General features: G+C 38.9%; 1 non-coding gene across 1 annotated transcript; it reads left to right on the forward strand.

Annotated features, from left to right (window-relative positions):
* The first annotated feature begins 48644 nt into the window (after positions 1 to 48644).
* Positions 48645 to 48751, forward strand: LOC142169967 (small nucleolar RNA R71). The gene has a single exon (XR_012699586.1). It is a non-coding gene; the product is annotated as a small nucleolar RNA R71 (small nucleolar RNA).
* Positions 48752 to 72089: the final 23338 nt, after the last annotated feature.

Below are 72089 nucleotides of genomic sequence, written 5' to 3' on the forward strand. Positions count from 1 at the left end.
TCCTCTCTCGATTAAGGTTTAACCTCACAAGATGAACCAATTTAAGTACCTGAATGTTACACCCTATATTTTCGTATGTAAAAATGCATCGTAAGCAAACTAATGTAGGACAAAAAAATGAGATAATATTTAAAAGTATATAAAGTAAGTTAATCATGTTACCTCTGAGGTTACAAATATTGAAGATCATGAACAACAAGTACAAAGAGGGTTGGACAGTTCAGAAGCTAAAGCAATTAAATAAAACAATGTTTCATCGAAAGTCGACAAGTTGGGAATGTTATAACATGTACCTTTGGGGTGAGACTAGGGTGATTAACATGATAAAGAGATTATGTTATGATTTATATTAGTCGTATTACATCCGTGTGTTATGTTTTTAAGTCAAGCGAGTTGTGAAACAAAAGTCGATGAAAGTCATCACAAGTTACATTCATAAGTTTTACTGAAATTTTGGGTCAAATGTAACTGCAATTTTCTCCCAATATACTTAGAGTTATGGTGTGTTCCACACATCAAATTAAAGATCTATGAGTCTATTTTCCAACTCATTAAACCATTTGTCAATACGACATCGCAGTAGAGAGATATGTGCATTTTTGCGATACTGCGCAAGCTGCTAGGTGACAAGTAGGTGTGTCACCTACTTGCTTAAATGAAAGCCCAAAAATGGGCCATTTCGGGTCGTCCAAAGAGGCCTTTTAAGGGCCTATTTTCTTCATATATTAGACTTAAAATAGAGCATAATAACCAGACATCAGCTCTGCAAAGAATCCTCCCAAAAATTTCCCACAAACCCTAATTGATTTTCTCTCCCTTTCAAGTTCCAATTGGAGGTAAAACTTAGAGTTTGAAGAACCAAGATAGGAGCTGAGTTATCCAACAAATAAGGTGAGTTTACTGCTCTCTTTCATCCATTTTTTCTGCTGTAAATTCATGGTAAGTCTTTCTATACTTGTAAGAACTCACGGGACGGTGATCGGAAGCCGTGAGTTCGAGTTATTCACTTGTAGCGGACTGTTTTGTGGACTGTTTTGTGTTGCTGTTGGGCTGCGTGTTTTATTACTATTTTGTGGAGTTTTGGAGGAGGAAGGGGGTTTATAAACACCATATAAATGTAGGGTGGTTGGCTGGTCGTTCGTCATAACATTTTCGGGTCGTTTGACACTACTACGGTGGTCGTTTTGTGTACGAAGAGATTGGGGTGTGTTGGGCTGTTTTTTAGTATTTGATGGTGTATATAGGGCTGGAAAATGATGTATATATGTTGTTATTGTTCTGTCCTTGTATTGTTGGTGTTATCTTGAAGTTGGAGGAAGGGCATATTATAGGGGAGATGCTGCCCGTTTTAATACAAAATAGGTTTGTCGTTCGTTGTGCGATAGTTGTACCTTTCGTAACTTAACGATAGTATTATTATCATTCTTGTAGATTAAGGTGCGAAGAGGTGAGTTCAACTTGGTGATTGAAAAGATTGTGATAAGGTATGTTAAGGCTAAGCCTTCCTTCATTTTGGCATGATCTCGTAGCTACATGTGTTAGTAATGAGACAAAAAGAGAAGTTCATATTCATAAATTTATTCACACTATTCTAGTCTCATAAGTTACAATATTATTCCTTATCGAGACTCTATATTCAGTTTTAGTATTGTCTTCTTTCAGTCAAGAGAGCAGCAAGCCTATATATACAGTATTACAGTATTTTCATTACCATCGAGCTATAATCGATGGGCAGGCCCCTATTGGGCAACCTCTGATCAGATGGAAAGTTATATACCGAGCCTACTGTGGCCGAGCGCCTATGAGCGAGCCCAGCATGGTCGAGATACATAGCCTAGTATGGCCGAGCGCCTAGAAGCGAGCCTACTATGGCAGAGCAGTTATATATACCGAGCCTTATAAGGCCGTACAATTATTTTACTTACTATATTGAAGGAGTTGAGTCAGTATCAGCAGGTAAGTATATCTCCAGATCATCTTTGACTCCCAGTTAATTTCAGTTATCATATTATCAGTTCAGTTTCAGATTTCAGTTATTTTATTGCCTTACATACTCGGTACATTATTTCGTACTGACGTCCCTTTTTGGGGGCGCTGCATTTCATGCGTGCAGGTTCAGACAGACAGACGGGTAGACCTCCTCAGTAGGTGTTTTCCGAGTTCCGCCTGATCGGTAAGCTCCACGTCTTTCGGAGTTGCCAGGACTAGAGTTTTGTGTACATCTTATGTATATCTGTATATATGTTATGGGTAGGTCGGGGCCCTGTTCCGATCACAGTACATCTATCAGTAGAGGCTTGTAGGCATATCCTGTTGGTTAGTGCAGTATGTTGGGTTTGTATAAATTGGTGGTTTGTCAGCTGTAGTAGCTATGACGGCCTTGTCGGCCTAGCTTTATATTGATATTTAGTTAGTGCTAGTTTCCATTCAGTTTTATATTTTGCTTCGCAAATTGTCTTGCAAGGTGGCCCCATGGCCAAAGTATGACATTATGTGTTCAGAGTCCCTTAGTCGCAATTTGGTACGCCAGGTTAGGTGAGGCACGGGGTGCTTGTCTCGCTCCTAGGTTCGGGGCGTGACAAACTTGGTATCAGAGCAGTTCTGTCCTAGGGAGTCTACAAGCCGTGTCTAGTAGGGTCTTGTTTATAGATGTGTTGTGCACCACATTATATAAGCAAGGAACTACAGGGCATTTAGGAGTTGGTTACACTTCTTTGAAATCTAAATCGTGCTATAGAACTGAGTTATAGGAAATTTGAATTAAACTTATGTGTTGGTGTTTGCATGCATAGATGACGGTGACTAGGAAGACTACGGCTAGCCAGAGGAGAGATACAGTAGTAGGTGAGGGGACCAACAGGGTACCCCCAGTAGATGGGGCCCAGTCTGAGGCTCAAGGGGAGACCCCTACTCAGCCATTACCGGCTCCTCCACCAACTACGGAGATTCCTAGGGAAACCGCACATCCAGTTCCCCCTCCACTTCCATCAGATCAGGACTTAAGGAGTGCGGTGCATTTGTTGACACAGTTGGTAGCTACCCAGCAACATGCTAGGGCATCAGCTAGTGCAGGAACTTCTGAGGGGTCTGGGAGTTCAAGGGTCCGAGAGTTTATTGCTTTGAGTCCCCCAGAGTTCACGGGGACAGATCAGAGGGAGGACCCGCAGGATTTCATAGATCAGCTTCACAGGATCTTTCGTGTTATGCATGCCACGGAGAAAGAGGCAGTTGAGCTAGCAGCTTTTCGACTCCGAGATATAGCCATCCTTTGGTATGAGGGATGGGAGAGGTCCAGGGGACGTGATACACCTCCAGCTATTTGGGAGAATTTTTCAGATGCTTTCCTTGACCAGTACTTACCGCGGGAGATCCGACAGGCTCGAGTCGATCAGTTTCTAGCCCTCAAGCAGGGTAATATGAGTGTTCGAGAGTATAGTCTCCGTTTTGACTCATTGGCCAGATATGCACCATCCATAGTTTCTACTATGCGGGACAGGATTCACAGGTTTATAGCAGGGTTAGCCCCAGAGTTAACCGAGGCATGTGCCACCGCTGCATTGCAGGATAGTATGGATATCTCCCGGATTCAGGCATTCGCCCAGAATATAGAAAGGGGTAGGCGTCGGCAGCAGGGTACAAAGAGGGCTGAGCAAGGGCAACGTAAGAGGATGAGATTTCCCAGGTCTCAGGAGCAATCTCAGGGTAGTTATAGGACCCAGTACTTCGGACGGCCACCTAGGCCTCCGCCACCTCAGTTACAGGGTTACGGGTATGACCGCTATACTCAGTCAGGACCAGGTGAGAGCTCACGGGCGTCGGGTTTGCAGCGACAACGAGGTTCTGCGCAGACATGGTCATTTCCTCCGCGGTGTGACATCTGTGGTAGAGGACACTTGGGTCAATGCCGAGCAGGTTCTGATGCTTGTTATACATGTGGGCGTCCGGGGCATATGATGCGAGATTGCCCAAATAGAGATTCTGGGGGAATGGCACAACCAGCGAGTTCAGCAACAGGATCGTCTATGTCCGTGCATCCTTCAAGGCGTGAGTCTCAGTCTTCGGCTGGTAGAGGTCGAGGCAGAGGTAGAGGTTCCAGTTCAAGTGGTAATCAGAACCGTATCTATGCTTTAGCGGGTCGACAGGACCAGGAGTCTTCACCAGACGTTGTGACAGGTATATTAACCATTTTCTCTCACGATGCTTATGCTTTGATAGACCCAGGATCTACTTTATCGTATATTACCCCATTTGTCGCGAGGAAGTTTGGTATAGTGCCTGAAATACTAAGTGATCCTTTTGCGGTATCTACACCGGTCGGAGAATCGATTATTGCTAGACGGGTTTACCGAGGTTGTACGGTGACAATTTGTAGTCGTCAGACCTCAGCTGACCTAGTTGAGCTAGAGATGATGGACTTTGATGCTATCATGGGCATGGACTGGTTGGCAGCTTGCTATGCCACAGTTGATTGCCGAGCAAAGGTAGCCAAATTTCATTTTCCGGGTGAGCCAGTCCTTGAATGGGTAGGTAATACACCAACACCCAGGGGTAGGTTTATTTCCTATCTGAAGGCGAGGAAAATGATCGCAAAAGGGTGCATTTATCATATTGTGCGAGTTAGAGATGCAGATGCTGAGATACCTACACTTCAGTCTATTCCCATAGTCAAAGAGTATGCAGATGTGTTTCCAGATGAGCTTCCAGGTATTCCTCCAGAGCGAGAGATTGATTTTAGCATCGATTTGCTTCCAGGAACTCAACCAATATCCGTCCCTCCGTATAGAATGGCACCTGCCGAATTGAAGGAGTTGAAGGAGCAGTTAAAAGATTTGCTGGAGAAAGGTTACATTAGGCCCAGTACCTCACCTTGGGGTGCACCGGTACTATTTGTGCGGAAGAAAGACGGCTCGCTGAGGATGTGTATCGATTATAGGCAGTTGAATAAGGTAACTATTAAGAATAAGTATCCACTTCCAAGGATCGATGACTTGTTTGATCAGTTGCAGGGAGCTAGATGCTTTTCCAAGATTGATTTGAGGTCGGGGTACCACCAGGTCAGAGTTCGGGAAAAAGATATTCCGAAGACAGCCTTCAGGACCCGATATGGCCACTTCGAGTTCCTTGTCATGTCCTTCGGGTTGACTAATGCACCCGCTGTATTTATGGACTTGATGAATAGCCTATTCCGGCCATTTTTAGATCTGTTCGTGATAGTATTTATTGATGATATTCTGGTTTATTCCCGTTCAGAGGATGAGCATTCGGACCACCTGCGAGCGGTACTCCAAACCCTCCGTGATCGTAAGTTGTATGCTAAGTTTTCTAAATGTGAGTTCTGGTTGAAGTCTGTAGCATTCTTGGGGCATATTGTATCAGATGAAGGGATAAAGGTGGACACTCAGAAGATTGAGGCCGTGAAATCTTGGCCTAGACCTACCACTCCGACAGAGGTTCGTAGCTTTCTAGGCTTAGCAGGATACTATCGGAGGTTCGTAGAGGGTTTTTCTTCCCTTTCGGCACCATTGACGAAGTTGACATAGAAAGAAACTAAGTTTCAATGGACAGAGGCTTGTGAGCGGAGTTTCCAAGAGCTTAAGAACAAGTTGACCTCAGCTCCAGTTCTAACACTTCCAGAGGGTCTAGAGGGTTATGCCGTGTATTGTGATGCATCAGGTGTCGGGTTAGGATGTGTCCTGATGCAACATGGGAAGGTAATTGCATATGCTTCAAGGCAGTTGAGGAAGCACGAGAGGAATTATCCGACCCACGACCTCGAGTTAGCTGCGGTTGTCCATGCACTTAAGATATGGCGGCATTATTTATATGGTGTTCATGTTATTTACTGATCATAAAAGCCTACAATATATTTTCAAGCAGAAAGAGTTGAATTTGCGACAGAGGCGATGGCTTGAGTTATTGAAAGATTACGATGTTAACATTCTCTACCATCCAGGGAAAGCTAATGTTGTAGCAGATGCCTTAAGTCGCCGATCTATGGGTAGCTTAGCACATGTAGAGCCCGAGAAAAGACAATTAGCTAGAGATATTCATCAATTGGCTTCGTTGGGGGTTCGGTTAGTAGATTCTGAGGATGGTGGAGTTGTAATCCAAAACACTGCAAAATCATCCCTCATAGCTGAAGTCAAGGAAAGGCAGTACGAGGACCCAGAGTTGGTCGAGTTGAGAGAGCGAGTTCCGCAGCAGAAGAAGCCATTGTTAGAGCTCAAGGGAGATGGGGTTCTCAGATACAAGGGTCGTTTGTGTGTTCCAGATGTAGCAGGGCTACGAGACAGGATTATGTCAGAGGCAAATTGCTGCTATTTATAAAGATTGGCCATGTGTGGCATGCATAGTATGTTTCTGGCTACGTGCAGGTTGGTTTTAACCTAGTGTACGAAGGATACTCTGGAAAAAGTTTCCAAAGTCTCCAAGAGTAAACATTCGAGGACGAATGTTCCCAAGGGGGGAGTGATGTTACACCCTATATTTTCGTATGTAAAAATGCGTCGTAAGCAAACTAATGTAGGACAAAAAAATGAGATAATATTTAAAAGTATATAAAGTAAGTTAATCATGTTACCTCTGAGGTTACAAATATTGAAGATCATGAACAACAAGTACAAAGAGGGTTGGACAGTTCAGAAGCTAAAGCAATTAAATAAAACAATGTTTCATCGAAAGTCGACAAGTTGGGAATGTTATAACATGTACCTTTGGGGTGAGACTAGGGTGATTAACATGATAAAGAGATTATGTTATGATTTATATTAGTCGTATTACATCCGTGTGTTATGTTTTTAAGTCAAGCGAGTTGTGGAACAAAAGTCGATGAAAGTCATCACAAGTTACATTCATAAGTTTTACTGAAACTTTGGGTCAAATGTAACTGCAATTTTCTCCCAATATACTTAGAGTTATGGTGTGTTCCACACATCAAATTAAAGATCTATGAGTCTATTTTCTAACACATTAAACCATTTGTCAATACGACATCGGAGTAGAGAGATATGTGCATTTTTGCGATACTGCGCAAGCTGCTAGGTGACAAGTAGGTGTGTCACCTACTTGCTTAAATGAAAGCCCAAAAATGGGCCATTTCGGGTCGTCCAAAGAGGCCTTTTAAGGGCCTATTTTCTTCATATATTAGACTTAAAATAGAGCATAATAACCAGACATCAGCTCTGCAAAGAATCCTCCCAAAAATTTCCCACAAACCCTAATTGATTTTCTCTCCCTTTCAAGTTCCAATTGGAGGTAAAACTTAGAGTTTGAAGAACCAAGATAGGAGCTGAGTTATCCAACAAATAAGGTGAGTTTACTGCTCTCTTTCATCCATTTTTTCTGCTGTAAATTCATGGTAAGTCGTTCTATACTTGTAAGAACTCACGGGACGGTGATCGGAAGCCGTGAGTTCGAGTTATTCACTTGTAGCGGACTGTTTTGTGGACTGTTTTGTGTTGCTGTTGGGCTGCGTGTTTTATTACTATTTTGTGGAGTTTTGGAGGAGGAAGGGGGTTTATAAACACCATATAAATGTAGGGTGGTTGGCTGGTCGTTCGTCATAACATTTTCGGGTCGTTTGACACTACTACGGTGGTCATTTTGTGTACGAAGAGATTGGGGTGTGTTGGGCTGTTTTTTAGTATTTGATGGTGTATATAGGGCTGGAAAATGATGTATATATGTTGTTATTGTTCTGTCCTTGTATTGTTGGTGTTATCTTGAAGTTGGAGGAAGGGCATATTATAGGGGAGATGCTGCCCGTTTTAATACAAAATAGGTTTGTCGTTCGTTGTGCGATAGTTGTACCTTTCGTAACTTAACGATAGTATTATTATCATTCTTGTAGATTAAGGTGCGAAGAGGTGAGTTCAACTTGGTGATTGAAAAGATTGTGATAAGGTATGTTAAGGCTAAGCCTTCCTTCATTTTGGCATGATCTCGTAGCTACATGTGTTAGTAATGAGACAAAAAGAGAAGTTCATATTCATGAATTTATTCACACTATTCTAGTCTCATAAGTTACAATATTATTCCTTATCGAGACTCTATATTCAATTTTAGTATTGTCTTCTTTCAGTCAAGAGAGCAGCAAGCCTATATATACAGTATTACAGTATTTTCATTACCATCGAGCTATAATCGATGGGCAGGCCCCTATTGGGCAACCTCTGATCAGATGGAAAGTTATATACCGAGCCTACTGTGGCCGAGCGCCTATGAGCGAGCCCAGCATGGTCGAGATACATAGCCTAGTATGGCCGAGCGCCTAGAAGCGAGCCTACTATGGCAGAGCAGTTATATATACCGAGCCTTATAAGGCCGTACAATTATTTTACTTACTATATTGAAGGAGTTGAGTCAGTATCAGCAGGTAAGTATATCTCCAGATCATCTTTGACTCCCAGTTAATTTCAGTTATCATATTATCAGTTCAGTTTCAGATTTCAGTTATTTTATTGCCTTACATACTCGGTACATTATTTCGTACTGACGTCCCTTTTTGGGGGCGCTGCATTTCATGCGTGCAGGTTCAGACAGACAGACGGGTAGACCTCCTCAGTAGGTGTTTTCCGAGTTCCGCCTGATCGGTAAGCTCCACGTCTTTCGGAGTTGCCAGGACTAGAGTTTTGTGTACATCTTATGTATATCTGTATATATGTTATGGGTAGGTCGGGGCCCTGTTCCGATCACAGTACATCTATCAGTAGAGGCTTGTAGGCATATCCTGTTGGTTAGTGCAGTATGTTGGGTTTGTATAAATTGGTGGTTTGTCAGCTGTAGTAGCTATGACGGCCTTGTCGGCCTAGCTTTATATTGATATTTAGTTAGTGCTAGTTTCCATTCAGTTTTATATTTTGCTTCGCAAATTGTCTTGCAAGGTGGCCCCATGGCCAAAGTATGACATTATGTGTTCAAAGTCCCTTAGTCGCAATTTGGTACGCCAGGTTAGGTGAGGCACGGGGTGCTTGTCTCGCTCCTAGGTTCGGGGCGTGACACTGAAGATATGAAAAATGCATACTAGATTGGTCTTTAGGAGAACTGTCATGCCCCGACCATGGGGAGCATGACCGGCGCTCAACCGAGATACCCCGGCCGAGGAAGCTTGTATAATACCTTCTACCACACTCTCCCATGAATAAAGATAAAATACATTTATATCATTAATTAAACATTAAGAAGTCATCTGAATAACACCAGTTCATTTCCATTAGTTACGCATTAACAAGTCCCCAAAATAGTACACTATACATTCGTAGTTAAAGTGGGACAGATGATACAATTACAACAAGTTTAGTTCAACCTTTCCAAAACAAGATACAACCCACACTAAGTCTACAGAAGCTCTAACAGAAACAAAAGAGTGCTATGATAGTGCCGGCGATAAGGCCCCGGCTATACCTCAAACACTATGTACAAAGGACAAAAGATACAGGACCCTGAAATGAAGTGAGGCCCATTAAAGATGCAGCGCCCTCGGTAAAAGAGACGTTAGTACATATGAAATAGTACAAGTATGTAAAACTAAATACCCTCTCAATAGAATGAGTAACAACAAATGGAGAAGGAAACAGGAAATCAATAAGAGATTCAAATAGTATCAATATGTCAAGTTAGGGAAAGGCAAATTTCAAGTAAGTTCCAATCTTTTTATGTTGGTAAATCTTTAGCACCGATACACCACCGTGTTTTAGCATGGAGTTCGATCTCAACCCGACCGGCTAAGTCGTCTCACCCCGAGACATCCACCCACAATACCACCATGTGCGCGGCATGGCATCCGATCTCAGTCTGATCGGCTAAGTCGTCTCGCCACAATGTCGTGTGGGTCGACAACACATCACATCTCGCTAGCAATAATACCATCCCATATAAAGGGAAACAGCTCAACCCATCAATCTCATCCCATATAAGGTGAAACAATCTCACCACATTAAGACGGGGATTTACCCTCTAATCACTCCTACACCGATACATGTAGTTTCGGGGTTAGGTTATTTTTACCTACCCTTCCTCGATGGCTAATCGATACTCCAAAAGCATTTACTTTTAAAAACATTTACCACTTATTTCGTAATCTTTTGCATTTCATTCATTTCATTGGCACCAATGGCCATGACGTAATATCATCCTTGGCACATTGGCCGCACATCATATTTCATGTTCTCTTCTTTCACTTTCAAATATCATCATGGATAATCAACAACAAGGCCTTTCAAATTAATACTTTAAACACATATTTGAGCAATTTAGGGTCTTAGGCACATGTGATTTCTTACACAATTTGACATGATAACTTTCATTAGAATCACATTTTTGAATCATAACATAATAACACATAGCCCATACTTAAACCACAATCTCAAAGAGTAACTCAACATAACAAGAATCTTTATAATACATATTCAATGCATATTTATTTTGAAACAAAGCTTATTTGGAATAATCAATTTATAATGAGCATCACGGGACTTACAAGGCCATTATGGGGTTCAATTCTAAAAGAGGTATTTAGCCAACATACCTCGCTTTGAGCTTTCTTTAATTCACTACACAGTTCCGGAATCCTAGCAACTTTGATCTATTTAGAGACACAACAACATTGAACACGAATTAGGAAGGATTTCATGACTCTAGCTCATTTGAGCATTTTATCAAACATTAGGTGGCCATTATGATCTCAAGGTCCTCCTATGGTTGATTCCTCTATTTCACTACCCAAAATCTACCCAATTGAGCTCAACAATCTCCCCACAACACTAGATAGTACATGCATGCATAATGAACAACTCCCACACGCAAGAATTGCTTGGCTTATTACCTATTTTCATTCAAATCTCGAAATTGCAGGCTAAGGCTAGAACCTTACCTTTTAGTTGAAGATCTTGTGAGTTACCCCAGAGAATTCTTCAAGGCTTGAGAAAAGATTGATGAACAAGTGACTTAGAAACTATTTTTCTCACTCTAAAGAACCTTCCTCTCTCTAAAATATAAATCCTAAGACTGTTTTATAAGAATGGAGTCGAGCTCAAAAATTAGAAAAATGAAGCCCAGATGCAGATCTGCGGTCGCATATGTGACCGCATAACACTTCTGTGGTCTGCAAAATAGGCCGCATATTGCCCCTCCGGAGCTGGGCACTTCTACCTCACTTTGCGACCGGTCTGCGTTCCGTAGACCTATTCTACGGTCGCATAATGTGCCGCAGAACTTCCCTCAATAAATTTTTGTATTGGGTCTGCGATGTGTTATGCGGTCGCATAATGGACCGCATAATGGTCCAAAAATTTGCCCAAGTTTATGCTTCAATCTGCGGCAGATCTGCGGTCCAAAGATCAGCTCTGCAACCGCAGAATGGACCACAGAAATGCCCTGCACTTCCAAAAGTTTTCTTCAACTCCCCAACGCACTGTTCAACCCAAAAAGTCCGAACTAATCTCTACAATCGTCAACACATAAGTCTATTCGGCACTAATGTTTAGCTATAATTATATATTTTTAGTGTGTTACCTACCTTACATTTTTGTGCTTTAATACTAAATTATATTATATTTGTTCTAATTAAGTTTATTTTATGTGTAGGTATTTTGAGGTGAAAATTATGAACAAAGCAAATATTTTGGAAGTATATTATATGTATTTAAATGATTTCATGCAATTGTAGACACAAGAATTAAAGAATGAAGGTTTGTAGATTAACTGGTAGCACTAAAAAGTAATGAGCTTCGAGAGAAAAAGTTAGGCAACATCAAATTGGATAAGCTGGCGAAGCGAGACTTTCTGCTCGCGTTTGAGCTCGTGAGGAGCGGTTTGACGAGAGGTGCATCGTGCGTTTCGCGTGGCGACGCGTGGTCCGGGTCTCAAGCCTATTTTCTCTCTTTTTTAGTTTTTGATTTGGTTATTTCGTCTAGGCCTTTCCCTACAACTATAAATAGTCTTTAAACATAATTTTTTAGGGAGATTAGAGGAAGGGAGAGCACAGAGCCGCCGTGGAGGCCGGAATTCATCAGATTCCATCTTACTTGCATCAAACTTAGTAATCTTTACGTTTCTGTGGATGAATTGTTGTTTTGATACCATGTCAATGTGGAGCTAAACTTTGCGTTCTAGGGTTGTGGTTGTCATGAATATTAAAGTTTATTGATTATACTACCGTTAATTCGAGTTAACATCTTTAGTTGTTTCTCTAATTCTGTGCATAATTGCTTAATTGTTTGGCCAGCAGTTGAGTTCTATTTACTATATATGCTATGCTTGGGAAATCCATGTTTAGATTAGAGTAGAATTAGAGAGAGCTTGTTTCTGAACCCAGGACACGGGGAAAGATTTTACGATTAGGATAGTAATATACCTAAAAGTCTTGCTTAGTTGAATACTGTATTATATTCGTTCATCTTAGATTCAAGAGCATAGGAATATAGGGTTGATATATTATGGATAAACGAATAGTATTATGGGACCATGCAATTTATATAAATGATCCGGTCAACTAGAAACCATAGATAATGTAGATTAACATGTGTAATTACGAACCCAACAAGATTGACAAACCGAGCACAACCCTGGAATCCTCATATCCTTTAAGTAAAATCCAAAACACACGTTTGCATCCCTAATAAATTAGCTAATTACTTGTTTAATAATTGCAAAAGTCGTATAGTAGATAAACAACATTTTTGATTATCTTGGACAGTTAATTGATTTTAGTTTGCTTAGTTAATGATTAATTTAAGTCTCTGTAGGTTCGACATCTGACTTTCGAGTCACTTTATTATTTGACGGCCACGTATACTTGCGTGTACTTGGGGAACCAACAAGTTTTTGGTGTCGTTGCCAGGGACTTAGTTCTTGATTGTTTCTCTAAGTTAAGCTTTTAATTGATTTCTGTTTAAGTTTTTAATTTTCCTATTTAGTTAATTTTCTAGATTAGACTTTTACTTTTATCTTTACGGGTTTTGCTTATTTTTTCTTTTTGTAAATATTTTTATTTTTATGATAATTTGATTTTTCTCTTTGTGTGTTCATAGTTCTCTCAACATGACATATGGGGATGAAATATCTGGAAGTAAGGTTATTGATGAAGATGCTTGGTTGACGGAAGACTTTTATGGCCCATTTTTTTGGGCTTGTCATGACTTAAACTCCGGGAGGCCTGAATTTGAATATGAGAGTAAGGGTTCGTATTGGGATGGATATTCATGATTAAGAGAATATGCGGAACGACGTTATCTTCTAACAAAGTTGGTGAATGATTGGTTGAAGGAGAGAGCTGATCTTGCACAAGAAATTGACATGTTTGGCTTGGCTTTGCACAACTTGGATGCAGATTTGAGTGCAAAGGTTGATGAGTTCAACGCCCAACAATTTAATGATGAGTTGTGTGAAACTAAAAAAAATCTTCTAGACCAAATTGAGGAGCTAAAACAAGAATACCAAGCATTAGACCATATATTTCTTGAGGATGCCAATGTTGAGAAGAGTGTTCTAGAGTCATGTGAGGAAGTAGATAATGTTAAATTTGAAGACTCTAGTGTGGGTACATATGAGGATGTAAATAGTGATGCAGTTCTAGATTTGGAACGCATTGGTCCTCATTCCATGCATTTTTTGACATTGTGTTTGGATGATGATATGGAAATTGAGTCTTCCAAGCCTTTGGAGGAGCAAACGGACAAGGAACAAGGTGATCACATTCTAGAATTTTTTGTGCCAGAGAGACATAATTACATACCTCATATGAAGGCCAAAAAGTGTAGAATACGAAACTGGTTACTTGGTCCAATTACATTTGTCCCACCACCCCGCGAGCATAGAAAAAAACTTGAAGCCAAATTAGGTGTTCAATTCATAAGTTCGAGGGGGAGGCAAAAAGTGCTTCAATTTGGGCCATGATGTTAAATCAGGCGCTTGTTGGGAGGCAACCCAATTTTATAATTTTCTTTTATTTTTATTTTTATTGTATTATTTTTGTAGTGCCTGTTTTTATTTTGTAGGATTATAAGCACAGGAAGCAAAGCCATTGGAAGAGTGCAAAAATGAGCTAGATGGTGAGAACTAAGTGTGGGGTGCCCACACAAAGGACCATGCCTGGGGAAAGTCTGAGTACCTCGTAAGCCGCTATTGCTTCGGCTTTTGGCCTTTCAGGGAGTTTCTTGTCCACCCTCGTTATTGTTTTGCTTTATTTGTGCATTGGGGATACTGCACTCTTTTAAGTGTGGGGTGGGAGAATTCCTCTAGATAATTAGTAGTTGTATGTTAGAAAAAGGTTAACTTCTTATTTTTATTTTCCTAGTTGTGTAGTATTTTAATAGCTACTAATTATTTTTAAAAATGTGGAAAAAAATGAAAAATCGAAAAAAAAGGTTAGAAAATTGGACTTTTCCCGACGATGGATCTCCTAGACAGTTTTTTTGAGGGATTAAAGTCTAAACAAAAATCCAAAAATATGTCTTTTAGTTTCCTTTAGGTAGTAAAAATCCCCCATGGTTTTTCTTTGTGTCTCGGTTCTTTTTCATGGGATGTAGTTTTAACCGGGTAGTAGTTTTTTCTTTTATTTTATTGTTTTAGAGTAGGACTTAGGAAAAAATAAAGGAAGAAAGATGAGATTCCTAGGCGCCCTTGACTTGTTTAATATTAGCATATTTAGGCCTATCTTCCCTATGTGCTAAAATGGCTTACGATGCCTTGGTTATTTGGATAGCATGTTTTGTGTCGGCATGTTTCATTTTCTTGACTTGTGTTAACTTTGTTCCTTGGTTATTTGGATAGCATGTTTTGTGACGCCTATGTTTCATTTTCTTGACTTGTGTTCACTTTGTGCTTAATGCTTAATATCTTGTGACTCGTTGAATACTTGCATTAGTTTGAGAGTCGGAATGAGACCGTCCTTAGTGAGTCAAGTGCCATGTGTGAAGTGAGATTTTTGTGTAGTCCATGTCATTGTACTTGTGTCTAGAACTTGCTCCGTATGTGAGTCAAAGCGAATGTTTAGGTGAGGCTCGGTTTGAAAAATGATTTAAGGCTTTCTTTGATCTTTTCGAGCGTTATTGCTATCACAAATAAAATCTATCCCTAATTAACCATTTCGAGCCTATAGATTTTTATTTGGTACCCACATTATAAGCCTATACCCTTTTTATTCTTAATTGATATTGTTTTGATCCTTTTACCTCTTAAATCACTTTAATTGTGAGATGAGCGCTAAAAGGAGTAAGAAGGGACTAAGTGTGGGGTGACTTTTGTGTGGAACCAATGAAAGGAAGAAAGGTGCACTTGTTTTTTAAAAGAATACACCACTAGTGGAAATTGCAAAAGAGAAAAAGAAAAACAAATGTAGATGAATAAATATCTTATTTTTGCTAGTAGAGTGTAAATAACGATAGTGCTTAAAAAAAGATGGAGCATTGTTAGGGATGATTTTAGTTATGAAATTAAACTTGGGATTGAAGAATTTGCGCTTACATATGATTATGTGATGTGTTAAAGTGCTTAGGAGGGTTAGCCACTATTCCTAAATATATCCTTCCCGTCCCTTAGCCCACATTACAACCATGAAAAAGTTATAATTGATTTTAGATCGAGTGAGCCTACATTAGTAGAGATTTATATTAAGGACAAGCCTATGGTATCAATTGCATACATGTGACTTATTTTGTGAGAGTGAGTAATTTTCTTTGATATATATGAGTCTTTAAAATATATTTGAGCATTTGATTTAAATGTGTGGATTCAACTTACACTTTTGTTCTTCTTGTGAGGGTACATGATTTCATGAGGGATAGGTAACGTTATTAGACTTCTCTAGGATGTTGGGTGTTCAAGCCATGAGTGCACTGTGACACTGAGTCGGTTTAGAGGCTAGGATTGTTATAAGCATGTCATTTTTGTTGTGAATATTTTTGAAGAATGACATAAGTTAAGGGAAGTGTAAGTGATTGCATATGCTACAGTTTAATTATTGATATCAACCATGGTCATTAGTGTAGTGTGCCTTGATTGTGCAAATATAAAGTGCTCAAGGATAGTGTGAATTGTTGGTTGACTCGAGGACGAGCAATGTTTAAGTGTGGGGTAGTGATGTTTGGCTATAATTATATATTTTTAGTGCATTACCTTCCTTACATTTTGGTGCTTTAATACTAAATTGTACTATATTTGTGCTTAATTGAGTTTATTTTATGTGTAGGTATTTTGGGGTGAAAATTGTGAGCAAAGCAAATATTTTGGAAGTATATTATATGTATTTAAATGATTGCATGCAATTGTAGACACAAGAATTAAAGAATGAAGGTTTGGAGATTTCCTGGCAGCACTCAAAGCAACGTGCTTCGAGAGAAAAAGTTAGGCAACAACAAATTGGATACGCAGGCGAAGCGAGACTTTCTGCTTGCGTTTGAACTCGCTAGGTGCAGTATGATGCGAGGTGCGTCCCACGTTTCGCGTGACGACGAGTGGTCCAGGTCTCAAGCCTATTTTCTCTCCTTTTTTGTTTTTGATTTAGTTATTTCATCTAGGACTTTTCCCTACACCTATAAATAGTCCTAAACACCATTTTTAGGGAGATTGGATGAAGGGAGAGCACAGAGCCACCGCGGAGGCCGGAATTCATCAGATTCCATCTTTCTTCCATCAAACTTAGTAATCTTTACGTTTCTTTGGATGAATTGTTGTTTTGCTACCATGTCAATGTAGAGCTAAACTTCGCGTTCTAGGTCTATGGTTGTCATGAATATTGAAGTTTATTAATTATATTACCATTAATTCGAGTTATCATCTTCGGTTGTTTCTCTAATTCTATGCATAATTGCTTAATTGTTTGGCCAACAGTTGAGTTCTATTTACTATCTATGTTATGCTTGGGAAAGCCATGTTTGGATTAGAGTAGAATTAGAGAGAGCTTCTTTCTGAAACCCGGGGCACGGGGAAAGATTTCGCGGTTAGGATAAGAATATACCTAACAGTCTTGCTTAGTTAAATACCGTATTATATTCATTCATGATCGATTCAAGACCATAGGAATATAGGGTTGATATATTATGGATAGACGAATAGTATTGTGGGAACATGCTATTTATATAAACAATCTGGTCGACTAGCAATCATAGATAATATGGATTAACATGTGTAATTACAAACCCAATTAAGTAAAATCCAAAACACATGTTTGCATCCCTGATAAATTAGCTAATTACGTGTTCAATAATTGCAAAAGTAGTTTAGTAGATAAATAACATTTTTGATTATCTTGGACAGTTAATTGATTTTAGTTTGCTTAGTTAACGATTAATCTAAGTCTCTGTGGGTTCAATATCCGACTTTCGAGTCACTTTATTACTTGACGACCACGTATACTTGCGTGTACTTGGGGAACCAACAGGACACACGTAACCCCGGGTTTTAGATAAAATTTTACGGGGCCTTACAAGAACCTCTCTTGATCATCCTCCTAACGAGGTTTAATCAATGATTCAAATATCCTCTTTCGATTACTAAGAAAAATTAATAAACTCAACCAACAATATAATACAAAGATATCACAAATTATGCCTCTCTCGATTAGATAAACAAGTGAATATAGATGCAACAGTTAAATCATCCAAAATGCTTCAATACATAAAACTAGAGTTATAATCCATAAATAATCATCAATACACAATATCCATCAAACCCTAAAGGGAACTACTCCATAGATATGGAGCAATTCATCACAAATAAAATTAAAGTAGAGAAAAACATAAAGTAAATCCAAACTCGTGTCTTGAGTGAGGAAGGAATGATGAAGTTCTTGTGCACATGTTCTTCCAACTCCTCATTAGCCTCCTTAGGTCGAATATGTGTCAAATGTCCAAAAAATAACGTTTTCCCATGTATTTATACCAAGTAGGGTCGGGCCCAGACAAAATCACCTTCTCCTAGCCGAAATAGGAAAATTACCTTGTAAAAATTGCACAGGCGCGCCGCATGGGGTGACGCTCCATGCGGGGCATTAGTGGAGAAATCCAAAGAGCTGGTTCTGTCAGGCAGCAAGAATTTGGGCAGCCGCGCGCACCACGCGCCGCGGCAGTGGACTTTTCTCAGAGTACGGATGTTTCGTGCGTTTTGATGTCTAGACTTGGTCCTCGACCCCTGAACATAATCCCGGCTTAATTCCTTGGGCTTTTACTCAGACTTCAAAGCTCTAAATCACTCGAATTCATTCCATATCATCTACATAGCTCGGAATCAAACCTATAAGGCATAAAACACACAATAAGTGCAAAACACTATCAATTTAAAGCTCAAACACAATAAAAGTGTAGTAAATTAGAGTGCAATAAGCGACTAAAATACGAGATTATAGCCTACCATTACTTTGACACTGATTGAGCATCATCTGTTGTGTTGCTATGTTGAACTGAACTTCACCATGACTAAGTTATCACCCTTAACCTGTATAATTGAACCATGCCTACTTAATATGAAACTTTCATTGTTTTGGACTTTGTAATGAAATTGTTGGTCTGATCCCATGATATTTGATACTCAACCATGTTTGTAATGTTGTAATCCTGTAAGAATATCTCATGTATGTGTCTAAGTGCCATCTCTTTGGTTTTATGCACTCATTTTGTTCTTAAACAAACTTCATGTTTATCCTTCATACCTATGTCTGTGCTCTCAAACTGCATTATCATATAAAAGTAAACTGAAGCTTGCTACACCTATATAGGTTAATTGTGACACACCTATAGACTTAAGAGGAACTTTCTAATGTCTACTTGCCCTGCTTTGAGTATAATTCCTTAACTCTTAATGATATGATAGGAGGTTATGAACTTTTAAAGGGAAAATGATTATGTCTTTGCTTAGGTTAGGATTAACCTATTAATACTCCTTAGAGTTCCTAAATAAGGTTGTTAATTCAGAAGTTAGGACTTAATCTATGCATGTGAATCTCTTATGAACTCAAACATAGTCTGATAAGTTGTGAAATACTGCAAACTCAATTAACGACTTTGTAAATGTCACGCCCCAAAACCGAGGAGCGCGACCAGCGCTCAACCGAGTGAACCTGACTGAGCAAGCATGTTAGATTTCATTCTACCCAAATTCATCTGTGAATAAAGAGGAGATGTACTCCATTAATCGAGTACTGAAGAGATTTCATTAACCGCTTCCATTTCATTCCCATTAACAGCATCATTCAATATTTCCAAAATAGTACGAGTTTATAGATTTAATGAAAAATATGTTGCCAAATACCAACAGTTCTAATCCAATTCCCAACATCAAATACCACCCACGACCTGTCTATGGAGCATCTAAGTACAACTAAAGAGTAATATGGAAATGCTGTCAACAAGGCCCCGACTATACCTCAACCACAAAGTACATGAGAAACATAATATACATGACCCCGAAATGAAGTGGGGCTCACAAAATCAGCTGAAAAGAGTGTACTGCTATCACTGATCAATGCCACCTGCTATAGAACCACCTGCATCCATTAAAGATACAGCGCCCCCGGCAAAAGGAACGTTAGTACTGTCGAATAGCACTAGTATGTATAGCTAGAAATCCTCTTTCAAAATATAATGCCCATATGATCTATACGTGGAACACATAATATAATGTAATTGAAACAACCTGTACAAACAAGGACAACAAAAGGGGCACCTATTGTCTGCATTAATAATGTGTCTCATTAGACCATCCTTAGTGTTCACATATCATATTATACACTTATGCGTTTCATAGACCGTCCATAGTGTTTATTTATTCTGTACGTCTATACCTCTTATACACAATACACCTATACGTTTCATAGACCATCCACAAGATTTCATATCACAATGGATTTCATAACACAATGCACCTATGCGTTCATAGACCGTCCACAGGATTTCATATCATAATGCACCAATGTATTTCATAGACCGTCGACAGGATTTATATCATAATGGATTTCATAACACAATGTACCTATGCATTTCATAGACCGTCCACAGGATTTCATATCACCATGTACCTATACGTTCATAGACTATCCACAGGATTTCATATCACCATGTACCTATGCGTTCATAGACCATCCACAGGATTTCATATCACAATGCACCTATGCGTTCATAGACCGTCCGCAGGATTTCATATCACCATGTACCTATGTGTTCATAGACCGTCCACAAGATTTCATATCACCATGTACCTATGCGTTCATAGACCGTCCACGGGATTTCATATCACAATGCACCTATGCGTTCATAGACCGTCCACAGGATTTCATATCACAATGCACCTATGCGTTCACACACCGTCCACAGGCTTTCGTATCACAATGTACCTATGCATTCCATAGACCATCCACAAGATTTCATAACACATTGGAAACAAAAGTACAAATACGTACATCTCATAACCTTTCACACCGCATATCACCTAATCCGTACTTTCAATCACTTACAACCTTATTATTCCATTGGCTCTCTTGGCCATATATATGATTCTTTATTCATGGTGCAATGGCCGTATATATCATACACAATTCCACTCACGAATATGTAAGAATAAGACATTCCCAATCAAGACTTTAGGTACACGTATGAGCAATTAAGAGTCTTTAGAATATTGAGATTTCCTCACACAATTTGGCATACTAGCTTTCATTTGAAATACGATTCAAAGCCACAATATTTTAATACGCAACCCATACTTTGAAACTCACGGGAACATTATGAAATTCAATTCCAAGAGAGAAAGTTTAGCCAACATACCTCTATTGATCTTTCCTTAAATTACTACAATATTCCGAAAATTCTAGCAATCCCAATCTATTTTGAGACATAATAAAATTTAACAATAATTAGGAAGATATTCATGGTCTCAGCTCTTTTGAGCATTTTATCAAACACTAGGTATGCAAATTTAACCACAAAGTTCTTCTACAAGATTTCCTTCACTACACAACCCAATCCTTACTTATTTAAGCTCAACAATCTTCCCACAAATCTTTTTGGTACATGCATGTATAGATAATACTCTCATACCCAAGAATCATACTCCTAATCAATCATCTTCTACCCAAATTCGAAATTGAAAACTAGGGTATGGAACCTTACCTCTCATATGAAGAACTTGTGGGTTTTCCTTGTTAATCTTCCAAGATTTGAGCAAGACTTGATGAATAATTAGCCTAGGGTTTTCTCTCTCTCTAAAACACTCTCCCTTCTCTCTAAAATATCAGAATATTTGCTCAAAAATGACCCTTTGCGTGTATTTAACGAAGTAGGGTCGGGTTTTAAAATCCAAAAAATGGAGCTCCGGAACAGGTTTTGCGGTCGCATATGCGACCACATAGCGGTTATACGGACCACATATTGGTCGCATAATTGCTAACAAAATGATCAAAAATTTGTCTGTGTATGCGGTCACTATGCGGTCTGCATAACTGTTATGCGGTCGCATAATGCACCACATAACAGTTATGCGGTCGCATAGTCGACCGCATAGCTGCTTCCAGAATGGCCTTCTCCTGCTCACTTCTGCGGCCATTATGTGGCCCGCAGAGTGATTATCGCATAATGGACCGCATAAACGTACTTTTCCGCCAAACATTTTCCTTTACTTTCCGGTACATTGTTCATCCCAAACACGTAAGCCTAGTCCGGCACCATGAAACATTATTTTCTTTGCAAAATTTACCGGGCTTTACACTTAAGTACTTCGAAATTTTTTCAGGGTGTTACAGTAAACTTGCACTATGTATCTTCTTAACTCCTTAAGTTACATGACTTAGTGTTTGGACTTCTGAAATGGTCTACTACTATTGTTTTCCTTTGTTTGCACCTGTAATTTGTTTCTTTGAGTAAACTTGAGCATGTTGAAAGTGTTGACAAGGTATCACACACTTGTGTTTCGATTGTGGTCTCAATGGTGTAATTTGTTGTCTCACAATAGTATCCTGTATAATTTTTGTAAAAAGTGTAAATGCTTATACCTCTGTGTTATGGTCACCGTTACAGTATATGCCTCATTGACATTTATACCTATGGGGAAGAGTATGTGTGAGTGGTTAAGGGTATTTAGGAGTAAGATTTAATTTGTGGTTGAGATACCCTCCCTGACACAAGCACTGCTCGAGGTCCCTGAGACTCTTGTAAACTCTGAAGTGCCAGGGAGCCAAAGGTTGTCTTGGACTTGAATGGAATTTTACCTTAAGCTCTTAATCATTGACATTTATTAATCTCCTTAGGATTAATGCTAAGTGAAAGAAAGGCTTCACTGTGAATTTTTTTACTCTCTTTGACCTTACATTAATTTTATTTCATTCATAATTACCAGCACTTATTACGGTCTTATTTGGGCTTTACAATGTCTTATTTGAATTTAAGTGTTATATTGGGTCTTATCGCTAATGTCTTCCTTTCCACTTTTTGCACATGTGATCGAACTAGGCCTGCTGAGTTCTCAAGAACTTGGGCACAAGTTCCAGCCCTGAGTGTGAAGTCATTAAAGCTGCTGCTGCTGTTCGTTGTACGTTTGGCCTAATATTCTTCAGCCCCAAATCCAATTCCCTTTCCTTTATCGCTTTATATAAATCTGTTTTTTCTTCTATATGTATATAACACTAACAATATTGAGTGAATTCTTTCTCTTTATATCAATGAATTACTTTAGAAACCTAGGCAAGCTAAAATACTATAGGTAAAATTAAAAGGAATTACTATCTCTTACATTAGTTAAATAACTTCAACTTGTTTAATTACTTATACTACAGAGTTTCGCTTTCACATATACAAACTGTTTTCATGAAGCTCTTTGAAGAATAAGACAGATTTTGAAAAGCAAGCAACCCCCCCCTCCACACCTTTAAAAGCTAGAATCGGGCAAATGATTTCAAAGTCAAGTTTTCTACAAATAAAATTGTCACAAACCCAATTTTTCTCCGTATGATGTCGTGATGGCACCTAGTCTCTAAGAATAGGTAAGCCGATTACTTACAACAATCTAAGGCAATTTAACAATGAAAATTTGAAACATAGTTTAATATAAATATCGAAACAAAAGCGAAATAGGCCTACGCGACAATAATCATAACAACCTCCCAAGATATGGTAATAAGAAGTCACGAACTCTAGCTAAATACATGGGATGACGTCAAAGATCGAAAAACAATATTGTTCAAATGACAAGCTGACAGTACAGTGTAAGGAAAGGACTCCAAGGGACTGTGACGACCAAGCAGCTCTATCTTGAATCCTCGCGATCCACAAGCTAACTCTGCCCGAGTCCGATATCTTCAATACCTGGCTTGGCACAAAAATGTGCAGAAGTGTAGCATGAGTACACCACGGTTAGTACCCAGTAAGTATCAAGACTATCCTCGGTGGAATAGTGACGAGGTACAAGTCAAGACACCCACTAGACAAAATAACATGTGCAGTATAGAAGTATAAAGCTAATAATGGAAAGCAGGAATCAGTAAAAGGCAGCAAGAACCAACATGCGATATAAACAGTAAAGCAATAGGAACACCGTGAAAGTACCGTTGAAACCAAGTAAGGAGCACAAATGACAACCAATTAATCAAGCCGTTCTAACACAAGTTTCACAACGAACTTACCCGAGATACCCCATCTCATAGTCACAAGTCATGGGTCTCAAACCCACCATCATATGCTCATGACACCTTGTGCCCACATTTCAAATCACAACCGCACGGACAACTCATATGCCAATATCCCCATCTGCCCGGCATGATCACATGCTCAGATTCAACATGAAAATAGATAATAGAAGAACACATGGGCATGAATAATAAATGTCGAGTTTCATACTCCTAATCTAGTATAAGTGGCATGCTATGGTGTATGCTTGTGCGAGTGTACTACTACAGCCCAAGTCAACAAGTAATATCAAAGAATTTGAGTAGCTCGTCGAAGCAACACAACAAGTCACGTAAGGTGTATGACATACACAAGGAAAAGAGCACCATCACATGAATATCGCAAAAACAATGTCCCCAAGCCATCACACATCATCCCTGACATTGCCAGCCTTTTCGCCCCGATAGACACCCATATCACTCTGCCCTGACAATAACATTAGCCACTTGTATCACTCTGATAGCCACCAGTATCAATCCACCCTGACAATATCATTAGCCACCCGAATCACTCTGCCCTCACAATATTATTAGCCACGCGTATCACTCCGATAGCCACCCGTATCACTCCATATAATAGCCACCCCTGTCGCTCTGCCCGGACAATAACACAATTGCTGGCCTTATCACTCCGTACATTCAACAACATTGAGATGCCACCTTTATACCTCGAATAACAACAATGATTAAATTCCACAAAACAATTCACACAAGCTAACATCACAACAACACGACATATCAACTTGTACCACAAGTTCCCATATGCCAAAACCTTTCCAAAGATCCAAAAATATCAATATTTCCACAACGAATAGCCCATGGCTCAAACACAATGTGTATAGAATCTCAATAATAACATAATGAACAGGAAAGTTACTCAACAAGGAACAATGTGATACCTTGTATGGTACTAGTCCATAAATACCAGGAATTTTAGCTCGGGTCGTATTTTATCCCAAAATGTCAAACTTCGACGAAATTCATTTTCTTCGATTTGCTTACCCTCTCACCTTCACGAATTTACTCGTCACTTGTTTGAAATAGTATAATGATTATAATCTCAAAATAATTCCATTCCTGAACTTACGTCGATTAACTTACGACGAAACTTGATCGTACGAAAATGCGGGATGTAATATCTCATTTTCGAGCATTCATCAATTTACTTATGGCGTACTTTTAGTGATATACCTCTTGAGAGCTTTCTTCGCCTATGGGTTTCTTACCCATTCCACTTGTTGAGCTCGTTTTGACGAGCCTCAATTGTTTCCTTATTTCTTTATTGATTCTCTTTTCTTTTCTTTTTTTCTTTTTCATTTAACAATTCTATACATACTCTCTCTCTCTCTCTCTCTCTCTCTCTCTCTCTCTCTCTCATATATATATATATATATATATATATATATATATATATATATATATATATATATTTATGTATGTATGTATATGGATCGGGCTGCACGCCGCAGTGGTTATTATATATTTTTAGAGAGAGAGAGAGATTAGTTCTAAGTTTAACGTCTTCAGCTAAACGAATTACCTTGTCACGACCCAAACCGATGGGCCGCAACGGGCACCCGGTACCTTACTCAATCGAGTACCAATATAACGTACCTTTTTGTATCATACTATCATAGATAACTGAGACGGAGAGGCTGTCGTGAGATAAGTAGAATACAACATGAAATACCAACCTGTACTTAAGACATATGGGCCTATAAGGCAAAAATAACCACTCGTACACTGAACATAGGCCGACAAGGCCATACAGTCTTTTACGTACATGACATCTGTCTACAAGCCTCTAAGAATATATAATTGTCATAAAGGTCAGGGACAGTGCCCCGCCATACCAAACAATACACGTCTAAATCATACTGACCAAACAAGCAACTCCGGAGCAAATGGAGCGCACCAACACCTTCCGCTGAGCTGATAGCCTACTTGGAGGACTCTCGACCTGTCTATCGGGACTTGCGGGCATAAAACGCAGTGTCCCCAGATAAAAGGGATGCTAGTACAAATAATGTACCGAGTATATAAAGAATGAACATCAGTAAATAATAGACATGAGAAACCTGAGTAAAAGACTCAACATGTAAGTCTGAATAACTCTGTGAATCAATAATATTTACAATGACATGCATATGCGTACAAATGCCATACCATGCATAGGTATATGCATACATAACATCATCAAGCCTCTGAGGGTATCCCATCATATCATTTCGGCCACTGTGGGCAAATCATCAACGTATACCAGCGCTGATTAGGTGATGGTGCGTATATAACGCCATAACCTTTTCCCATATCCCATATACATATAATATACGCGTCAATGTACATGTATAAATGCATGAAATGCATAAGAATTACGTTAATAAGATTTCTCGAAATGTCATAAAAATCAATATGCCTTTCGGATAAACTTTATCAATTACGTATTTTTCTGAGACCCATGAACAGAAGATATAATAATAATTCACATGGAGAATCAAGAATATAGACACCCCCAGTATTTCTATCATAGAGTCATTTATGAAAGTTGCGTATTTTGCTCGTTTCATTTATATTATTTGGAGCATGCCAAAAAGAAAGAAGGGATAGCCTTAACATACTGGAGCCGATTCTCTTGACACACCCTCTAACATACGTCAATTGCGACAAATCACGTAATGGCGGATCGAAGTAGGAAAAAATTCATATGATATTCTTGAGAAAGATTGCACCGTACTCCCTTAGAATCGCAAAATCTTATTGCTAATATGCTAAGAAGTATCGTATGAATTGAAGTAACTTACGTTACTATCATATATGATCTTGGATGATCTTGGATGAAATTTTTCTTGTTGAAACCTTCTTTGAATTGTAGAGACTCAAAATGAATTAAAGAGATCTCTTTAATCTTTTGGGTGTGGCCCCTACATTTTTGTGATGACTAGGCCACATAAATTCTCCAAATGTGCCACCTATTTTATGCACTTAAGAGTCACATATTAGGCTTTGATCAAGACTATGGGCTGCCACGTTGGGGCCCTTTAGGCTTTATCCAAAATTCCTTAATCACCTTGTTAATCTTCCACCAAAATCCATAATTAACCAAATATCTACATAATTAAGAATCATCTCAAATTACTTAAAATACTACTCACTTTTAACACACTTTGTATACCTTACTATCATGGTCATGTGGTACCTTGTATGGTACTAGTCCATAAATGCGGGGTATTGTAACTTGGACCGTAATTTATTCCATAATGTCAAACTTTGATGAAAACTCATTTTCTTCAATTCGCTTACCCTCTCACCTTCACAAATTTAATTATCACTTGTTTGAAATAGCATAATACATATAATCTCCAAATAATCTTGTCCTTGAACTGAGGTCAACTATCTTATGACAATTTTCAACGTACAATACTACAGGGTGTAACATCGTCGTAATATAATACTGCAGAGCATAATGTAATACTGCGGGGCGTAACATCATTCCCCCCTGGAACATTCGTCCTCAAATGTTGACTGATGCACTTATCATTCTCATAACCCATAGCTCTTGTGAATACTTTAATATTCTCCTTGCCATTTAGACAACTGTTCTTTGAATAAATCCAAAGGCCTGGGCATTCCCCTCTTTAAGCCTCTTTCTCACACCATGACTTGTAGTCGGAATCCTTCTAATCTCGTAATTGTTGCTACCCTCTATCATGCATCCTGTACGACTCTAACTTTGTATGTGCGCCTATGCGACTCTTCTCTCATCTTTCCTCTAGCTTTTAGCCAATCTCTAGGCCTCACTTTGTGAACATATACAAAATTATGTCAAGCTATCCTTCTGGGCGCCATTAGCTTTACTACATCTAAGTAGGCCATACTATACCATAACTCTCACTTCGATTTATCGTTACTGAGGTCTGCCACCAAACTCCAAGTTACTCTCGTTGCTTATCCTATATGCATAAAGCTAAGTCTTTTAACGCTTCTTCATTACTGTTCATCTTAAGACTGATGGCCTAATCTCATCTCATACTTTTTAACTTTTATCCATCCATTGTTGATTCAACTCAATGTTGACCTACAATCTTCCATTGATAACTTGAAACTTCTTACGTAATACATTGCCATTAGGGCTTACGTTGCATCGTGAAACATTTGAAGTGATTTTCCTGATCCACCTGGGGGCGATACTATACTTCCATAACCCTATTTCATATCATAGTCATCTTAATGTGATTCGCCTTACGTGGATATTTTAATCATGTACAATTCATGAAATCATTACTCAATCGAAGGCCCAAACGTCATCCTTTATCTATCACAATTACACCCTTATTCTACTACTAGGGTATCATTCCATCTCTTCTAAATGCTACTAGGCTTAGACTCCTTTGAGTTCATTCAGGCTATACTGAGCTTTCCATAACTTAGAGAAACCATCAGCTCTCTTGTTTTCACGGGCTTAATCCCGAGGAATTTATCCATTTTCTCACCTTCTCACTTGCCATTTCTTATCCTTACTCCTGTCTTTCTAAAACCTTGTCGCTCTATCATACTTCAGCTTGTGACCTGCACATATCAATTTATATTACTCGCAACCTTCCTTCAACTTGCTTGCACCATAGATTTCCTTATGTTATTCTGGATCATCAAGCGAGACATCACATTATCTCTAACTCTTCTTTACTCTCTTGACTAGATATCTCGGTACCTAGAAACTATAGGGTGGAAGATATGCCTCTGATGACGCCACTATCATTCCAGGATACCGAATCCCAGCACTTCTAGCCTTCTATCCGAAGTATGGACTATTCACGATCTTCTGCATTTGAGTACCTCGTACGTTGTTCACCTTTACCTTACCTTAAAATCTCGCATCATATCTTCTATCTCTTTCATGACCTCCTTTCCACATAGGTATAATTCACATCCACAACTTGAAGCTCTATTATAATACTTGCACCTCTGGTGCACACACAATCTGGTAGAAGCTTCATACTGACTTCTTATGAGGATGGTACTCTTCTAACTAGCTTTCTCGTAGAGCCGTTATAGAATATAGTTGTTGTACTATCTCTCTTGTACCTCTAATATTAAGGGTGATTCTGCTATGTTCTCAATCACGATTCCTGAAATTTTTCGGGTCCAATAATCAGACTCCTAATTTACTTAGTTGATTAAACTCTTTAGATTCCTCTTCCTTCTGATCAGCCTTCACATAGGCTTAAGTTATCTTCCGATTTGCCGCTCCTGGTATTAGTTATTACCTTAGCCTTTCATGGACGTTATGGAATATCCATGATACCATCATCTAACAATTCAATCCTTTGTCTATGACCTGGACTCAGATCTTTCTTTTAACTTATACTAGAGTCTTCTACAGCTGTATGATTGTCAACATATATGCTGCGTGGATAATACTCTAAAATCTTAAGTGCATGTATAACGTAACTCACTCTGGATCACTGATCGAATAATTCCTTTTGTTCCTTCTCAACTTTCTTTATATGTAAGCAATTACTTTTCCTGGTCTTTCTGTCCCCTTGTTGCATGCATACTTAGCTTATCTTAGTCCCCATACATATTGGAATTCCATACCACTCATATGATCTTGAATATCACTTCTGATTTTTACTTCCGGTCCGTTAGCCACCGTAGGTGCCACTTTCTTATGGAGTGCATACAACGTTGTTGTGAGACTGTTGCTATAAGATCACTTTCTCTTTAGGTCACTGAGCTTAGGTCGAAGCCTTCTTCCTTACTTCCTCAGCTAGTCTTTCATTGTAATACTTAAGGAGGACCCTCTGATTCTTGCAAAGTTGCGAGCTTATTATATCGTATACTCGACTGAATTTTTGATGTCCTTCCTCGCCTATAATTATCCGTAGTTACTTACCTCTACGCCCTTGTGCTTGTAGGGTTGCTTCTAAACTGATATTTTGACTGTCTTCCCAATGGCACTCTCTTTTATTCCCGTAATACTCATATGGTGCCTTTAACTACCCCAACTCCTATCTGAATATTTCTCAAGGGTCCCGATGTCATATCTGCAAGACTGAATTCTCCATGTTTGGGTTCACTATGTTTATCTTGCATGGTTTGCTGATTTGTCTGTAACATCTTGTCTAGCCATGACTAGGCTCTTCCTGAATCAACTACTAACTACTCGTTGGCCCATTCTCATATCAATATTCCATGTAATCTTTCTTGGGTTATTTCCTTGTCTTAACTTACGTCCCGCACTGGCTCCTTATATACCAATAACATCTCGGGCAGGAACCCTTACTTTCTTTCTTTGACGTTGTGTTTGCATAATGTTCTAGAATCATAGCATATCTGTAGGATTTGAATAAGTGCAATCTCATCCCTTTCTTTTTTTTTATCGCATTCTTCCTTTACCATTTCGTACTGATTTCTATTACTCTGGGGTCTAGCTTTTCCTTCTGTTAATCACGTTAGAGTCACGAACTTATTTCTCAAATGAGGATATGGCTTTATGGCCTATACTCTTTTATTGTCTCAAGGCCTGTCACCTCTCGTCTTTTCCTTCACTTGACTATAGACACTATAATACTATCATCTTTTCGATCTACCATTGCCATCCATGTATCATATCTTACTCATAATGCTTCATTAACTCTCTTCTTATTTTCCGCTAATATTTATGTCTAACGCTTTATTCTGAAAACTTCAACAAGATATTCTCTTGCTTTTAGCTCCCCTTGCTCCATCTATTACTGGCTCTTCGGGTTGCCTAACATTCTTTCTCTACTAGGGACGGGAGCCACACTAAGGTAATATTTATCCCTTCCAGTGCCTATCTTTGTAGTACTCATATCCAGCTGTACTATTTTAGAATGCACCATCTGGGTGTCTCACAAGGAGATCTATTAGCACATTTGCAATATCCTTTGGAAATGTCAGCTAACGCTAACAATCCATCCACCATTTTGGGTTATCCTAACCCCAGCTAGATCCTGATATCCTGTTACGACCCAACTGGAGGGTCATGACTAGCACCCGGGCCATACTTGCCGAGCACCAACGTACATTTTATCTAACCTTCCTTATTATCTTTAAGGGCCGACAAGATCAATATAAATAGTAGACATGGATCATGAACATCCAACAATGAAAGATAATGTCATGAACATACATAACATGGGACGACAAGACTGTCAAGAAACTATATATAAGGTACGAGCTATCATGATGCCATGAAAGACTATACAACAAAAATCAGCCGAAAAGGCATTCTAAACCATACATAAGTCGACACCTGTCTATGAGCCTCTAAAGGAACATAAGTGCTACAACATTGCCGGAACAGGGCCCCGACATACCCATAATGTCTATAACAAAAATGCATACCAAGACCACGGCAAGTCCGGAGAAGGGATCTCGCCAATAACCGCTGAACTGGACAGCCTACTGTGGTGGGGGAGCTACGTCTACCTGTCTATCAGGACCTACAGCATGACATGCAGCGTCCACAAATAAAAAGGACGTCAGTACGAATAAAGTACTGAGTATGTGAGGCAAGAAAGCATAAGTAAGAACAGTAATGTAAACAGGGATAGAGAATATACAACCTGTGACATCTGGGTACCTCTGAGGGCTACTGACATGAAATACATGATACATACATATATATACATAAACTTTTAAAACATACGCCTTTGTGGGCATCACCATCATCATATCGTACCCGGCCATAATAGGCTCGGTAAAACGTACCCGGCCATCATAGGGCTCGGTAGAATCGTACCCGGCCACGTGGAGCTCGGTAAAACCCAACTGATCAGTGGTTGCACAATAGGTGCCGTACCCGGCCGACTATAGCGCGGCTCGGTAGAGTAAAATAGATACATATATATGATGCATGCTGGACTCATTGGAATCACATTTTGAACCTTTCGGAGTGACATAAGGTTGGTATCCTTCGTACACGTTATTAGGATTAACTCTTCATCAAGAATCTTATAAGAATCAGGAACTACCAACAACATTGATAATATAAGAATAAGAGAAGTAACATCAATAACAATCGTTTCATAAGAAGGGCAGCAATGTAAGTACTGCTAGCTTCTAAGAGTAGAGTATCTTTGGGAGCTCGTTCATTACATTATGTACAATCGGAGTCGTGCAAAAGAATGAAGGGGATAGACTCACATACCTTGTATATACTGCCCAACCTCAAGCTATGCAAATGTCACGACTCCTTAGTCTACAATAAGACAAATGACACTATCATTATCGTTTAAGCGTCGTAACTATTATGTATCGACCACAACCTATTTTACGATGAAACAGACAGCACCTCCCCTATTTATATGACTTCCCACAAGTCAATACAATCACCAAACAGCCCAAACAACATCATTAATAATCATATTGAGCCTCCAAAACAGTCCACCAACCAACAACATTACTACCAAGCCTTTCGATATATATTTCACAAGTTCTAGCTTCAACGACTTAGCTGCAACTTGGATAATCTTAATTATATATAGAGTAAGAGGTTCCTTACCTTTAAAAAGAAAGAACAACTCCAATTTGACCTTAATATTCCACGAAATATCCCTTCAATTCTGCCACAAGAACAAGGAAGCGAAACTAGCAATTAATTCGGGTTTTTCGGCACTAGAATTACTTTAGAAGACTTGAAATCACCTAGGGTGGATATTAAAAACTTGAAGGTGTATTTACAGGACATAAAACACTTAAAACAACCTCCCACATGAGCTGGAAAAACACAAAAATCAGCAACAACAAGAAGAACAAGAAACTTACTAGCGCCACGGGATTCCCGACATTTGATTTGTGTTGTTTGCCCTTTGTTTGGGTCTTGGATCATGAGAGAACCTTGAGAGACTGTTTTTAGGGTTATAAGGTCTGAATATACTGAAAAATAATGACTTAAAATGGGGTTGAGGTATCTTATATATGTCCATATGTCTTAAACCGCCTTTGTGGGCCCCATAGAGAGCAGCTTGGTGCACTCTCGCGAAAATGCGAATATCTCTCTATTCCGAGATCGTATCGACGAACGGTTTAATGCGTTGGAAACTAGACTCATAGATCTTCAATTTTATAGGTAGATCACCCCATAATTCCAAGCACATTGGGAGAAAAATTCAGTAACATTCGACCTAAAGTTTAAGTAAAATTATAAACCTAAGTTGCGACAACTTTTATCGACTTTTGTTTCATAACTCGCTTGACTTCAAGACTTATGATGCGGATATTATATGATTCAAATACATTAAAATAAGACCTCTTGGGACAATTAATCACCTCTAGTGTTACCCAAAAATACGGTTTACAACATCCTTGATTCGTTTAACTTCAAATACTTGTTAACCACTCTTATACACCCTTGTATCGTTTAAGACCAATAGGATTAACTTCTTATCATCTCAAAGATAATCTCTTCTTGGATTTACGTCGACTAACTTACGGCGTGATCTATGGTATGCGAATTTGGGTTGTAACATATCCTGCCTTCTCTTATACTACTTTTATTAGCCCCCATAGGGCATAAATGAGATGGGTGTGTCCAATTGTACATACCTCTGTTATTGTTGAAGGTAACTCAAAAGGCTTATATTCCTCTGCGATAATCTTCATTAGCTGGGTAGCTCGTACCCTTTTTCGTCTTGCTTCTTTTACTTGCTGAAACTTGTGTCTACCTTCCGATTCTCTTATTCATTTTTACCGCAAGAGTGGATAGACATTCTTGCCTTAGGGATCCTTATCAAGAAGTTTACACATCTTAGTACACACATGATCTGCTGAATACCTTATATTTATCCATCATAAGCATGATGTAAAAATTGAGTTCCTCTGACTCAACTCTTCCACAGCTATATCTCTTACCCATTGTATTATGACTAAAGTCGAATTTAGGAGTTTGAATTCTTACAACTGAGCTCTACTGCACGATCTACAATAAGAAGAAAGAGTGACAGAACTAAATGCCCTGTAGCCTCCTGCTTATAAGTGTGGTGCACAACACACCTATAAACAAGACTCTACTAGACACGGCTTGTAGACTCCCTAGGACAGAACTGCTCTGATACCACTTTTGTCAACCAAACCGATGGGCCGCGACGGGAACTTGGTACCTTACTCAACCGAGTACCAACATAATGTATCTTTTCGTATCATACTATCATAGATAACTGAGCCGGAGATGCTGCCGTGAGATAAGTAAAATACAACATGAAATACCAGCTTATACTTAAGACATACAGGCCTATAAGGCCAAAATAACCACTCGTACACTGAACATAGGCCGACAAGGCCATATAGTCTTTTATGTACATGAGATCTGTCTACAAGCCTCTAAGAATACATAATTGTCATAAAGGTCGGGACAGAGCCACGCCATACCAAACAATACACGTCTAAATCATACTGACCAAACAAGCAACTCCGGAGCAAATGGAGCGCACCAACACCTTCCGCTGAGCTGATAGCCTACTTGGAGGTCTCTCGACCTATCTATCAGGACCTGCGGACATGAAACGCAGCGTCCCCAGGAAAAAGGGACGTCAATACAAATAATGTACCGAGTATGTAAGGAATGAACATCAGTAAATAATAGACATGAGAAACATGGAGTAAAAGACTCAACATGTAAGTCTGAATAACTCTGTGAATCAATAATATTTACAATGCCATGCATATACGTACAAATGTCATACCATGCATAGGTATATGCGTACATAACATCATCAAAGACTCTGAGGGCATCCCATCATATCATCTCGGCCACTGTGGGCAAATCATCAACGTATACCAGTTGATCAGGTGGTGGTGCGTATATAACGCCATAACATTTTCCCATATCCCATATACATATAATATACGTGTATATAACGCTATCTGGTCATGGGTCAATGTACATGTATAAATGCATAAGAATTACGTTAATAAGATTTCTCGTAATGTCATAAAAATCAATATGCCTTTCGGATAAACTTTATCAATTACGTATTTTTCTGAGACCCATGAATAGAAGATATAATAATAATTCACATGGGGAATCAAGAATATAGACACCCCTAGTATTTCTATGAATAGAGTCATTTATGAAAGTTGCGTATTTTGCTCGTTTCATTTATATTATTTGGAGTATGCCAAAAAGAAAGAAGGGATAGCCTTAACATACCTGAGCCGATTCTCCTGACACACCCTCTAACATACGTCAATTCTGACAAATCACGTAATGGCGGATCGAAGTAGGGAAAACTCCATATGATATTCTTGAGAAAGATTGTACCGTACTCCCTTAGAATCGCAAAATCTTGTTGCTATTATACTAAGAAGTATCGCATGAATTAAAGTAACTTACGTTACTATCATATATGATCTTGGATGATCTTGGATGAAATTTTTCTTGCTAAAACCTTCTTTGAATTGTAGACACTCAAAATGAATTAAAGAGATCTCTTTAATCTTTTGGGAGTGTCCCCCACATTTTTGTGATGACTAGGCCACATAAATTCTCCAAATGTGCCACCTATTTTATGCACTTAAGAGTCACATATTAGGCTTTGGTCAAGACTTTATGGGCTGCCACGTTGGGGCCCTTTAGTCTTTATCCAAAATTCCTTAATCACCTTGTTAATCTTCCACCAAAATCCATAATTAACTAAATATCTACATAATTAAGAATCATCTCAAATTACTTAAAATACTACTCACTTTTAACACACTTTGTATACCTTACTATCATGGTCATGTGGTACCTTGTATGGTACTAGTCCATAAATACGGGGTATTGTAACTTGGACCGTAATTTATTCCATAATGTCAAACTTCGACGAAAACTCATTTTCTTCGATTCGCTTACCTTCTCACCCTCACGAATTTACTTATCGCTTGTTTGAAATAGCATAATACTTATAATCTCCAAATAATCTTATCATTGAACTGAGGTCAATTATCTTACGATAATTTTCAACGTACAATACTACAGGGTGTAACATCATCGTAATATAATACTGCGGAGCGTAACATCAACGTAATACTGTGGGGCATAACATACCTGCTTTTGGATTACTAGATGAAAGTGACAGAGGCTTGCTTTTCATATCCTCCACCTAAGTATATTTTCAATCGGTGACCATTTACTCTGAACTAATCACCACCATTGACATGTTGGATTTCAAATGCCTCATATGGAGTAACTTTAGTGACTATATGTGGACATGTCTATTTGAATTTGAACTTACTTGGAAAAAGCTTCAAGCGACTATTGTACAAAAGAACCTTGTCACCTTCTTTGAAATTCTTGTGCTTGATTGTCTTGTCATACCATCTTTTTACTCTTTCCTTGTATAAAAGAACATTATTGTATGAGCTCAGGCGAAATTCTTCAAGTTCGTTTATGTCACGACCCAAAACCCAACCTGTCGTGATGGCGCCTATCATAGTACTAGGCAAACCGACTACTCAAATATTTCCAACACTGTTAATCTCTAAAATATACTAAAACAGTTTAAGTAAATATAAAGTCTCATAAAACAGGATAGAATATCATAACTCAATACATAAGTTTTTTCCCGAAACCGGGGCGTCACTGAGTACATGAGCATCTACATAATGACATAGTCTGGTACACTGTCTATAAAGTAGAACTGATTGAATAACTGAATGATAAGGGAGGAGAGTCAAGGTCTGCGGATGCCAAGCAGCTACCTCGATGATCTTCGAATGTCTGAACTCTGTGAATCAGCACCCGCCGTGACCGAAACACCTGGATCTGCACACGAGGTGCAGGGTATAGCGTGAGTACAACCAACTCAATAAGTAAATAATCTAACCTTTGGACTAAAAGTAGTGACAAGTTAAAGTATTACAGTCCACATGCAGTATTAACAGTACGAAAATTACGAAAAATATGACTGTGATATCTTAGTAATTCATAATCTACAAGATACAAGAATTTAGACATGCTTTCAGGTTTTTGCAATAAAACTTTACACATAATAGGGAAGATCCAGCCCAAATGCAAATACACCATGGCAGATCCAGCCCAAATGTAAATAACTGCTAGCATTGCACCCATTGTGGATGTGTAGACTCCAGAGGGGCCGATCCAGCCCAAGCGCTATAATAAGTCAAATCCTAGCATGAATCAATAAACTCTGTTGCAGCGTACAGCCCGATCCCAAGAATATCACTCACAATGAACTCTCAGCCTCATTCAGTCATTAATCTCTCCAGTCTCTCGGGCTCACAAGAATCATAATAATCAACCCAAAAAATGATGATATGATATCAATAAAGGACAACAGAGGCTGAGACATATTATGCAAATAATAGCTGTGACTTAGTACAAATGACAAATTAGGAAAATAATTCAACATGTAACACGACCTCTGTGGGTCCCAACAGTACCAACACGGAGCCTATGCAGGATTACTAACATGACTGGTAGTTCAATTGCTCTAACACATGGTGAAAACACGGGTAACAGCAAGATTTTTCAAACTATACAGTTCCATGCAATTGACCAAGTCACAATTATTACGGTGCACGCCTACACGCCCGTCACCTAGCATGTGTGTCACCTCAACACAATCACATAACACGTAATTTGGGGTTTCATGCCCTCATAACCAAGTTTAGAGGTGTTGCTTACCTCAAACTGTGCAAATCCCTACTCCGACAATCCTTTGCCTCGCGAAACGGCCTCTGATTGCCTCGAATCTAGCCACAAACAGTTCGATACAATCAACACTAGCTAAAGGAATTAATTCCATAAGAAAATACTAAATTCTTAATCAAAAGTCAAAAAGTAAACTCAAAATTCAACCCCCAGGCCCACGTCTCGGAATCCAATAAAAGTCACAAAATCCGAACACACATTCAACCACGAGTCCACCCATACCAAAATTACTCAAATACAATACCAAAATCTTGATCAAATCCCCAAAATTCGGCCTAAGAACTTTCCTCCATTTTCCCCCAAATTTCCAACCCAAATCACTAATTAAATGATGAAATCAAAGACATAAATATGGAATTTAACCAAAACTAAGTAAGAATCACTTACCCCAATCACTCCCTTGAAAATCTCTCCAAGAATCGCCTCCAACCAAGCTCCCAAAATCAAATTTATCATATGAACTCAAACCCTCGTTTTGAAATATTTAAGTTCTGCCAAGATGACCCTTCATCGCGATCGCGGAAAATGCTTCGCGATCGCGAAGCACAACTCAGCTGCCCAGAAAATTCACCTTACGCTAACGCGACACTACACCTATGAACACAAACCACTGCCTCCTTAAACCTACGCGATCGTGAAGAACAAGCATGTGACTCAGCTCCTACCTCATTTCCTCTTCGCGAACGCGGCCTAGCCCGCGTGTTCACGATGCACAGCTTTCCTAAGCTACGTGATCCCAGCCCTCTTCACGCGAATGCATAGAGCAAAGTCCTCCGCTACCTAATTAAGCTACACGATCGTGGGTCTATTCACGTGATCGCGTATAAGGAAACCAAATCAGAGACACCAAAAAACTTCAGCTAATCTCCAAGTCCAAAATTGATCCGTTAACCATCCGAAATCCACCCGAGACCCCCGGGACCTAACCCAAACACACCAAAAAGTTCTAAAACATCATACGAACTCGCTCGAAGCGTCAAATCACATCAAACAAGGCTAAAACCATGAATCGTGCATCGATTCAAACCTAACGGACTTCAAACTTCTACATTCGACGTTGGAACCTATCAAATCAAGTCTGATTGACCTCAAATTTTACACACAAGCCACAAATGACACAACGGACCTACTCCAACTCCCAGAATCCCAATTTGAGCCCGGTAACCACAAAGTCAACTCTCAGTCAAACTTCTAAAATTTCTAAAGATTCTAACTTTTCAACTTTCGCCATTTCAAGCCCAATTCAACTACGGACCTCCAAATCACTATCCGGACAAGCTCCTAAGTCCAAAATCACCCAACGGAGCTAACGGAACCATCAAAACTCCATTCCGGAGCCATTTACACATAATTCACATCCGGTCAACCTTTTTAATTTAAGCTTTTAACCCTGAGACTAAGCGTTTTATCACATTCCGAAACATCCCTAGAATCGAACCAACTACCCCGACAAGTCACATAGCAACCATTAAGCATAAAATGAGCAGTAAATGGGGGAACAGGGCCACAACTCTCAAAACGATCGACCGAGTCGTTACATCCTCCCCCTCTTAAACAAACGTTCGTCCTCGAACGGGTCTAGAAACGTACCTGGAGTCTCAAATAGGCATGGATGTCTGCTCCGCATCTCCCGCTCGATCTTCCAAGTCACCTCCTCAACTGGCTGACCTCTCCACTGCACCTTCATCAAAGCTATGTCCTTTGACCTCAACTTTCGAACCTGCCGATCAGAAATGGCCATCGGCTCCACATCATAAGTCAAATCACCATCCAACTGAACCGTGTTGAAATCCAAAACATGGGACGGATCGCCGATATACTTCCGGAGTATAGAAACATGAAATACTGTATGAACACTCGACAAATTAGGCGGCAAGGCAAGCTTGTAAGCCACCTCTCCAATCCTCTAAAGCACCTCAAACGGCCCAATATACCGAGGGCTCAACTTGCCCTTCTTTCCGAATCTTATAACACCATTCATGGGTGAAACCTTGCGTAGTACCTTCTCCCCAACCATGTAAGCAACATCGCGAACCTTCTAATTGGCGTAACTCTTCTGTCTAGACTGCACCGTGCGAAGCCGATCCTAAATCATTTTAACCTTGTCCAAAGCATCCTGAACCAAGTCAGTACCAAATAGCCTAGCCTCACCCGGCTCAAACCATCCCACCGGAGACCGACACTATCTCTCGTACAAGGCCTCATACGGAGCCATCTGAATTCCCGATTGGTAGCTGTTCTTGTAGGCAAACTCTGCGAGCGGTAGAAACTGATCCCAAGAACCCCCGAAATCTATGACACAAGCGCGTGGCATATCCTCCAATACTTAAATAGTGCGCTCGGATTGCCCGTCTGTCTGAGGGTGAAACGTTGTACTCAGCTCAACCTGTGTACCCAATTCCCGCTGCACGGCTCTCCAAAACTGCGATGTAAATTGCGTGCCCCGATCTGAAATGATAGCCAGTGGCACACCGTGAAGGAGAACAAGCTCGCGAATGTAAATCTCAGCCAACCGCTCCGAAGAATAGGTAGTCCCAACTGGAATGAAATACGCGGACTTGGTCAGCCGATCCACAATCACCCAAATAGCATCGAACTTCCTCGAAGTCTGTGGGCGTCCAACTACAAAATCCATGGTGATACGCTACCATTTCCACTCCGAAATCTCAAGCCTGTGAAGCAATCCGCCCGGTCTCTGATACTCATACTTTACCTGCTGACAATTTAGGCACCGAGCTACAAACTCCACTATATACTTCTTCATCCTCGTCCACCAGTAGTGCTGCCTCAAGTCCTGGTACATCTTTGTGGGACCCGGATAAATGGACTGCGAACTCTGGGCCTCCTCAAGAATCAACTCACGTAGCCCATCTACATTAGGCACACAAATCCAACCCTGTATCCTCAACACCCCATCATCCCCAATAGTAATATCCGTGGCATCACCATGCTAAACCGTTTCCTTAAGGAAAAGCAAATGGGGATCATCATACTGGCACTCTCTGATGTGATCATATAAGGAAGACCGAGAAACCACACAAGCTAGAACCCGACTGGGCTCCGAAACATCTAATCTCACGAACTGGTTGGCTAAGGCCTGAACATCAACTGCAAGCGGTCTCTCACCAACAGGAATGAATACAAGGCTACCCATGCTCACCGCCTTTCTACTCAAGACATCGGCCACCACATTGGCCTTCCCGGGATGATACAAAATGGTGATATCATAGTCCTTTAGCAGCTCCAACCATCTCCGCTGCCTCAAATTTAGATCCTTTTGTTTGAACAAGTGATGGAGACTCCGATGATCCGTAAATACCTCACAAGACACACCGTAGAGATAATGCTTCCAAATCTTCAATGCATGAACGATGGCAGCCAACTTAAAATCGTGGACGGGAAAGTTCTTCTCATGAGGTTTCAACTGATGTGAAGCATAAGCAATCCCTCTACCCTCCTGCATCAAGACACACCCAATACCGATCCGAGAAGCATCACAATATACTGTATAAGAGCCAGAAGCTGAAGGCAACACTAGAATTGGAGCTGTGGTCAAGGCAGTCTTGAGCTTCTGAAAGCTCTCCTCACACTCATCCGACCAGCTGAATGGAGCACCCTTCTGGGTCAATTTGGTCAAAAGCGATGCAATAGACGAGAAACCCTCCACGAAGCGGTGATAATAACCGGCCAAGTAGAGAAAGCTCCAAATCTCCGTAGCTGAGGACGATCTGGGCCAACTCTAAACCGCCTTTATCTTCTTTGGATCCACCTTAATCCTTTCACTGGACACCACGTGCCCCAAGAACACCATCGAACTAAGCCAAAACTCACACTTGGAGAACTTGGCATAAAGCTTCTCCTCCCTCGGGCGCTGTAGTACAATCCTCAAATGTTGGGCATGCTCCTCCTGGCTATGTGAGTACACCAGGATATCATCAATGAATACTATGACAAACGAGTTGAGATATGGCTGAAATACACTGTTCATCAAATGCATGAATGTTGATGGGGCGTCGGTCAGCTGAATACTGTCTTTAGAGTATCCGAGTCCCGAATCTTCAACTGGTGATACCGAGACCTCAAATCAATCTTAGAGAACACCCTCGCTCCCTGAAGTTGGTCGAATAGATCATCAATATGCGACAAAGGATATTTGTTCTTGATTGTAACTTTGTTCAACTGCCTATAGTCGATGCACATCCGCATAGTACCATCTTTCTTCTTCACAAACAGCACCGGTGCACCCCAAGGTGACACACTAGGCCTAATAAACCCCTTATCAAGAAGTTCCTGAAGCTGCTCTTTCAATTCCTTCAACTCAGCTGGTGTCATACGATACGGAGGAATAGAAATGGGTTGAGTGCCCGGCACCAAGTCAATACCCAAGTCAATATCCCTGTCGGGCGGCATGCCCGGCAGGTCTGCAGGAAATACATCCGGAAAGTCTCATACCCCTGGAATAGAATCAATAGTAGGGGTATCAGCACCAACATCCCTCACAAGGCCAAATAAGACAGACACCCCTTCCTAACCATCCGTTGGGCCTTCAAATAAGAAATCACCCTGCATGGAACATAATCTAGAGAACCTCTCTACTCGATCCTTGGCAACCCCAGCATCGCCAACGTCACGGTCTTAGCGTGATAATCCAGAATAGCATGACATGGAGACAACAATCCATACCCAAGATCACGTCGAAATCGACCATACTAAGCAATAAGAGATCAACTCTAGTCTCCAATCCCCCAATGGTCACTATACACGATCGATATACACGGTCCACAAAAATAGTGTCGCCCACTGGCGTAGATACATAAATAGATGAAACTAAGGACTCACGGGGCATATCCAGGTAACGAGAAAAATATGATGATACATACGAATAAGTGAAACAAGGGTCAAATAATACATAAGCATCCTTGTGGCATACTGAGACAATACATGTGATCACTGTGTCTGAAACAACGGCATTTGGCCTGGCAGGAATAACATAGAAATCGTCCTGACCACCACCTGATCGGCCTCCCTATCTAGGGCGACCTCTAGCTGCCTAAGCCCCACCCTGAGCTGGTTGGGCGGGTGGTGAAGTAACTGGTGCTGAAGTCGTGACCTGACTCCTCTACTGAGCTGGACCTCCTGTAAGGAAGAGACAAAACTTCTTCACATGACCAAACTCTTATACTCGAAACATCCCCTCTCGAAAAATGGTGGCAAATACTGAGACGGACCCCGAGAACTAGAATAACTACCAGAAGAACCTGGTGCAGATGATCCCTGAACTAAAGGTGCATGGGATGAACTCTAAGCTAGGAGAGCACTGAGAGATGACTGACCCGGTCTAACATTGTATGAACCATGGCTAGATGATGTACCACGATGAACTGGACGAGACATCTGAGTGGGCCTATAAGGACGACCCCTGTTGTGATAGAACTGACCCCCAAAAGGAACACCGTTGAAACCACCTGAACCATGAGGCCTATTGACCTCCCTCTCCTCACACTCCTGACTACGAACCATCTCTTGCCGCTGAGCAATATCAACCACCTCGTCGAACGTAGTACCTGATACACTCTCCCGAGTCATAATAAAACAGTATTGATAGTAGAGGCCATCAATGAACCTCCTAATCATCTCCCTCTCAATAGGAACCAACCAAACTGCATGATGAGCCAACTCTAAAAACCTCATCTCATACTGGGATACAGACATGCCATCCTGACATAGCTGCTCGAACTACCTACGCAGCTCCTCTCTGTGGGTCTGTGGCACAAACTTCTCCAAGAAGAGAACGGAGAACTCATGCCATGTAAGTGGAGCTGCACCGTCTGGCATACGCCTCTCATAGGCCTCCCACCGTCTGAAGGCAACCCCAGTAAACAGAAAAGTAGTGAACAAGACCCCACTGGTCTCCAAAATACCCGCCATGCGAAGAATCTACTGGCACCTATCCAAGAAGTCCTGGGAATCCTCTGACTCCACCCCACTAAATGATGGAGATTGGAGCCTCCCAAATCTCTCTAGTTTCCTCTACTCATCATCAGTCATAACGGGACCCACCTGGGCCTGAGCAACTGCAACCAGCTGGACCGGTAGTACCCCCGGTGTCTGAAGTCCCTGCATCACCTGTTCTGGAGTATGGGCGGCGGGAGTCTGAGTACCTCCCCGGCCTGAGAAGTGACTAGCGCAGTCTGAACAGAAATTGCCTGAGCAAGGCTAGTGCACACCATCAAAATATGAGCCAAAGCCTCCTGAAGGCCTGAAATCACAATGGGCACAGTTGGTGCCTGAGCTTGCCCCACTGGCTCAACCACATCTGGAACCTGCGCCTGAGCTGGAGCAACTGGTGGATCGGCAGGTGCTGCTCTAGCTGTTGTACGAGCTGCACCTTTGCCCCTACCGCGACCCATATCGTGACCTCGGCCTCTCGTGGCCCTGGTCGGTGGTACTGGTGGTTGTCCATCTTGTCCGGTAGCACGTGTCCTCACCATCTGCGAGAGAATAGAATAATAGAAGTTTAGTTCCCGAAATCAACAAATCTGCACGACAAGAATATAAGAATGTGAAGTTTCGTAAGGGTTCAGCAGCCTCTCGAAGATAAGTACAGATGTCTCCGTACCGATCAACAAGACTCTACTAAACCTGCTCATGACTCGTGAGACCTATGTTACCTAGGCTCTGATACCAACTTGTCACAACCCAAAACACAACTTGTCATGATGGCACCTATCATGGTACTCGGCAAGCCAACTACTCAGACATTTCCGACACTGTTAATCTCTGAAATATACTAAAACATTATAAATAAATATAAAAAAATCTAATAAAACAGGATAGAATATCATAACTCAATACATAAGTTTTTCCCAAAACTGGGGTGTCACTGAGTACATGAGCATCTACATAATGACATAGTCTGGTACACTATCTAGAAAGTAGAAATGAATGAATAACTGAAAGATAAGGGAGGAGAGTCAAGGTCTGCGGATGCCAAGCAGCTACCTCGATGATCTCTGAATGTCTGAACTCTACAAATCAGCACCAGTCGTGATCGGAAACACCTGGATTTGCACACGAGATGCAAGGTATAGCGTGAGTACAACCAACTCAATAAGTAACAAATCTAAACTTTGGACTGAAAGTAGTGACGAGTCAAAGTATTACAGTCCACATGCAGTATTAATAGTATGGAAATTAAAGTATGACACTGATATCTCAGTAATTCATAATCTATAAGAAAGGTACAAGAATTTAGACATGCTTTTAGGTTTTTGCAATAAAACTTTACACAGAACAGAGCAGATCCAACCAAAATGCAAATAAACCAGGGCAGATCCAGCCCAAATGTAAATAACTGCTAGCATTGCGCCCACTATGGATATGCAGACTCCGGAGGGGCCAATCCAGTCCAAGCGCTATAATAAGCCAAATCCTGGCATGAATCAATAAACTTTGTTACAGCATGCAACCCGATCCCATGAATATCACTCACAATAGACTCTCAGCCTCACTCAGTCATTAATCGCTCCAGTCTCGGGCTCACAAGAATCATAATAATCCGCCCAAACAATGATGATATGATATCAATAAAAGACAGCAGAGGCTGAGACATGTTATGCAAATAATAGCTGTGACTGAGTACAAATGACAAATTAGGCAAATAATTCAACATGTAACACGACCTCTGTGGGTCCCAATAGTACCAACACGGAGCCTATGCAGGATTTCTAACATGACTGGTAGATCAATTGCTCTAACACATGGTGAAAATACGGGTAACAACAAGATTTTTCAACTATATAGTTCCATGGAATCAACCAAGTCACAATTCTTACGGTGCATGCCTACTCGCCCGTCACCTAACATGTGTGTCACCTCAACAACAATCACATAATACGGAATTCGGGGTTTCATACCCTCAAAACCAAGTTTAAAAGTGTTACTTACCTCAAATTATGCAAATCCCTACTTCGACAAGCCTTTGCCTCGCGAAACGGCTTCTGATTGCCTCGAATCTAGCCACAAATAGTTCGATACAATCAACACGGGCTAAAAGAATCAATTTCATAAGAAAATACTAAATTCTTAATCAAAAGTCAAAAAGTCAACTCAAAAGCCAACCCCCAGGCCCACGTCTCGGAATCCAATAAAAGTCACAAAATTCGAACACACATTCAACCACGAGTCCACCCATACTAAAATTACTCAAATCCGATACCAAAATCTCGATCAAATCTCCAAAATTCGGCCTAAGAACTTTCCTCTATTTTTCCCCAATTTTCCAACCCAAATCACTAATTAAATGATGAAATCAAAGACATAAACACGGAATTTAACCAAAACTAAGTAAGAATCACTTTCCCCAATCACTCACTTAAAAATCTCTCCAAGAATCGCCTCCAACCGAGCTCCCAAAATCAAATTTGTGATATGAACTCAAACCCTCGTTTTGAAATATTTAAGTTCTGCCCAGACGACCCTTCATCACGATCGCAGAAAATGCTTTGCGATCGTGAAGCACAACTCAGCTACCAAGAAATTTCACCTTATGCGAACGCGACACTACACAACTGTGGTTGGAGGCAGTAATTTTGAAATTACCTCAACCTTTGCTTTATCAACTTCAATGCCATCTGATGTAATTTTGTGTCCAAGAACGATACCTTATTTCACCATAAAATGATATTTTTTCCAATTTAAAATCAGATTTGTTTCTTCACATCTTCTCAACACTAATGTTAGATGGTGAAGACATTCTTCAAAGGTTTTTCCAAAGAGTGTGAAATCATCCATAAATATCTCCAAACATTTTTCAGTCATGTCTGAGAAAATAGATGTCATGCATCTTTGAAGTGTGGCAGGGGCATTGCATAGACCAAAAGGTATTCTTCTGTATGCAAATATCCCGCTAGGGCAAGTAAATGTTATTTTCTCCTGGTCTTTTGGTGCAATCGGTATTTGATTGTAGCTAGAGTAACCATTAAGAAAATAATAAAAACTATGCCCTGTCACTTCTTCAAACATCTAGTCAATAAATGGTAAGGGAAAATGATCTTCTCGGGTAGCACAATTGAGTCTACGATAGTCAATGCATACCCTCCATTCTGTGACAGTTCGAGTTGGAATCAACTCATTATTTTCATTTTGCACAACTGTCATTCCACCCTTTTTTGGTACAATTTGTACTGGACTTACCCAACTACTGTCAGAGATTGCGTAGATTATTCTTGCATCCAAAAGTTTAACTACCTCCTGTTGGACCAATTCTTGTAATTTAGGATTCAGACGCCTTTGTGGTTGCACTACTAGTTTTAAATTATCTTCCAACAGTATTTTGTGCATGCGCAAGACTGATTCCTCTTATGTTTTCAATAGTCCATCCTATTGCTTTCTTGTATCTTCGCAATACTTCAATCAGTTGATGTTCTTGTTCGCCTATCAAAGAGGAAGAAATTATGTCTGAAAATGCTTAAGGTTGTAGGAAAACATATTTTAAATGAGAAGGGAGAACTTTTATCTTAAGAGAAGAGTAAGGGTTTCCCTGTTTTATTTCTTCTTCATGGATTTCGAATGAGTCTTCATGTTCGTGCTCTCGCTGGGATTCTTCATCAAATCCTAAATCAATGTCAGTTAGATGATCTTCTGGTGGATCATTGACTAATTGTTGACTTTGATATTCTTCCACAATTTCATTTAATATATTAATGCCGAAATATGATGAAGAAGTTTTCTTATCAGGATATTTCATTAATTTTTGCATATCAAAGATCACCCTTTCTTCACCCACTCTCAAAATTAGTTGTCCTTGTTGGACATCAATCAATGCTCTTCCAGTTGCTAAAAATGGTCTTTCAAGAATTAATGGCACTTGACTGTGTTCTTCCATATCAAGTATTATGAAATCCACTGGAAACACAAATTTGTCCACTTTGACAAGTACATCTTCTATTATACCTCTTGGCTTTTTCAAGGATTGATCTGCCAGTTGTAGTGAAACTGGTGTCGCTTTTATTTGTCCCAAGTTGAGCTTCCTGAAAATTGAAAATGATATTAGATTAATAGAAGCTCGTGAATCACAAAGTAATTTTTCAAAATAAAGTACAAGGAATTGTAAAACTCCCTGGATCTCCGAGTTTCTTCAGAAGCGTATTTTGAATTATAGCACTACAATTTTCTGCCAATTCAATGCAAGATCTTCTAGCTTTCTTGTCTGAAAGAATTTCTTTAAGAAACCTTGCGTATGAGGGCATTTCAGCTAGTGCATCAGTGAAAGGGACATTGATGTGCAATTGCTTGAGGATTTCAAGGAACTTCCCAAATTGTTTATCTAATTTCTCCCTCTTTTGTTTTTGAGGGAAAGGGAATGCGATTTCCTGGGTTCCTTCATTCTTTTGTGAGTGTGATTCTTGCTTCCTCTTTTCCCCCTTTTTTACTGGTTCACTTGTCTCTTGTTCCTTTGATTCCTGATTTTTAGGTTCTTGTTCTTTTTCTTTATCACATTCTTGCTATGGATCAGGTAATTCCTTGCCATTTCTCAAAGATATAGCTTGTGCTTGCTCCTTTGGATTTTTTTTCTGTATTACTTGGGAGACTACCAGGATTTCTCTCTGTTAGCTTGGTTGCTAACTGTCCCATCTGAATTTCAAGGTTCCGAATTGCCAAGCCCTGTGATTCCATTCTATCTTCAACATTTTTATTGAGCTTCTCAGTATTTTTGATGAATTGACAAACCAAATCCTCTAGGTTTGGTTTCTGAGATGGAGTCTGAGTTTGGTATCGTTGAGGATTTCTTATTTGCTTTTGGAAGCCAGGAGGTGCTTGACTTGACTAACCTTGTTGTCCAGGCTGCCATGAGTTGGAATTCCATTGTTGTTGCTCCATGAGAAACCTGGATGTCTTTGCCCCTGGGGGTTAAAACTGTTGTTATTATAATAGTTATTATTTCTATTATAATATCCAACTGCATTAACATATTCTCCCATTTGGCATTCATGATTCTGATGTCCTCCTCCACACAAATCACATAATGAGTGTGATTGTGATTTTGGTGTGGTAGTTTGCATTGCCTCTACCTTCTTTGTCAAGGTTGTTATTTGATGAGCTAATAAAGAGAAATCGTCAACCTGGTGCATTCCAGATGGCTTTCTTGGTTGAGCTCTTTCAGTTGGCCATTGACTTGCGTGTTCAGCAATTTCATCTAAAAGAGCCATGGCATCTTCAGTGGTTCTGCTCATGATTGAGCCACCTACAGTTGTATCTATGATACTTCTTGAAGTAGGTGTTATTCCATTATAAAAATTAATCAGTTGCTACCAATCTGGTACACCGTGGTGTGGACACTTTCTCAAAAGTCCCTTAAATCTTTCCCAAGCTTCGTAAACAGATTCTGCATCGAGCTGAGAAAAAATATTAATTTCTTGTCTCATTCTAGCAGTCTTTGCAGGTGAGAAATATTTATTCAAAAACTTTTGAGTCATGCCTTCCCATGTTTGAATGGAACCTGTTGGTAGATTCCTGAGCCATGTTCTTGCATCTCCCCTTAAAGAAAAGGGAAATACTCTCAATCTAATAGCATCATTCCATTGTTTCCAAAAGTATCTAAGATTTCCATGAAATCGTCCAGATGAGTAGTAGGATCTGGTGAGAGTCTATTGAACTGGCAATTATTTTGAATCATTTGAATCAAGGCTAACTTGATTTCAAAATTACGGGTGGCTACTGGAGGATGTCTTACACTGGATTCTCTTACTGTGTAAGTTGGCCTTGCGTAGTCCCTCAGTAATCTCCTTGGCCTTGGTTCAACTTCATCAAATTGATCCTCCATAATAGGATTCTGATTCTCTTTCCTAGGAGGTATTCCTTGATCATCTTCCATGCTAGTTTGATTAGTGTTGAGACTTTGATCGTATTCTGCTGATAGTTTCTTCAATCTTCTCAAAGTTTTGTTTATTTCAGGATCAAGGTTGATTGTCTTCTTTGATGAAGAAGGGGTCATATGCCTTCTGCACACAAGAGTTAATGAATGAGTAATATAAAAGATAAATTATTCTCAAATAAATAATTTTTTTATTTGAAGTAGATTTCTGCCAATCCCGGCAACGGCGCGAGTGGATAGTGCAAAATATAACTCGTATCTTGTCAAATTTTATAATATAGAAAGATGTCGATCCAGATTGAGTAATCTATTCTTCCAAATAAGTCTTGTTGAATTACTATTTGAGAAAATATGGAGTGGTGAATTGATTAACTAACAATTTATAAATAAAGTAGCAGCGAGAAAAAATAAAAATTATTTTCCTTCACAAATATGATTAAAAGAAAGTGTTGGAATCCTCACTTCACTTGATATTGCAATTATAACGTAGGTCCAATCGTTATTCAACTTCTATTCCCACAAATATATAAATGTCTCTAGTGGTTAACATTCACATACTATTACTTAAATCTATTAGTTAGTCACGCTCTTTCGATAACACAACTTAACTATCAAAATAAGCAATATTAAGAGCAAGGAATATATGCTAAAACTAAAACATGCTCTTTTTTTGAGAGCCTCTTTCGATTAACTCACTTGTTATAACTAAATTATATTAGAATTGCTCTTGCAATTACGATCCTTAATACTATCATAGTTATACATTGCAGCAGGTAATTAACATTTAGGCGATAACTTGTTTATAAAATTAACTGTATTACTTATTTTGCTCTTTCGATTACAAAATTAGTAAAAGTTAATTTATACAAACTTAAAAAGATGCCGTGAAATCTAGTTAATATCTGTTGCTGAAGCAGATGATATATATAAAGTTTCAGGCCAAGCACGTGAAGTTGAAGAATAATTACTACTAAAAATTACTCCATAGTGAAGTAATTATAACCACAAGAATTGTTCTTCTTTATCAAATAAAAAAATAGAAAGAAATATTCAAAGTGAATAATTCTCCCTATTTAATTATTATCAAAAAATAAAATGAGATGCACAGTGGAGTTTTTACTTCAAACTCAAATGAAACTAGCCAATTCAGTGGCTTCACAATAACGTACACACTTAACAAAAGAAACTAAAGAGGAAAAGAACTGGAAAGCAATTAAATTGGCAATTGTTTACACCAAATTTTTCCTTCCGAAAGAAATATCAAGCCAAGGAAATGGTTGCTTTATATAGTTGTGAGAGCTCCTGTTTTGAAGTCTTGTTTTAATATATTTATTCACCATTTGCATATGCCACTTGCATTGTTGTCTCCTAGTTGCTAGACAATGAGTCTAGTTGGAATATTTCTATATCCACTTGCTGCTCCAACATGCAATTTTGTTTATATTTTGTTGTAGTACAAGAATTCTTCTTTTTCTTATATCAGTGCCATCTTTCGTTCATGAAATTTCCTTTGCATTTTGGTTTCCTTCTCTTTTTTTCTCTTTTTTTTTTCTTTTCATCTTTTTCTTATACAAAGATGACATTTGCTGCAAAATAAGAAGGATTATTATAAAGTAAAATACTAAAACTCAAATAAACGTTAGTCCTTTTCACTCTTATTTTGATGTTATCACTTGGGATGTAAAAAGGACTATTGTGTGCTTGATTTCTGTCTTTATGTGTTGTACAGTCTCGAGTTATAAGTATATAGAGGGAACTTTCATGTTGTTCATGTGTGGGATGAAGTAGACTCTTATGTCTTGTTGGCGAGTTTAGACTTAGGAAGATTAAGTGATCGCATAGTGATTGTGACCATGATGGGATCATAGAGGGGTTTCAGTTGAGGCTAAGCGGTGGGTTATCTCCAGCGGAATGTTCTGAGGTTATGTGATCCTTGTGATATTTCTGTGGAGAGTTTTTCTTCTACTAGTGGGTTTTATGTGTCGCAATTGGGTTTGGATCGCTTGAGGAGGTTGGCTCGACTATCACAAGAATGAATGTGCGTTTAGCAGAAGATTTGAGGTATTTTATAATTAGTGCTACATGAGTTCATGAAGGGTTTTGTTGAAATGTAGTGCGGGATTATGGCAGTAATGAAGTAAGGGTATTGTGGGTATCGGATGTTGTGATCTATGGCTTTGAGCCAAGTGGGGGAGGCTACTATCGATGATCAGATTGCATGGTCATGTGTTATGTTAGTTTTGGTCTGAGACATACTCGTAGATCGGTTATGACTTGAAGAGGTTGATTTCGATAATGACTCTAGTAAGGAAGTTTCTGGGTGCATGATGTATTACACTTTATGGATACGGAAATCTTGGAATGATTTGGGTTTGTTATTGGTGATGAATGTAATGTGCTAAGAAAAGGGAATCACTCGGTTGCGTCAAGGTGGGGTTACTTCTTAGGGTGTTTATGTGCTATTGGAGAACTTGTCGTTCGGCATTTTTGGGTGGTGCATTTGAGATTAGAATAGGGTGAATGACTCTCGAGAAGGTTCTACTGAGTTTAAGATTCATATGTGTCATTTGAGGAATTTTCGGATTTGTAAATGGCTAAGATCTAAGATTTACATTGGATGGTGTCGACACTCGCGGTATTTCTGTATCATTATGTATTCTTCATTTTAGTATCAGAGAGGTTAAGGTAATAGCGTCAGATTCACATAAGGTCTCTTCAGAGTGGGTATCTCGGATGCGGTATTTTTGGGTACCTAAGAGGGTATACAATAGCTTATGGGCTTTAGGACGATGAGGTTTCATGCTAGGATCTCCTGTAGCGAGCTTTGGGTTAAGGATCGTAGTGTACTGGCAAGGAGAAGTGTTAACCTGAAGGCAATTCATAAGGAACTCAGAGAAATAGGACAACTTGATGGTAGATTAGATCAGCATGGTAACGGATATGATCGGTTCTTTTGGTTCTTATGATGTGGCGAGACCTTACCAGTATTTTGTGGAAATACTCTTGGGTTTGGCGACCTGCGTGACTTGATTGAGTTATAGGGATTCAGTTCTGATGGCTTGGTGTTGTGCTAATGGTTTTTGAAGAGTTCTCTATGATTTCGATCACGGCTTGAGGCAGATGCTTTCTACAGGCAGGAGGAGTGTGTTGCGCGTTGTGATCTTCTCCTGGATGGGGTCAGGTGGAAGGTTCCTGGCTGATAGAATATGTATTATGTTGGTGATTCAGAGACGATAATGGGATTCTTATATTTTCATATGATGGCATGATAGATGTGATGCGATGTATGGGATTGAGATTTACATGTACAAGGTTGCGATTTAGTTTTGAAGGGAAGGTCATGAGTTTTCCACAACACAGACGGTTTCAGATGTTTAGAAAATGCTGGTACTATTTGGTATCACCTGAGATGAGTGTGCATTTCAGAAAGGCGCATTGTGTTTTTACTTGCATATGCTTGACTGGAATTACGGTATTTGCCTGGTTGATCCACTATTGATGTTTAGATTTTGCTATGCAGCATAGAAGAATTATGGAAGTATTTCTCGTGAGATGACATGAAAGGCATGTCAGTCATTTGAGTGGTCGAGTCAGGATCAGATAGGGAGATTTTTGTATTCTTATGATTTGGAGACTATTCCTTGGTTGTGGACTATGAAGATATGGCCAGAGTTAGACAGATGATGATATGTGCTATGGATGGGTTTCAGTAGATCTTTGGGAAGGTTATTTACTCATTTTGGGAGGATCGGGATCGATTTGGAGGACACTGGCAAGCCTAATGAGAATATGCATTCAACATCGGATCGGATTTGTTTGCTCAGCACAACTACTGTTGAAGGGTGTGTCATCGGTTAGAGTTGATCTCATTCGTGTCTAATTTATTCCATGAGTTACTCTTCTATGCTATGATGAGTTGTGATACTATTGACTATGTACACATGATACGGTTTTGTTTGGGCCTTGTATCGAAATTCGAGGAAGATGGCTTTTGGGTTGTTGAATGGTTGATTGCGCCTTGGTTATGGTTTTCCTATTTGTGGTATATTGTTCTATCAGTTTCTCCTTTGTTATGATCATGCACATCACATATTTGTTGTTGATATGCATATGGTTGTTGATTATAAGCATCATGGTTCGAGGTATTTCATATGGACCGGTGTTTGGATTGGGTCATGCGTCGCTGCGGAGTTATGTTGTGATATGATCCTTTGTGTTTATCTTGTATGGTTTGGTTCTCCTTTGTGTGATGGGTTCATAGCAGTGCACTTGTGGTGGTTTATGTTGAGCTTGTGGAATTGTTCTCTCATTTAATTTTCTTTCCATATTTGGGTATATTTGAGTTGTTGCATGTTTGGTGCATAGATTGCATGGTATGTGGCTATGGATGGTATTGAGTGGCATATCGGTTGAACAACTTGTACTGGATGAAGTGAGGTTATTGGACCTGGAATGAGTGCTATCGGATTTGATTAAGGTATGTTTGGAAGAATAACGTCTCTGGTCAGCTTATAATTTGGAAATGATTCTTATCGGACGAGAAAGCTCCACGACTTGCTGATATGATGAGTGACTATGAGTTTCTGTGTGTTTCTTTCATCATTGGCAGTGTACGAAGGTTTATAACAAGGTTTTGTTTGATATGAGCTTTGATACCGGTACTGGGTTTGTTATTGAGCAGTTATTGTGGTCGAAAGTTATTGCTATGATAATCTGGGTTATGTGGTATATCATGTGATTACATGTTGGGTTATGGTTGTGTCTTAATTCGTCTTGTTCAAACTTATACTGTGTATAGATGCGAGAATCGAGTCTTATAATGAATTTCGGATATTGGGATTAGGGTTCTAAGATTTATGGACTAAGGTTGAAGTAAGGATCTTCAATTAGGTTGTGTTGTCAGGCTTATAAGGATTGGGGTAACGTGGGATCACCCATGGGTATATGTATGGTGAGGTTATACGGTGATTCGATGGCTTTGGAACAGCTCTTGGCACGTTCGAGGACGAATGTATGTTTAAGTGGAGGAGAATGTAACGACCCGCCCGGTCGTTTTGAGAATTTGTACTCAGTTCGGGTTTGAGGTCATGAGTAGCTCCATATGGTCTATTATAACTAGCGTGTATCGTCGGTTTTGGTCTTCAAGTTTTTTGGAATTGATTTGAAAGAATGATTCTTAAATATGAAGCTTTAAGTTGAAAGAGTTGACTAAGTTTGACTTTTATGTATTTGACCCCGAATCAGAGTTTTGATAGTTTCGTTAGGTCCGAAAGGTGATTTTAGACTGAGGCGTATTCCCGAATTTGCATTTGGATGTTTCTAGAAGGTTCCGGCACTATTTGGCGAAAGTTGGCAATCTAAAGGTTTGGAAAGTTCATAACCGGGAGTTGACTTTGATGTTATCGAATTCGGATTATTGTTCCGAGAGTTGGAATAGGCTCGATATGTCATTTGGAACTTGTATGTACAATTTGGGTTCATTCCGGATTGGTTAGGCTTGAATCAGACATTTGGTTCGAAGTTTGAAGTTTATGAACTTAAGAGATTGATCTTAATCGACGATTCATGGTTTTGATGTTGTTATGTGAAATTTAAGGCCTCGATGGGGTCCGTATTATATTTTGGGACTTATTGGTATGTTCGGATGGGGTCCCGAGGGGCTCGGGTGAGTTTCAGATAGGTTTGGGTTGTGTTGCGCTCATTTTTGCTGTTTTGACGTCGTTTCATCAAGAATAAGTGGTACCACATTAAGAAAATGAGCTCCAAATTCTGTGTTGATTGAATCATTAGATCTGTATCGTAATTACGGAGCCATAGCAAAAAGAATCGTCGAATTTGGACATCGTATGAGGGAGTTATGTTTATTTTAGCGTCGGAGAAGAAAACTGGCGCTGGTGCTTCGCAGATGCGAAGTTGGGTCCTCATGTGCGACCTCGCAGGTGCGAAAAATGGTCCACAAAAGCGAAAATGACAGTTGGAAAACCGCAGGTGCGGACTTTTGGGTGCAAAAGCGAAAATCCCTGTGTATAAAAAAATCAAATTGCGTTCTTTTGGTATTTTAAGCATATCTTGAGTTCTAGAGCTCCGATTGAGGTGATTTTCACGGCGTTCTTCTTGTATTTTCACGGGGGTCAGTATCTAACCTCAAATTTTGTATTTCAATAGGATTACAGTAGTTCGTTTGTGAATTAATCTATGTTTTAATTGGAGAATTGTGGGATTTTATCAAAAATATTCTAAAGAGAATAATTGGATTTTGAACATTGATTCAGAGCCGGAATTGGATGAAATTAGTATGGTTGGACTCATATTCGAATGGGTTGTCAAAAATTTTACGTTTAGTCGTGTTCTGAAGTGCGGGCTTGGGTTGACCTTTTGGTTGAATTTGAGTTTTTGATTAAAGATTCGATCTTTATCGCTTGAGTTTGTTTCCTAAGGCATTATTTGATATTTTTGAGTTGCTTTTGGCTAGTTTCGAGCTGTTCGGAGGTTGATTCGCGCGGGATGGCATTTCTAGAGTATTGTCTGGCTTGCTCGATATTTGATTTAGCTTATTCGAGGTAAGTAACATATCTAAACTTGGATTTGAGGGTAAATTATTACAACCCATGTTTTCGTACGTATGAGTACGTCGTAAGTCAATTGATGTAAGCTCAGAAATGAAATCATATTTTAAAAGTACATAAAATAAGATAATCATGTTACCTCTGAGGTTACAAATATTTAAGATCATGAACAACAAGTACAAAGAGGGTTGGACGGTTCAGAAGCTAAAGCAATTGAAGAAAATAATGTTTCGTCGAAAGTCGACAAGTTGGGAATGTTATAACATGTACCTTTGGGGTGAGGCTAGGGTGCTTAACATGATAAGGAGATTATGCTATGATTTATATTAGTCGTATGACATCCGTGTATTATGTTTTGAAGTCAAGCGAGTTGTGGAACAAAAGTCGATGAAAGTCATCACAAGTTACATTCATAAGTTTTATTGAAACTTTGGGTCCAATGTAACTACAATTTTCTCCCAATATACTTAGAGCTATGGGGTGTTCTACCCATCAAATTAAATATCTATGAGTCTATTTTCCAACGCATTAAACCGTTTGTCAATACGACATCGGAGTAGAGAGATATGGTCATTGTTGCGATACTGCGCAAGCTGCTAGGTGACAAGTAGGTGTGTCACCTACTTGCTTAAATGAGAGCCCAAAAATGGGCCATTTCAGGTCGTCCAAAGAGGCCTTTTAAAGGCCTATTTTCTTCATATATTAGACTTAAAATAGAGCATAATAACCAGACATAAGCTCTGCAAAAATTCCTCCCAAAACTTTCCCACAAACCCTAATTGATTTTCTCTCCATTTCAAGTTCTAATTGGAGGTAAAACCTAGAGTTTGAAGAACCAAGATAGGAGCTGAGTTATCCAACAAATAAGGTGAGTTTACTGCTCTCTTTCATCCATTTTTTCTGCTGTAAATTCATGGTAAGTCATTCTATACTTATAAGAACTCATGGGACGGTGATCGGAAGCCGTGAGTTCGAGTTATTCACTTGTAGCGGACTGTTTTGTGAACTGTTTTGTGTTGCTGTTGGGCTGCGTGTTTTACTACTATTTTGTGGAGTTTTGGAGGAGTAAGGGGGTGTAGAAATACCATATAAATGTAGGGTGTTAGGCTGTTCGTTCGTCATAATATTTTTGGGTCATTTGACACTACTACGGTGGTCGTTTTGTGTATGAAGAGATTGGGGTGTGTTGGGCTGTTTTGTAGTATTTGATGGCGTATATAGAGCTGGAAAATGATGTATATATGTTGTTATTGTTCTGTTCTTGTATTGTTGGTGTTATCTTGAATTTGGAGGAAGTAAGGATTATAGGGGAGATGCTGCCCGTTTTAATACAAAATAAGCTTGTCTTTCGTTGTGCGATAGTTGTACCTTTCGTAACTTAACGATAGCATTATTATCATTCTTGTAGATTAAGGTGCAAAGAGGTGAGTTCAACTTGGTGATTGGAAAAATTGTGATAAGGTATGTTAAGGCTAAACCTTTCTTCATTTTAGCATGATCTCGTAACTACATGAGTTTGATAACGAAGCATAAAGAGAAGTTTGTATTCCTGAATTTATTCACATTATCCTAGTCTCAGAAGTTATATTATTCTCCCTTATCGGGACTTCATATTCAGTTTAGTATTGGCTTATTTCAGCCAATAGAGCATAGAGTATATATATATACAGTGTTACAGTATTTTTACCACCATCGAGCTATAATCGGTGGGCAGGCCCCTATTGGGCGACCTCTGATCAGATGGTAAGTTATATACAGAGCCTACTGTGGCCGAGCGCCTATGAGCAAGCCTACTACGGCAGGGCAGTTACACATACCGAGCCTTATAGGGCTGGGCAACTATTTTACATACTATATGGAGAGAGTTGAGTCAGTATCAACAGGTAAGCGTATCTTCATATTATTTTTCACTCACAGTTACATTCAGTTATTATATCATAAGTTCAGTTTTAGCTTTCAGTTATTCTGTTGCCTTACATACTCAGTACATTATTTGTACTGACGTCCCTTTGCTGGGGACGCTGCATTTCATGCCTGCAGGTCCTGATAGACAGCTGGATAGACCTTCCCAGTAGACAGAGCTAAATGACAGCTTGGTTGGTAAGCTCCACTTCCCCGGAGTTACCAGGTCTAGACCTTGGAGTCTGTTTTATATATACAGGTTTGATGGGTAGGTCGAGGCCTTGTCCCGACCATGATATAGTTCAACTATCTCTAGAGGCTTGTAGACAAGTCTTGTATAGTTTGTATATCAGTAGATATTCATGGCGGCCTCGTCAGCCTGCACATTTATATATAGATATATATATATATATTTAAATATATATGAGTTTTTGGGTATGTTTACCCCTCAGATGAGAGAGACGATATTTTCAGATGATTCAGAATATGGCCTCATCGACCTAGGTTGAGGGTTACCCCTCTAGAGTTCATAGTTACAAAGTGGTACGCTCGGGTCGAGTATGGTACCGGGTGCCGGCCACGTCTCTTCAGGTTTGGGGCGTGACAAACTTGGTATCAGAGCAGTTCTATCCTAGGGAGTCTACAAGCCGTGTCTAGTAGAGTCTTGTTTATCGGTGTGTTGTGCATCACACTTATAAGCAGGAGGCTACAAGGCATTTAGGAGTCTGTTACCCTTCATTCAAATCCAAATCGTGCTATAGAGCTGAGTCATAAGAGTTCGAGCCAAAGCTTATGTTTGCTAATGATATAGCGATGCTTTCAATTAGAATAATTATAGCTAGCTAAAGGTCTAATACAACAACAGGTAAAAGCATTAGTAGAGAGAGAATTCTTGACTACGTGGCCCTGTTTGAGACCCTATTAGATTGTGCTTACCATATGTGCGAATTTCCCATTTACCCTAAGACAGGAATATCTAACATACCCCGTGAATAGCAGGCCATGGGAGTATCATAAGGTAAAACTATAAGTTTCAACATGTAACAGAAGCATGGTGAAGAAGGGTACGAGGTACCTAGTTAATTAAGACTGTCTGAATTTCCACGTCAGGCAGAGAAATAAAAGAATTCTAAGTTACCTTCAACAGAAATAGAGGTATGTACAATTGGCCACACACATCTCAGTTATGCCCTATGGGAGCTAACATATATAGTTTAAGAGAAGGATGGGATATCAAGATCCAGCTTGGGTTAGAGTAACCCGAAATGGTGGATTGAGCCAGGGGAGCTAAAAGTGAAACAATGTTTTGTTGAAGTTTTTAGAGTAATGCGATAAACAGAAGTATTAGCAAGAGAATAAGAAGAGAGAAATGAAGTATTATGAGTAAGATGTGATAAATGGGTGATAATGGTAAATCAAAATATGATATGATGACAGAGTCTATAGTCAAGTGAAAAAAAAAGAGGTGACAGGAGGTCTTGAGACAATAAAAGAGTATAGGCCAAAAGTCATATTCTAATTTCGAGAAATGAGCTGGTGCGTCCAACGTGATTACCAAGACAAAACAATTTAGACCCCCGGAGTAATAGAAATTAGCATGGGCTAGTGAACAAGATAAACTGAATATCAATTAGGGATCGAATGAGGTGATGATAGTCGACATCAAGTGAATTTCAAAGATCGCATTCCGGCAATAATACAATAGACAACAGAAGAATAACCTTTAAAGGTCACTCAGGAAGACGCTTCCCTAAAGCAAGAACTTTGAGTAAAGTTAATCTTAAGGGACTAAGTGTTCCAGTTATACTAGGTATCTTATACCGTCGTGTGTAAGATATTTAATTATCCTTGTTACATAAGGGTTACTGCAAGGCAAGTAAGAGTCAATAAAGACGTGAAAAGACATCGAAGATGAAGAGGTAAATTATTTATAAGTAAGTTTTCATAGCATTACATGTTAATACTCCCCTAAAGGGGGGAAGATGGTGTAATATGGTATTAAGTCAGAGTTAAGTGGTTCAGGTAACTATGGAATAGTAAAGGAAGAATGCAGTAAATGGTGAAAGGAATGATATTTCATTTATTCAGATCCTACAGACATGATACGAGTCCAGAACATTATGCAAGCACGACACCGAGGGGAGGCAGTAAGGGTTCCCATACTAGATGTTATTGATAAATAAGAGCGAATGAACACTTGATGCATTAGGAGCCAGTGCAAAAGTTAAGTTAAGGTAGAAGACATAACCCAAGAGTGGTTACCCAGAAGGTAAATATGAGCATGGACTGACGAGTAGTTAGTAGTTCATTCAGGAATTCAGGAAGAGCCTAGTCATGGCTAGACAAGAGGTTCAGATAAATCAGTAGATTATGCAAGATAAACGAAGTGAAACCCAGCATAGGAAATTCGATGTCGTATCTATAAAGCCAGATTAAAAAAAAAGTACCAGTCTCATAAGGAGTAAGTATGAAGCTCCCACCAGATTGTGTACGCACTAGAGCTGCAAGTTTATAGTAGAGCTTCAAGTTGTGGATGTGAATTCTACCTATGTGGAAGAGAGGTTATGAAAGAGACAGAAGATACAATGCGAGATTAAAAGCTAAGTAAGGTAAAGGTTAAGACGGTACGAGATGCACAAGTGTAGGAAGGTTGTGAATAGTCCATACATCAGATAGAGGGCTAAAAGCACCGTGATTCAGTATCCACAAATGATAGTGGTGTTGTCAGTGGCATATCTTCTAGCCTATAGTTTCCAAGTACTGAGAGGTCTGGTTAAGAGATTAAAGAAGAGTTAGAGACAGTTTGATGTCTCGCTTGAAGTTCCAGAATAACATAATGAAATGTATGGTGCTAGAAAGTTAAAGGAAGGTTGTGAGTACTATAAATAAATATGTGTAGGTCGCAAGATAAAGTATGGTAGAGCAACAGGGTTTTAGGCGGACATGAGTAAGGATAAGCAGAGGTGATTGAGAAGCTGACGAGAATAGGTAAGGCCTCAGAATTAAGCCCATCAAAACAAGAGAGCTGATGGTTTCCGTAAGTTAAAAAAAAAACTCAGTATAGCCTGAATGAACTTAGAGGAGTCTAAGACTATGAGCAATTTGAAGAGATGAAATATTGCCCTGGTAGTAGAATAAGGGTGTAATTGTGATAGATAAGAGGATGACGTTAAGGCCATTGATTGGTTAATGATTCAAAAAGAAGGGATTTCATGAATTGCATGAGATTAGAATACCCCTCATAAGATGAATCACATTGGGATGCGATGAAATACGGTTATTGAAGTATAGTATCGCCCCTAGGTGGATCGAGCAAATAACTTTAGATGTTCTCTGATGAGACGTGATCCCTAAGGACAATGTATTACCTAAGAGGTTTCAATTTATCAGTGGTAGATTATAGATCAACATTAAGATGAATCAACAATAGGCAGATAAAAGTTCCAAAGTATGAGATGATATTAGGTCGTCATTCTTAAGATGAACAGTAATGAGGAAGAACTAAAGGACTTAGATTTATACATATAGGATAAGCAGCAAGAGGGTAACCTGGAGTTGGGTAGCAAACCTCGACAATAATAAAATGAAGTAAGTGTGATGGTGTAGTATAACCTACCTAGATGTAGTAAAGCCATAAGGATATATTTATAAGGCTACGAAACAAGATATCGCAACAGTCGTAAGTTTGACAAAGTACCGAGCAAAGAACTTAACTACACCTATATATACCGGGAGGAACAACTTGTCATAGTTCTATATATGTTCCCAAAGTGAGGCCTAGAGATTGGCTAAAAGCTGGAGGAAAAGGAACAGAAGAGTCGCATAGGCGCACATACAAGGACAAAGTCGTACAGGCTGCATGACAGAATGTCGCAATAATTACGAGGTTGGAAGGATTCAGACCAAAAGTCGTGGTGTCAGAAAGAGGCCTAAAGTGGGGAATGCCCTGGCCTATGGATTTATTCATAGAATAGTTACCTAGATGGAAAGGCCAGCAATAAAGTATTTATGAGAGCTATAGGTTATGAGACTAATAAGTGCACCAGTCAACATTCGAGGACGAATGTTCCAAAGGGGGGAATGATGTTACAACCCATGTTTTCGTACGTACGAGTACGTCATAAGTCAATTGATGTAAGCTCAGAAATAAAATCATATTTTAAAAGTACATAAAATAAGATAATCATGTTACCTCTGAGGTTACAAATATTTAAGATCATGAACAACAAGTACAAAGAGGGTTGGACGGTTCAGAAGCTAAAGCAGTTGAAGAAAATAATGTTTCGTCGAAAGTCGACAAGTTGGGAATGTTATAACATGTACCTTTGGGGTGAGGCTAGGGTGCTTAACATGATAAGGAGATTATGTTATGATTTATATTAGTCGTATGACATCCGTGTGTTATGTTTTGAAGTCAAGCGACTTGTGGAACAAAAGTCGATGAAAGTCATCACAAGTTACATTCATAAGTTTTATTGAAACTTTGGGTCCAATGTAACTGCAATTTTCTCCCAATATACTTAGAGCTATGGGGTGTTCTACCCATCAAATTAAATATCTATGAGTCTATTTTCCAACGCATTAAACCCTTTGTCAATACGATATCGGAGTAGAGAGATATGGTCATTGTTGCGATACTGCGCAAGCTGCTAGGTGACAAGTAGGTGTGTCACCTACTTGCTTAAATGAGAGCCCAAAAATGGGCCATTTCGGGTCGTCCAAAGAGGCCTTTTAAAGGCCTATTTTCTTCATATATTAGACTTAAAATAGAGCATAATAACCAGACATAAGCTCTGCAAAATTCCTCCCAAAACTTTCCCACAAACCCTAATTGATTTTCTCTCCATTTCAAGTTCTAATTGGAGGTAAAACCTAGAGTTTGAAGAACCAAGATAGGAGCTAAGTTATTCAACAAATAAGGTGAGTTTACTGCTCTCTTTCATCCATTTTTTCTGCTGTAAATTCATGGTAAGTCATTCTATACTTGTAAGAACTCACGGGACGGTGATCGGAAGCCGTGAGTTCGAGTTATTCACTTGTAGCGGACTGTTTTGTGAACTGTTTTGTGTTGCTGTTGGGCTGCATGTTTTACTACTATTTTGTGGAGTTTTGGAGGAGTAATGGGGTGTAGAAACACCATATAAATGTAGGGTTCGTTCGTCATAATATTTCCGGGTCGTTTGACACTACTACGGTGGTCGTTTTGTGTATGAAGAGATTGGGGTGTGTTGGGCTGTTTTGTAGTATTTGATGGCGTATATAGAGCTGGAAAATGATGTATATATGTTGTTATTGTTCTGTTCTTGTATTGTTGGTGTTATCTTGAATTTGGAGGAAGTAAGGATTATAGGGAAGATGCTGCCCGTTTTAATACAAAATAAGCTTGTCTTTCGTTGTGCGATAGTTGTACCTTTCGTAACTTAACGATAGCATTATTATCATTCTTGTAGATTAAGGTGCAAAGAGGTGAGTTCAACTTGGTGATTGGAAAGATTGTGATAAGGTATGTTAAGGCTAAACCTTTCTTCATTTTGGCATGATCTCGTAACTACATGAGTTTGATAACGAAGCATAAAGAGAAGTTTGTATTCCTGAATTTATTCACATTATCCTAGTCTCAGAAGTTATAGTATTCTCCATTATCGGGACTTCATATTCAGTTTAGTATTGGCTTATTTCATCCAATAGAGCATAGAGTGTATATATATACAGTGTTACAGTATTTTTACCACCATCGAGCTATAATCGGTGGGCAGGCCCCTATTGGGCGACCTCTGATCAGATGGTAAGTTATATACAGAGCCTACTGTGGCCGAGCGCCTATGAGCGAGCCCAGAATGGCCGAGATACAGAGCCTAGTATGGCCGAGCACCTATGAGCGAGCCTACTACGGCAGGGCAGTTACACATACCGAGCCTTATAGGGCCGGACAACTATTTTACATACTATATGGAGAGAGTTGAGTCAGTATCAACAGGTAAGCATATCTTCATATTATTTTTGACTCCCAGTTACATTCAGTTATTATATCATCAGTTCAGTTTTAGCTTTCAGTTATTCTGTTGCCTTACATACTCAGTACATTATTTGTACTGACGTCCCTTTGCTGGGGACGCTGCATTTCATGCCTGCAGGTCCTGATAGACAGCTGGATAGACCTTCCCAGTAGACAGAGCTAAATGATAGCTTGGTTGGTAAGCTCCACTTCCCTGGAGTTACCAGGTCTAGACCTTGGAGTCTGTTTTATATATACAGGTTTGTTGGGTAGGTCGAGGCCCTGTCCCGACCATGATACAGTTCAACTATCTCTAGAGGCTTGTAGACAAGTCCTGTATAGTTTGTATATCAGTAGATATTCATGGCGGCCTCGTCAGCCTGCACATTTATATATAGATATATATATTTAAATATATATGAGTTTTTGGGTATGTTTACCCCTCAGATGAGAGAGACGATATTTTCAGATGATTCAGAATATGGCCTCATCGACCTAGGTTGAGGGTTACCCCTCTAGAGTTCATAGTTACAAAGTGGTACGCTCGGGTCGAGTATGGTACCGGGTGCCGGCCACGTCTCTTCAGGTTTAGGGCATGACATAAATATCCCTGGGAACTATGATATTTGAGATGGGTTGGGGGTGACGCACGTGCTAGGTGACGGACGGGGGTGCGTGCACCGAGATATTCATGATTCAGGTAGTTCTTAGGCTATTATATACCTTATTTTTCTATCACACTTCTTTGATTCCATGTTTTCTCCATTTATATGACTACGTGGGATATTATTCATGCTAGACTTCATGCCTAGACTACCTGCTCAATTATTTGAGACATGATAGGGCTATTTTCACCATGTTGAGCTATTTGCCTTAGCCGTAGTCACACTGTACAGTCATGATAGTCACGTCTGCATGTTATGTCTCTGTCTCTGTGCACTTTTGATATGTTGTCGCACATATTATTAGTGTCCTTGTATGTTACACGAGTTTGAACTGTATTGAGGCATATTGTGATATTCCGTGTTATATTATTCGATTGTGTTTATGTGATGATGTCTGCATATTGAGACTTGAGCGGATTGATGACTTATGTAGGCCATAGATCCATATTAATATAGATATATGGATCAAATTGCACGTCGCAACGGTTATATTGATATTGAGGTGATGCGTATGCCAGCCCCCATATTAGGCTAAGTTGTACTGATTTGAGGCTACGCGTGCACCAGGCCCCACTATTTGGCTATGTGATTATGAATAGCGCTTAGGTTAGATCTGCCCCTTTGGAGTCTAACATGCCAGTAGTGGGCGCATGCACATTGTTATATACATGTGCTCGATGCTGGGCAGTTATGCCAGGCACCCGTACAGTGTTAAGTATGATTATTTGATGGATCCACGGTGATATTATTGATTTGACATATATTTATTGCGTGTAATCAAGTGGGACTTTTGAGCCAGGCATCTGGAGTGTGCTAAGATTATGTGAACTTAATGATTTCAATGTGAGACTGATTACTTGACATGTAGGCATAGAGATGTACCTTCCTCATGCTAGACAGTGATATAACATTTGATTACTTGACATGTATATTTGACATGTAGGCATAGAGATGCATTTTCCTCATGCTAACTGGTAAATGAAAAGTCTTATCTGATGTTATAATTGGGGGGAAAATACAGCTCTTTTGATAAACTCATGTTTAATTGATTTCAGTGGTGATTTAGACTCGAACTGGTATACTTAAAAAGCATGTCTACTTTCCCGTATCTATGAACGAGTTGAGCATTACTTCTCTTGAATTATATACCTTTACTGTCCTCAATATATTATTATGAATTGTTATTGGCTATTGGTGATGGACACTAACATTCTTCCGAGCTCGTCACTGCTTTCAACCTGAGGTTAGGTTTGTTATTTATTGAGTACATGGGGTCGGTTGTACTCATACTATACTTCTGCACCTTGCGTGCAGATCTTGGAGCTGATGTTGCGGTGTATGGCGGGAGCTGGCTTTGAAGATGTACCTGCGTTCCGGTAATAGCTGCCACTTGTCTTTGGTAGCTTTAGATTTTTTGAAATTCGATTTATGTATATTTCGAACAGATGGTGTATTTATTTTGTACCAACATTATAAATTCTAAGTCTTAGAAGTTCATGACTTGTACTACCAATTCTTCGAAGTTTGAATAGAAATTCAGTCGTTTTACTCATTTACTCTTATTATTCTCATATGAGTTATGTTAAATATTTCTTGGCTTACCTAGCGGGTTGGGTTAGGTGCCATCATGACTAGTTGGATTTTGGGTCATGACAATGAGGTTTGGGAAGAAGGGAAAGTTGAGACCTCGGTATATTGGTCATTTTGAGGTGCTTGAGAGAGTGGGAGAGGTGGCTTACAGACTTGCATTGCCACCTAGTCTATCAGGTGTTCACCCAGTATTTCATGTTTCTATGCTCCGGAAGTATTACGGTGACCCATCACATATTTTGGACTTCATCACAGTACAACTAGATGGGGATATGACTTATGATATGGAGTTGGTGGCCATTATGAACTGGCAGGTTCAAAAGTTGAGGTCGAAGAATATACCATCAGTGAAAGCTCGCTGGAGAGGTCAGCCGATCGAGGAGGCCACTTGGGAGACCGAGCGGGAGACGCAGAGCAAATATTCACACCTATTTGAGACTCCATGTATGATTCTAGATCCGTTAGAGGATGAACGTTTGTTTAAGAGGGGGAGAATATAACGATCTGGTCAGTCGTTTTGAGTATTGTAGCCCCGTTCTCCTATTTATTGCTTCTACTATGTTCATTTGTGATTATAGGACTTGCCAGGGTGGTTGGCTTGGTTCCAAGGGTGTTTTAGAGTGAACTGGGACATTTAGTCCCAAGGTTGAAGGCTTAAATTGAAAGAGTTGATCGGAGTTTGACTTTTGTGTAGACGATTGCGGAATAGAGTTTTTATGGTTTCGATAGTTTTGTATGGTAATTTCGGACTTAAGTGTATATACGGATATTGATTTGGAGGTCCGTAGGTTGATTTGATATTTTTTTGCGAATGTTGGAAGTTAAAGGTTTGGAAGGTTGAGAGGTTTGACAGAGAGTTGACTTTGTTGATATCGAGTTCAAATTTTTGTTCCGGGAGTTAGAATAGGTCTGTTGTGTCATTTGGGACAAGTGTGCAAAATTTGAGGTCATTCGGAGTTGATTTGATATGATTCGGCATGAGTTTTGGAAGTTAAAAATTTATTAGTTCATCCGATTCGTGGTTTTGGTATTGTTTGATGTGATTTAAGACTTCGAGTAAGTTCGTATAGTGTTTTAGGACTTGTTGGTATATTTGGATAGAGTCCCGGGGGTCTCGGGTGTGATTCAGATGGACTATAGACCATTTCCTTCATGTTTGGGTTTGTTGCTCTGAGGTTCTAGTTTTCTTCTTCGCGATCGCGAAGAGGCTGTCGTGATCGCAGAAGGCATTTTATTGGTAGGTGGAAATTGTTAATCATGTTTGTGCTGTTGAACTCGCGTTCGCAAAGTTTTTATAGGCATATGATTCACGATTGCGATTAGTATGACGCGTTCGCGTATAAGAAGTGTTCAGTTGGGGCATCACGTGTTAAGCTTACGCGATCAGAAGGTTGCCCGCGTTCGCGAAGGGGCAGGATGTTGAACATCGCGTTCGCGAGCTGGGTCTCACGTTCGCATATTTCTGGGGCAGAGATTATTTATTCTTTGGGATCGCGACATAGGTCCCGCGGTCGCGATGCATAATGCCTAGGCAGACTATATAGCACTATATTTCGAGGGCTTGGTTCATTTTAACATATTTTGAGTTATAGAGCTCGGGTTTGGGCTATTTTAGAGTGGATTTTTACGATTTGGTTCGAGGTAAGTGTTTTTTACTCGAATTTGTCCATTATTCATGATTCCATCTTTGTTTTTATCATTTAATTGTTAATTTGAATTTGAGAAATTGGAAATTTTAGTAAAAACTTTTCAAAAGTGTAAATTGAGGATTTGAAGATCGATTTGAAGTCGGAATTTGATGAAATTGGTATGGTTGGACTCATAATCAAATGAGTATTCGGAATTTAGGAGTTTGGTTGGGTTCCGAGGTGCGGGTCAGGGGTTGACTTTTGGGGTTGACTTTTTAATTTTGATTCAAGATCTTAGCTTTATCATTTAGATTCAATTCCTATGACTTCTATTGATTATATTAACTTAATTTGGCTAGATTTGGGTCATCCCGAGGTTGATACACACGGGAAGGGCTTGTAGCGAAGTGATTTGTCTTGCTTGAGGTAAGTATCTTACCTAGACTTGGTTGAGGCACTAGTTGCCTGAATTATTTATGATAGCTATGTGCTATGAGTGGCGCATATGTGTATGGTTGAGCCCATATGCGTGCACCGAGGTACTATTTTCATGCTCGGGATAGTGATTAAGCTATGACATACCTTGAATTGATTGCTAAGCTTCAAGCTGTGATATTTCTCCTATTTGTACCCCTATGTGAGCTATTTGTACCACATTTGAGATTTCGTGGAGGTTATTCTCCACATTTAAGTTGTTTTAGCTGTGATAGCATATATTGCACATGCCTATACTATAGCATGTTATTTATGCTAATCCAAGAGTATGAAACTTGATAATCATTGATCATGTACATGTATTTTCATTGCTTTCCATATGTTATGATCTGGACTAGTAGCCTGTGACCATGCCGGGCGGATTGTGATTATTGGCACGTGAGGTGTCCGTGCGGATCCAGATATTGATATTATTAGCACGTGAGTTATCCGTGCAACACATGAGTTGTCCGTGCAGCATGTGGATATGGATCCATCCCCCTAGGGTCACTCTCTCATGTTTCTCTCTTGATGGTGTACACGCGGATTTGAGGAAATTGATTAGTGGTTTGGTTCAGATATGAGATTATTGAGGAAAATCTGGCCAGTGTTTGCTTTGGATTTTGCATTTCATCTTACTTGCAATTTTCGTGGCTAATTACCTTATTTATTTGCATATCATCTTTATATATTTTATCATTGACGGAGCAGAGAACTTGAGCATTTGTGCACACACACACACCTAGTTCTTTCTGTACTTTATGACCTGATCACATTATTGTTCTGTACTTGTTGAATTGATGAAACTGTATCAGTTATAAATGATATAACAAGTATCATTTATAATGCTTGCTTCTTTTACCTCGTCGGGGTTAGTTATGATACTTGTTAAGTACATTGGGTTGGTTGTACTCATACTACACTCTGTACTTAATTGTGTAGATCCAGGTGTCAGACCCAGTCATCAGTAGCCAAGGCTAGTAGCAGAGTTAATTGCTCAGAGACGAGGTAGATCTGCATTCTTGATCGTAGTCTTGGCATCTCTTTTCTTATGTACAATTGTCTTTATTTCAGATAGTATTGTACTCGGTCATTTTCAACTTATATTTTCGTATTAGAGCTCATGACTCGGTATTTACAAGTTCTGGGGGATTTATCATGTATTAACCTTATTTTGTTATATTGAGGTTTTCAGACTTATGTTATTTCTGTAAATTCTGCTATTTTGGTTCTTTATTGTTATGTCCGGCTTGCCTAGCAAGTGTGTTAGGCGCCATCACGACGGGTTGGGATTTTGGGTCGTGACATATAAATAGGAGAATAGATATAACGTGATTCTATGCACACTTTAAATTTATTTTATAAATTAAGTAAATAAATACAACAACAACAACAACAACAACAACAATAATAATAATAACCCAGTGGAATCCCACAAGTGGGGTCTGGGGAGGGTAGTGTGTACGCAGATCTTACCCCTACTCCGGAGCAATAGAGAGGTTGTTTCTGATAGACCCTCGACAAATTAAGTAAATAAATAATACTCGAAATATTATTGATAAATTTAAATATCAAAATAATTATGAGAAAGTCATACAAGATAAAGTCAAGTTAAATTTCAAGAGCAATATAAAATTATATTCATTGTATTGTATTAAACTGATAATTTATTAAAAATTCATATGATAATTTATTAATATTAAGTAATGGATAATACAATTAGATAAGCTAGAAACAAAAAAGAAATAAAATATTAATTTGTGGGAAAATATAAAAATATATGATTTATAATTAGAATTATGATGAGAAAAGTCATTCCTTTTCCTTAGTAAAATCATAATAAGCAATAGTTATAAAGGAAGAACTCATATAGAAAATTTTAGTTAACAAGTAGAACTCATAATATTATAATAAAAATGCAAAAATATAAAGACACTAATAGGATATTATACATAAGATAAGCATATATATATATATATATATATATATATATATATATATATATATATATATATATATATATATATATATATATATATATACACACACACACACACACACACATATTGGTAGATTTTTTATAAAAATAATAAAAGTCTTATCTCTTTATACTTTTGATGAATTCAAAATTATAATCTAGTAAAAAATATTACATTATTTAAATTTTTAGTAAACTACAAATGAGAAAACTAATCAAATATTACAGAAAAAAAATGTATAAAAACAGGGGGATAAAGATAATTTTATGATATTCATATTTTGAATTAATTAAAAATAAAAGATAAATAAATAGCACTCAAAATATTTATTGATAAATTTAGACCATTGAAGAATTTTGAGCAGTATAACATAAGTTTATAAAAACAAAAATATTTTTAATAAGAAAATATATCTTTATGTTATATTAAAAGAGAAGTAATATCAAAATATTAAGTCAATTGACAAGTTAATAAAAAGTCACTTAGTAAATATATTGTACTAAGTACTTACTAATTTTATAAAGAATAAATAAAGAACAAATAATTTATTTGATTATCATATTATGTGTATCCCTTGATTTTGTATAGATTTTGTTATATTTTTGTCATTATATTAAATAATAAAATATATTAGATTATAATTTTATAAGATTAACATCCTGTCAAATTATATGTGCATAGCGCAGATTTTAACACTAGTATAGAAGAAGGTTAGGGATTATAGTCGATCACCTTCCACACAACGAACGGTCTAACTAGAAACGCTTATGTTGGTATATTTAAGGGGAAAACTACCCTATATACCTACCTAATCAAAAGTAATTACCAGGAAAGCTAATTATGTATTAGGCTGGGCAGGTAATTAGTTGTAATAGAATAGGTATTTGATGTAATTATTGTGAACACCTAATTTTTGACCTCACCCAAATTCGATACTATTTTAGTGCAGATATTTCCTTTAGGTCTAATCTTAATATTTTAAACTTTTATCTTACTCTTAATAGGTTTTATTTGAAAAAATAAATATTAAAAACTACAAAAATAGTCACATTTTTAGAGTATAAATTTTATTTCTTTAAAAAAAATTAATTATATATATATATATATATAGTATAAATTTTATTTCTTTAAAAAAAATTAATTATATATATATATATATATATATATATATATATATATATATATATATATATATATATATATATGGGGTTTCTTTTAATTAGAATTTTAATAAGTAAGCTAAAGAATCTTTCTTAGTATCTTTTAAAGTGCATGTAAATATATAGTTTCCTATATTGTAAGAAATAGTTGTTAATCTTCAAAATTTAATATATCTTTTAAAAAAAAAGGGAAGAAAACAAAATGAAGTAACTTAAGTAAAAATGGATAAAGTTTGACAAAAAAAAAAGTCTGTTTCTCATCTTTTCCCCAACTCCTCACATCCCACTCCTCACATCCTAACCTCCATATCCCCTCAATCACATGATCATACACACACTTATCTGCACACACCTATCTATATATAATACCCACACTTCACAAACAAAAGAAAAAGGAGGAGAATTCAGGAAGTAATAGAACAACGAGAAAGAGAAAGGGAGGTGAAAACAATCTGATTATAAAAATTTTATCAACTAAGACAAAAAAAAAAAGCATTGTTCTTATATAGTCAAGGTTCATTTGGAATACTGTGGAGTTTATGTTATTTTAGTTTGAAGACGGAATTTGAGATTTCGTTTGCGGTTCCGAGTTCGAGGTTCTAGAAAAGTTAGCATTGCTAGCTTTGAAAATCAGTAGATTGTGGTTGTGATTTTATTGTAAAAAGCTTCACAAAAAAGGAAAACAAATAAAGAAGCCGGAGAGTGAATTTGAGTCGTCAACTAGCTTCAAGAGGATTTAAAAGGTCACTATTCCTAATTATCTGTTGTTCTTTCTCTTTCGATTATTTATAATTTTATTGGTGGACCAGTATTCTATTTGTCATTAATTTTTCAAGTTTCTCATTTTATTGCATTTTAATAAGTAACTAAGTATATAACTGCATTCGGCCATTTTATATGTTCATAGTTATTTAGAATTTCTTGCGATTTGTT

The sequence above is a fragment of the Nicotiana tabacum genome, chromosome 15, assembly GCF_000715075.1.
Source record: "Nicotiana tabacum cultivar K326 chromosome 15, ASM71507v2, whole genome shotgun sequence".
Classification (NCBI taxonomy): domain Eukaryota; kingdom Viridiplantae; phylum Streptophyta; class Magnoliopsida; order Solanales; family Solanaceae; genus Nicotiana; species Nicotiana tabacum.